The sequence below is a fragment of the Dermacentor silvarum genome, chromosome 5 (assembly GCF_013339745.2).
Source record: "Dermacentor silvarum isolate Dsil-2018 chromosome 5, BIME_Dsil_1.4, whole genome shotgun sequence".
Lineage (NCBI taxonomy): Eukaryota > Metazoa > Arthropoda > Arachnida > Ixodida > Ixodidae > Dermacentor > Dermacentor silvarum.
In genome coordinates this window covers 158,554,583-158,626,671 of record NC_051158.1, presented here as the reverse complement: position 1 = coordinate 158,626,671, position 72,089 = coordinate 158,554,583, and the positions used below count along the sequence as shown (strand labels likewise).

At 48.4% G+C, this 72,089-nt stretch overlaps 2 protein-coding genes across 2 annotated transcripts; one reads left to right on the top strand and one right to left on the bottom strand.

Annotated features, from left to right (window-relative positions):
- The first annotated feature begins 31,208 nt into the window (after positions 1 to 31,208).
- On the top strand, positions 31,209 to 37,239 carry LOC125946089 (uncharacterized). Its single transcript, XM_049668547.1, has 2 exons — positions 31,209 to 31,533; positions 36,777 to 37,239. Exons 1-2 carry the CDS (start codon positions 31,212 to 31,214, stop codon positions 37,004 to 37,006), a joined length of 552 nt encoding a protein of 183 aa, XP_049524504.1. The 5' UTR covers positions 31,209 to 31,211; the 3' UTR covers positions 37,007 to 37,239.
- Positions 37,240 to 59,394: 22,155 nt separating this feature from the next.
- On the bottom strand, positions 59,395 to 61,066 carry LOC125946088 (uncharacterized protein K02A2.6-like). Its single transcript, XM_049668546.1, has one exon. The coding sequence runs from the start codon at positions 60,952 to 60,954 to the stop codon at positions 59,506 to 59,508; it is 1,449 nt and encodes a 482-aa protein (XP_049524503.1). The 5' UTR covers positions 60,955 to 61,066; the 3' UTR covers positions 59,395 to 59,505.
- Positions 61,067 to 72,089: the final 11,023 nt, after the last annotated feature.

The window sequence follows — 72,089 nt, the reverse complement described above, 5'->3', positions numbered from 1 at the left end:
GGGCGGGCGGGTCCTTGCGCCGTCATTTTTTTACAGCGTAAGCTGTTATGGGCTCATTCCAACAGCCGTTTCGGGTGGCGATGATGCCGCCGCCGACGGCGTCCGTCGCGTAACCGCTATCTTCAGAAACGCAAAAAAAGTCACAGGCCTGCGTGGCACACGCAGCACAGTCACAGCGTAAGCTGGTGGAGCGGCTCACGAGTAGCTCCAATTTGGGCATCACGCACAACAGGCCTTCGGCCAGGGTCTTCGCGGCAGTATGTTTGCCTCGTTTTGACGATAACGATCTGAACTGTCCCGCCCGGCCTAGACGGTGAGCTGCGGCTAGCAATGCTCTCTGTACAGCAGTCAGCTGAGCCCAATCAAGCCTTACAAATGCCACTTACATGTCGGGCAGGCCGCGTTTGCAGGCACCCCAACTAGCTGGTGCCACCATACTGGCGGAAGCTCGAGTCGTCTCCCCCTGCGCGCTTGCCTTATAGGGTATTTTCCGAGACACCGTAACAAGCACTTGCATGGCTCAGTGGTAGAGTATGTGGCTCTCACGCAGCGGGCGCGGGTTCGATCCCGGCGGGAATCGGGTACTTTTTTCGCGTTTCCGGCGATAGCGGTTACGCGGCGGACGCCGTCGGCGGCGGCATCGTCACGACCCGAAACGGCTATTGGAATGAGCCCATAACAGCTTACGCGGTAAAAAGTGCCCAATTCCCGCCGTGATCGAACCCGCGCCCGCTGCTTACGAGCCTGATGCTCTACCACTGAGCCACGCAAGCGCTTGCTATCGGGCCGCGGAAAATACCCAGAAGGCAAGCGAGCAGGGGGAGAAAACTCGAACCTCCGCCAGTATGGTGGCGCCATCTAGATAAGGTGCCTGCAAACGTGGCGTGCCCGACATGTAAGTTGCAGTTGTAAGGCTTGATCGGGCTCAGCAGACTGCTGTGCAGATAGCATTACAAGCCGCAGCTCGCCGTCGATGCCGGGTGGACAGTTGCGTTCGTTCTCGTCAAAACGAGGCGAACAGACTGCCGTGAAAGACCCTGTTGCGCATGGTGCCCAAATTGGAGCTACTCTTGAGCTGCTCCACCAGCTTACGCTGTGACTGTGCGGCGTGTGCCGCGGAGGCCTGTGAATTTTTTCAAGCACCATGTGTTATAAAGCGTTCGTCCGGTGTCCTCAGTTAACAAAACGAAGCACCTTGTCTGTTGTTTCGTGAAAGTAAGCGCCAGGTAATGGAAGATGCCTAGGCAAAGTTATCGGTCAGTGCGTTGATTGAAGCTTTTGCAAAAAATAAAGCATGCAAGCGCTCCGGGCCGTTATGGGAGTCTCACGAACGCGCAGAATTTTCCCATTTCCGTGGCAGAACAACAAATGTCACAGAGGTTAAATCTAGAGAAAGTGGGCAGAACGCGGCGGCGCATCTGTGTGCGACGGTGGAATAAATACTACTTTTGCAAAACATTGATTCGTGTTCAAAAGTATCATACTCTCGTTATCAGCTGTTCTTCCTAATAACCTGAGATAACTATATTTCGCTCCAAGTTTATGTTTGCTGGAAAGCGGGTCACGTTCAGTGTAATGTGATAAGAAACTTTAATGTTCCTGGCCTGATTAGAAGTTTCACAAATAATTACTGAACCCTGCTGTTCTTTCCTTTTCTTGCATTATACGAGGTTCGTACGAGGATGAACTAAGAAGGGAATCTTCCTTAAGTAAATCTTGAAGTGAAGGTGGCTTATAGTTAATGTGTAAGCGAAGCTTGATGCGTGTGGACAAATTACGGCCTTAGCAGCAAATTACGTATGAAGGCTATCCGTAGCGTTATAACTGTGTTTTAGGAACAGTGCAAGATTTAGCCTGCTGGCCTGGAAAAACTGTAAACGCCAACAGGATCATATTTAATGAAAACGAGGCAACATTATGGCCGTTGTCCTAGCAAAGTAAAATGCGTGTGTTTCTTTACCAAGTGCCCGAAGGCGTAATGGGCCGGGCACGGTTTTTAACGGACTACTCATATAGGGGCAACGTTTGAACGTGTGCGACCTAAGTACAGGCAACTAAAAACTTTATTGCAGCAGCTCGAAAGAAGCACTCATAGCTGAAAATTGGTTTGTGATTCTGCAAGGTCACACAAGGCTGCATTTTTTTCTCGGTTTTCTTGGACGGTTTCTCGTTGGGTAAACATAGAAGTGCTTACGCATTTAAAAAAATGCTTACGTAGCGGTGACTGCCTTACCCATGTGTTTGTGCAGCTCCACCGCAGGCGAGCTCCACTCTGCAGAGGAAGCACTCTGAGGTGGTGTGATCTGCCTGGGAGGTGTCGTTGTCGGCGTGATCAGGTCGACAGATGTGCGCGGATCGATGGAAACTCGTTTGCCCCTGCTAACCAACAATGACTGCGAGGCATTGAGAGTGGCTGGCAACGGGTCACTGATCCGTGAACTTCCTTCTAGCTGCAGCATTGAGAGAGGGAATAAAGAGTCGGTAAGTACAGGAGTGAGACACTTCGACGAAGCAGTCCAGTTTCCTCAAACGACTAGGTTTACACGATGTCCCTTTTCGCTGAAATCAGAACTAAAGTTTGAATGTACGAAAGCGTGCCTAGTACTAGTGTACGAACTAATGTACGAAAGCGTGCCTAGTTTTGCAGTTCAGTAAATAAATATGAAACTACTGCACTGAGCTTTTTTCCACGCTTCCGGAAAGCAACGGGCTCGAAATGGGTAATAGCCTTCACATGGCGTGGGTTTATTTTATAAACTGTACATCACCTAGCACATTTCATATATATATATATATATATATATATATATATATATATATATATATATATATATAGGAAAATCAGAAGCACAACTTCGCGGTTATCTTAGGTTTATTATTTTCCCAACAGTTTCGGTCGGTGGACCGACCTTTTTCAAGGGATCCGCTTGGCCCATTGCTTGGCCCATTGAAAAATCCAGTTACTACTATATATATATATATATATATATATATATATATATATATATTATATATATATATATATATATAAAGTTCAAAGGAGAGTGAAACAATAAAGTTGAGCAAAAAATACGGCACAGTTGATCTCACGACGACTGTCGAAGGTAATGCGATTAGCAATCAAGCAATTAGTGACACACCTTAGGATGGAAGTCACTTTTATTTAAAAATGCTGTATTGGGCATTCTGAGCATTGCGTTGCTTCGGCAATATGCGATATACGCTGTCTAAAGTATTGGCCCACTTTTCTGTGACACTCGCTCGTTGAAATCGCCCATGAGCACGACGGCATGCCGACGACGCACTGTCGACGATGCAATGACAGAGAAGAAATGAAACGAAAAGACATGAATACGATGGTATAACTACGACATTTTGAAGACGATAGCATGAGGACATTGGGAAGATGACGAGTGCAGGACGACGAAATCGTGATGACATCGGGTTGACAAAGATGGAATGACAATGCAACGACCACAACGGCATCACGAGTCACGACCACGAGCCCACACGCAGCTTCCCAAGATGGTAGACAAGTTGGGTGACTCAGTTGGCGTGAAAGGCTAGATAGATATACAGGCAGATAGATAGATAAGCTCAAAACGCCTGAAGTAGGCAATTATTGCTAATCGCATTAAAAACCACGGCATAGCAAATAGCTTCGCACACAGCTATTGTAAAAACAAAGACGTCGAAACGAAAGGTTGAAAAATCGAAAGTCCAATATTGTACTGGTATACGCTGATACAGGCATATAATAGAGAGTTGTTTGGGGCCCATAATATGGGCCCCAAACGTTTTGGGGCCCCCCCAAAAATAGCGTGCGCGAGACGCGAACTGCGTTTGGTTTTTGCGTCGGGCACTCTATTTCACTGATTTAGCGGGAGCCCCAAAAGCTGCTCAAAAGGCTTTGCGTCAACAAACACAGCGGCGCCCATCGAAGTGACGTTTCGAACTGAGCACAAAACTGGGCTCTATTCGTGGTAATGCGTGAAGTTCGTAAGCTAGGAGATGTGACCGCGGTTATCGCTTTCTCTCAACTACCGTGTGTAATGAAGATTGATTCATTAGACGCCGGTGATTCCAAATTCAACTGTCAATTTCATGGCTCGTAGGCCTAACATGGATTAGCTTGACTGGTGAAGGCACGTAAAGTTGGTTACTTAAAATTAAGCGCAACAAATCGCTTGCTGCTAATAGAATAACCTCTAAATTGTAATTAAACGCAAAACCACAAAAGTTAAAATTACTCTTCTTATAAAAAATGGTATAGTTAATTTTAATATTTGTGATAGTTTTTCTTTGACACCGTAGTGGCGCTGCAAGCGCAAGACACTATTCGCAAACGCAAAGCCCTATTCTAAAACTCTTCACCCCTGCATGCCCCAGCGCTAGCACCCGCAAAGCTCTTTGGGGCCCAAAACTTTTGGGCCCCGATTCTAAAATTCTCTAATAAATACTAATATGGAGTTGACTCCAGGGCCGGTATTTTGTAGCGATGCCTTTAAAATAATAAGGGCTTTTCGCGCTTATAGCGCTTTGTCAGTGGTCAGAGCGACGGTCCGCTCGCGTTATCAACGGCATCAGCCGGTCATGAGCGGTGGATGATAAGACTCGTGTAAAATAATTCATAAGGCATCGCTACAAAATCGCGGCCCAGAACACAGACTACTATTTTTTAAGAGTTTCAGTGCCATATTTCTTCTCGTAGATTGTGTAATAAGATGTCTGAAATAGCTGAGTACTTGCAGCTCAATGTTATCCTCATTTTAGCTTTTTATATCTCTAAAACACACGGTGTAAATAAAAAAGGCAAATATACTAATTATCACGTTTCCAACTGTAATTTCAAAGTGAAAATCCATGCCACAGTTCTGTAAACGACATCCATTAGGGCATAGCGGACAAATTCATATGATATATTGCTGCTAAGTGATGCGAATAATTTGTGACTGAAAATTCCGCAGGACCTATGAAAACACAAAGAAAGTCGTTTGTAATCTGTAATATGATAAATTAGTTAGACCGCATTAGCTGATTCAAAAGATACACTTCACGCAACAGCAATACGAGTTGATGACAGATGTTTTCTTCTTTTTCGATTGGAATTATGATTTATGCAGAAAAAAGCAATATAACGTAATGCTTATATTTAGGTTTAAAACTGTTCATTGCCTTCGATTATTACCAAGCCAATGAGATTAAAAGTTAGCATCGGCCGTTAATTCACGTAACCAAACATTTATTCTTACCGCCATTCACAAGCGAGTGAGAGGGCAAAATACTATCTCGCTGAGCTCGACAACCAACATGAAATCAATAGAGACGCCAACTCTCTTGCAACGTAAGTTGCCTTACACACATCACACATCACTCCAAAGACAATGATGGACGTGCATTTGTCAACCTGTGACATCCGTTCTTTATTGTACAAAAGAAACCATGATAAATGGTTTCGAGTAATCGTGAGAACGTATTTCTCGCGAGGTTTCAGGGAAAGCAGGCCACGCATGTCTTCTTTGTGATGCGAAAGCGTCAAATAGCTCATTGGGCGAAAAAGCCGGCGTCCGGTGTGTGTTGCAGCGAAAGGGCACCTAACTTCCCATTGGCTGCGACGTCACGGCATGAGCGCGCCTCGACGGTGCAGAGCGCATGAAAGTAGGGTGCCTACATGCAACGCCGGTTTAGGGTGGTGACAACACCAAAATTTTGACTGCTATTTACCGCCAAATTTGGTGGGAAGCCATTTTTGTCCCCAGTCTTTCTGCCTTTTTTTGTCACGCTCTGATGTACTCATGTTGGTACGCGATCTATTCAATTTCTTTAATGTAGTTTTCCGCCAGTGTGCACAAGAAACCTGCATACATCTTTAATATACTAGTTGCCCTTTCCTTTTATTTGAACACATCAAACTTACTTTTCTATTGCATGTGGTGTGACACATATAAAGCAAGAAGTTATAAGGCACGATGGCGTGCTAGTGGTAGGATTATCTCACGCCAAGAATGTGAACTGCATTAAGCATTGTCGTTGCCTTCCAGTTGTACACGATATACAAAGGGTGCTTTTTGAAGTGTGCTGTAATAAAGGCTGTCCTTACTAATCTGTTTAACTAAAACGTAGACGTGCCGTGTACGGTGCTCGGACGCGCCGTTTGCCTCTGGCTGCTGAAGTCAAAGTTTATTGAAAGAAGTTAATTAATTTCACGTAACCAAGGGTTGCGGGAAGTGTGGTCTGTCGGCTGATCTTTCGCCATTTTGTCCCCACAATTAACCCGCCAATTTAGCTGGCGGCGGCAAGTACCCTTACAAAGGCTGTCACCACCCTAAAACGGCGTTGCATGTAGGCACCCTACATGAAAGGGAACACTGGCGGCACCTGCAGTAGCGCGCCAGGTGTTGCGTGAGGGGAGAGGGCAAATGCGTCAAACATCTCCACGCGCTCGCTCGCCCGTGAACTGACAACTCGAAGGACCGGTCAGCGGTGTTCAATTGGACATGAATGCTTTCGTATTCGCAACTCATAAGGAGTGCTTAGGTGTCTGCGAATTTTAGGTTCGGGCTTCTGTTTTAGTTTGACGGATGTGGCATTTGTACTTGCTTACCTGATGCTTTCCGCGGAGCGCAGGTTTTGCCTTCTGGGTTGGCTTCACACGGGACCCGGCGTTGTCCTGGCTAACGGCCACGAGATCCTGCTGGTAGGGAATATCGTCGTTTATAAACCCCGACGAGCGTCCCGGCTTGAGTATTCCCTTGCCCTGGACAAGACTGCTTTGGGAGGCCGTCTTGACAGACTCTCCGAGTACCGGTGACGTGTCCATAGTAGGCTGCATAATCTTCGGAACTTTAGAGCCTTGTTCGGCCCCACAAAACTGGGTGCCACTGATCGTCGGTGTCACGAGGTTGACGGACCCCGGCAGAACCAACGACTTCTCTTTGCCGGCTAGGAAAGATTGCCGGTCAGGAGAATCACCTTTGGTAATGTCGGAAGAACGCCAAGGCTTCGGTAGTTCATTCTCCATGGAAACAGAGCTATGGGACACCGTCTTGATCGGCTCTCCCAGGACAGGCGACATGTCTATGGCACGTTCTAACAACTTGGGATCTTGCGAGTCTCGTTGAGTTTCGCGCAACTCTCGCGTTCCACTGGTCACTGGTGCTACCAAGTCGACAGATCCCGGACAAACGAAGCCCTTCTTTTTGCCGGCTAAGATGTCTTGAAGGTCAGAAGAATCATTCTTGGCAATGTCTGTAGCAGATCGGGGCTTCGATAGTTCGTTGCAACAGGAAAGGACATCTGGCGGCATCCTCTTGTTAGGATCTCCGAGGGCCAGTGGCTTGTCTTCAATGGGCTCCGCCACCTTACCTGCTTCCGAGATCCGTTTGGTCCCGCGTGCTACCTGCATACCCGAAGTCACAGGTTTGGTCTGGTCGATAGACTTTGACAGAGCACGGTTGTTATCACGGTCGGCGGCTATAAGACCTCGCTGGTCGGACACTACGCTTTTGGAGACAACCAAGTTGGGCGTGGATTCAGGCAATGCTTTGGACAGCGAATGACTGCTCAGTAACGCACTCTTTTCAGGCTCAGGAAGTACCGGTCGCTTGTCCTGGATGTGCTTCTCTGCTTTTGAAGATGACGTGTTATACCCGCCAAGAGTATGGCCTGCAGTCATGGTTGGCACCTCCGAGGACCTCTTGGCAGGGCAGCCACTGCGTCCACTACTGGAAGCGTCCAGGAGACGTTCGTTGTTGCTCATTTGACCTGCTATCGCAAAGTAGTGATCCGTACGATTCGGTAGGATGGGCGCTGTCCAAGCCTTGCCTTGTGGGTCCAGTACGAAAACACGCCGTTAAGGCAATGAATGGGCGTCGCCGTCGAAAGCAAAATGGAGAGCTCAAGAAATCGTGGCCAGCTGCGCCTTTCTCAGAAAGATTGACTTCTTCTTCTTCGCTGGTTCTCTAATTCACACGCGCTCACGCGAACACAATTGCAACAAGAAATACATCAACTGCTTCTTGGCCAATTCTTTACAGTGGCTATGAGGGATGTACGCTGGTCAACTATAACAGTGTGCATATGCAACTTAGTGCTGGGATAGCTAGTGGTCTTAATAATGCGCCACGTTTATCACGGACGTTGTGTCTGTTGTCTCTGAGGCCATTTTTGGGCGCTGTACTTGCAGTGATGTTATTGCCCGGGCAGGGAGATTACGGTTATGATGGTAATGATGAGCGTAGCGTTAGGCTTTAGATGTGTCTGGGTAGCCCAAGCAAACTTCTATGATTACGTTCGATAGCCATTCTCGGCCTTAGGTCATCTTCCGTGAGATAAGTAGATAGCTATACCAAGTAAGAATGTTAGTTTATCTGCTGTATAAACTCGCAAACATTCGCTTACTAACTAAATAACCAAGCATGGTGTCACGCGCGCGCAGGCAGACATAAAACATCTCACTCGATAAGCATGGACACTCGCTATTAAAACGCTATCGTGAGAAAGAGCGCCTGTAAGTTTTGGCCGGTGGTGCCTCTCGCTTGAACGCGAAATAAGCGTTAGCGGCGAGAACACAGCGCACACGAACATGTAAGAGCTGTGCGCACTTAGACTCAGTCCTCATCGTAGATTGCTTTCAAGATTAGGCCAGCGCGGCTGCACTCAGCCGCGTCATACGCAGGCGTCACCGGAATAGACCCCCCCCCCCCCAACCGTGCCGTGCGCGTTGGGGAAGTTGGCGCGCTTCCTCCCCGCCTTCCTCCCTTGCGCGTGTGAGATCAAGCCACCATCAGCGGCTCAGTCTCGCACGCTTTCGCCCACACCTACAGCATGCTGCGCGCGGCCACGGTGTTATGAAACTCGGACTTTACAGGGAATTTCACGGTGACGACGGTGGCCAAAATACGCCTGGAGTGTTCATGCAATTGCTGTCGCAATAAACAGTTACAACACCACCTGCTTCTTGGACAATCCCCCGTATTGAGAAAGAAGCAGTGCTGAGGAATAAAATATCAAGAAATGACTACGCCCGGCGGATAGATGATGAATTTAGCCGTATAAGGTGAGCAAAAATTTTAGGAAAAAAATATGTTCGACGATTACTATAGTTCCTAATGCGAAATTTGAGCTCAGCTGTATACGTGTTTTCATTTCGCGATATATTGAGGCACAGAGTTTGAGACCGAAATCACCGCCCCACTCTCAGTGGGCCAGTGCCATCAGCGCCGTCGCAGAGGAAGGGACACTATGGGAACGCTGGCAATGATGAGCGGCATCAGAGCCAGCTGTGGAAGAAGACGACGAAAAAAAAAGTCACAAGATCAGCTACGGGCTGTCCAGAGGGCCCACGATGTCGCTGAAGGGCTGGGCCTAACGGTGCCATCGTGGGAGCGGCCCGCCTCGACTTGAAATAGTCGAGCCTCAGGACTTTTGTAAATAAAAAGTTTTTACACGCACACACACAGGCCTGCGCGGCACACGCAGCACAGTCACAGCGTAAGCAGGTGGAGCGGCTCAAGAGTAGCTCCAATTTGGGCACCACGCACAACAGGGTCTTCGTGGCAGTCCGTTCACCTCGTTTTGACGAGAACGATCTGAACTGTCCACCCGGCGTCGACGGCGAGCGGTGGCTTGTAATGCTCTCAGCACAGCATTCTGCTGAGCCCGAAGATACCTGGTTGTAGCCGCGCACGTAGCTCTGCGATTCGCTTCTTCAGCAGCGGTTCGTACCTTGCGAGGAGACGCTATAACGTGTATCGAAGAGGTATCCAGAATACCAGGTACAGTTACATGCAGCATGCAACTGCTATATGCAGCTTACATGTGGGGCACGATGCATTTTAAGGAGCCTTAACAAGATGGCGCCACCATACTGGAGGAGGCTCGGGATCGCGTTTATTGCGCGCCTCGTCTGAACAGCATCTCGTCGTCTGCGCCTGCGCGCATGCCTAGGGAGCGTCTATAGGGCATTTTCCCGCTGCTTGATAACAAGCGCGTGCGTGGCGCAGTGGTATAGTATCCGACTCCCGTGCAGCGGGCCTAGGTTCGATCTCGGCGGGGACCGGGTACTTTTTTTAGCATTTCCGGTGATAGCGGTTACGTCACCAATGGCGGCGGCGGACACGATAGCAAACCGAAATGGCTATTGGAATGAGCCCATAACAGCTTACGCTGTAAAAGGTGCGAGCAGTGGCACGAATGCGTTCCTGCCATTACGCTGACGTAAACCGAGGAACCAGCTATGAAGAAGACGACGATGACGAACGCGTGAGCATTGGCACAAGCACGTTCGCGCAGCTATTCCGAGGGACGCCGACGAGCCAGCTGGGGAAAAGACGGTGACGAACGTGCGAACAGTGGCACGAGCGCGTTCGCCCCGTTACGCCGAGAGATACCGACGCTCAACCCAGGGACGGACCGCCTAAAGAGCTGTGCTATAAAATCATTTTAGCGTAACTGCCGACGTTTTTGTTAATGGCATTGAAGCAATGTAGCTACACACCATAACGCCACCACTGAAACGTGCCATCTATGAGAGAGAGAGCGGAACTCAAGTGGCAGAAAAGTGCACAGATGGAGATGTACTGATATTCCACGCTGGGGAAGAGGTTATGGGGGAGCAACAGAAACAGGATCTATCAGACGTGAACTCCAGCGGGGCACTTACCTCGCACTTGCCACTGGACAGGCTGCGCCCTCTAGCGCCGCCGCCATGAAGTGCATGCTTGGCGCGTGGGGGAGTGTGTTCCACGTGTGTACGTGCTGCTTTTTTGGAACGAATGAGTGTTTATTTGCCACAAAACAAGTACAATACAATGTTGCGGGGCGAAAGTCGGCAAAAACCTGCCATGGCAGCTTGACTGGTCCTAACCCCACAAACATCCAAGCAGCAGGGTGGCGCAATATATTTCATAATAACTCTTAAAAGGTTAGCGATTGTATGAATACAAATACATTGATCATCTAGTCAATAAAGAAAGACACACTTGAATCCTAGTTGAATTCGACACAGTTTCGACACGAAGAAAGACATAATTGAATCATTTAGAGGCGTGAAAGAAAGTGAAAAAGAGCAACTTTGATTTTCAGGCACTCTGATGAAACCTTTTTAATGCCAACGTGGTTCACTGGTTACTTGTCACTGGGCATGTGCCCTTCTTCATAATCTTCATCATAAAGTATAAAACATAACCAAAACACACCCACATAATGTAGAATGCTAATCGCATTAACGTCGCCAATCGCCTCCAAAGCATACATGTGCCGACAATTTTTTTTCAGAAGATACGAAACTTCTAGAATTCTTGTAAAAAGTTTCAGACACTAGCTAAACACTCTGTTCGTAGAGTACTAGTTTCTTTCCTAGAGTACTTTCTCAACTTGCAACAAGTTTAATTCCAATCAATCCAGTGGTTGTCTAATGAAACCATGCCTGCACTTTACATGTATTACAGTGCTATATTGTTACATGCATTTGTTTCATGTGTTATAGCGCTATAGTGTCGCTATATTGATTCAATGCTGAACGCATTACTGTCGACAGCCATGGTGAGATAGGTTCCACCGAATGTTTTTTGAATAGGCAGAAAGGGGGTTGAGCTAGAGCTAAAGCTTCCTCTTAATACAGATGGTACATAAGTTAGAAAGGAGGGCGTCTAAATATTATACACACAAGAAGTCGGAGGTAACAAGGACGAAGTGCCACTCCTTGATACTGTGCTAGCATGGGTCACGTTAAGCGCGTTTCCTGGTTTGTTTAAGGATGCATACGAAGAAGGGGTTCAGGGGAGTGCGGATGTTCTGCTTAAGGTCATCGCTATGGACAGTCCAAGTTTCTGCTCGGCACCATTGTTCCACAGCCACAACGCTACACCGCAATCCGAAGGAGCTATTCTCTCGCCTTCGTCATGTCGTCCAGTGATGAAAAACGCCTAACCTTGCACTGGGCCGCGCAACGCTTGAAACAGCGAAGCTGGGCGTTCATAGCCCAGCATTTTCCGGAAGTGCGCGTGAACTTCTCATATTATTACTAATGATGATGATAATTTCTTTTCGCGTGTGTCTGCTTTACGGCCGTCAATGCACGTTGCATAGCGCAGCTTGCAACCCCGACACCGCGTTCCAGTAGAGCTGCTCCGTGAATGCGCCTCTCTCGCTCTCATAGCGCGCAAAACCTCTTCACCTCGCAGAGCACGAGCGTACGAACGCGCCAGCTGTGCACGAAACCGACGACGCTAGAACGCAATCATATGGTTCGCATAAATACATTCTCTGCGGGAGAGTGCCTCACCACGTCCGCTGGATAAAAAAAAAAGTTGCAGTGGCTTAGCTCGGCTATACCAGGATATACGTAGCGTTGGCAAAGGTTCAGCTGATTATTCTTAGCTTATTCTTAAGATTATTCTTAAGATAAGATTATTCTTATGAGTCAAGCTTCTCCGTTCTTCTGCGCTGTTGAGCAGCATTTGCGCTCTCCTTCTCCATGGCTATACCACACAGGCAAACGCCAGTCAGAAGCGCAGCGGCTCCAGCGCAGTGTCAGACGGTGACTGCACAGCGAGCGCGCGCCGGCGCCAGTGCGTCTACCACGGCTACGACGTCACTCCTCTGGAATGCGCAGACCGGCGGCGGTGATCCGCGCGCCGCGGCGGCGGAGTGCGCGAGAGGTGCCGGCTCCGGTAGCTCCGGTGCGCAAGCCGTGTGACATCACTGATCCTTGCGCATGCGCAGCACGGCTCTTGATGTGCCGCGCGAAACGGGCTTGGCTAGGCCAGTGTAGCTAACGCTACAAAAGTTGTCGCAGTTTCACCTGAAAGGCGAAGCATCAATTGCGATAGCAAATTTGTAGAGAGCTATACGGAGTAATGATATTAGCTTTATAAGCTGTATAAACTTGGACATGCAGCAGCACCGGCAACACGCACAACTGTTGTCGACGCCGTCGGCGTTTTGCCCGCGTTCGCTCAAAATGCGTGCGGCGTTGGTGACTGTTGCCGGAGCCTCTGATATAAATAGGCACTTGGTGCCGCAGCTAAACTTCGCCTCCCTTCCCTGCCCCTCCCCCCCTCCCCCACGGCCTCTCGCGCGTCGGAATAAGGCGCGTTTACTCTACATATATGGTCATTGTAAAGGAGGAAAGAGACGCCTACTTCTGCAGCCCTTAAGCGAGCACGGCGCAGAACGCGCGTTTGTTCTCCGCCGTGCGTTCACTCCCCGTGAAAGCGCGCGCCCCTCGCGCCCTTTCACTCGCACATACAGCGTTCGGCGCGCGGCGACGGCGGTTTCCGCACGCCTCTAAGGACATTTCTACAAGCGGGAAGGCCTCACGGCCTCCCACTCCACCCCGGGCCTGACCGGCCTGGCACAACACCCCTGCAGACTCTGCAGCACGCCAAGGCCTTCCATCTCGGCCTGATACGTGCCGCCTATGCCTGCCGGTTTTGCTTCGCCCAGCCATGGCGTCTCCACTCTATCCCTTCTTTCGCTCCCACTTACCCCTCCCCGTTGGCGCTGAGCCGTGCTCCCTCAAGGGCTGCAGAAGATAGCGCCAACCTTTCCCCTTTCCCTCAAGAACCACTTACCGCGGCGACGGCCCATGGAGAGGGCTGCTCGGTGAAGTGGGCCCTGCGGCTCTACGAGGCGGCGGCCACATCACGCCTGCGGTACGCCCTCCCGCTGGTGGCGCTGCCGCCACGCCGCCTCGAAAAGTTGGAGCTGCAGCACCGGGCGGCCATCCGACTCTGCCTGGGCGTCCCCCGGAGCTCCCAGATTGCCGCTACCCTTGCGGAGGCTGGAGCATGGCCCCTGTCGCTCCTCTTCCTGCAGCAGGGGCTGAGGCACGTCGACCGCCTCCACCATGCTCCTGATGGCAGAGGCCTGCTGCGTCGCCTCCAGTCCCGGCCTTCCTCAAGGATGGGTCAGCTGTGCCGCCTCTACGAGGAGGTGGTTGGCAACCCACCGCCGAATGCGGTACAGCTGCCCCCACCTCAGAGGCCTCCTGTCCCCATCGCCACGGAGCTGCCCGGGATTTCGAAGAGGCGCTCGCCCGCTTGCGCCCTGCAGCAGACGGCCGCCTGCCTCCTGGACGAGACCCTCGGAGACCACCTCCTGGTGTACGTCGACGGTTCGGTGGTACCGGACACCGGCTCTGCCACGGCGGCCTGCACGGCACCAGCCCTGCAGAAGAGCAGGCAGTGTCGACTGCCCAGACACGCCAGCTCGACTGCAGCGGAGGTGGCAGGCCTCCACCTGGCCGTCGACCTACTCTCCGAGGAGCTTCCTGGGGTACCAGCGGCCATCCTCTGCGACTCCAAGGCAGCCCTCCTCGGCCTGCAGAGGCCAGAAAGCGCCAGCCTTGGAGTCGCACTGCTGTCTACCCGGCTGACAGCGCTGCAGGACGCAGGCCACCCGGTGTCCCTGCACTGGATCCCCGCCCACGTAGGGATCCCGGGCAACGAGGCAGCCGACACCCTGGCGAAGGACGCCCACCACACCACTGTGCCCCTCAGTCGGGCCGTGACGGAGGGCGACTTCACAGGACTGAGGCTGCGGCGACACCTGGCGACCCACCACCCAGACAAACGGGTGGCACTGGGATGCCCCCCACGACCACTCCCCCGCGAGGCCTGGCTCGCAGGGAGACCTCGCTCCTTCTCCGGCTCCGCATCGGCTGCAGCTGGACGGCAGCACGCAGCTACCGACTGGGACGAGCGACGTCCCCGGTCTGCAGCTCCTGCGGGAAGCCGGAGACGATCGAACATCTCCTGCTGGCCTGCCCGGCGTACCTCCAGCAGCGGGGCCCACTCCTGCAGGAGTTCCGCCGCCTGGGCCTCCCCTCTGGCAAGGAGGAAGATCTCCTCTTCCCCGGCCGACACCACCTTTCTGCACTTCGAGGCGTCGTGGAGTTCCTTGACTCGTCAGGGCTCTCCACACGCCTCTAAGGACATTTCTACAAGCGGGAAGGCCTCACGGCATCCCACCCCACCCCGGGCCTGACCGGCCTGGCACAACACCCCTGCAGACTCTGCAGCACACCAAGGCCTTCCATCTCGGCCTGATACGTCCCGCCTATGCCTGCCGGTTTTGCTTCGCCCAGCCATGGCGACTCCACTCTATCCCTTCTTTCGCTCCCACTTACCCCTCCCCGTTGGCGCTGAGCCGTGCTCCCTCAAGGGCTGCAGAAGATAGCGCCAACCTTTCCCTTTCCCTCAAGAACCACTTATCATCATCATCGCGGCGACGATTTCATCTCCATTGACGTCATACGGAACCTCACGGCGACGGTGACGGCGACGCCGACGGCAGAAATCTGCTTTTGAGTGTCCATATAATAGACCGATCCCACCGACCGATCTGCGCATGCACCGGTTTTCCGGAAGTAGCACTGACACCATCTTGGTTGTAGTCAACTAGTCAACCACACCACCGCAGTCCGCGCTCGTTGAGTACTGCGCACGAGCTTCCCAGACATATCTGCGACTCCACCACCGAGAAACATTCGTCATGTATTTAAAGAAATTACATCGGCTGTTCGATCATTGCAGCATGCGAGGCGAACGTTGAAAAGTGCCTGTTCCTCTTTCCTTTCGGTTGTTACCCGCTTATAACACATTGAGTATCGTATTTTTTCGAGCGTTGTATGTAGTACATGCTGATGTACGCGGTCGTTTTGCGTTACTATTTTTGCGCACGTGCATCTCGGTGACTGCAACGTTATGTTTGCTTAGCGACGGACATAATAGGATTTGTATACCTGTTGGAGACAGGTTTGAAATGCGGCGCCAAAACTTTCGTTCCCTACTTACCTACATGGGTTTCGCGCACGACTTGCAGACTTCGGTAACAGCGATATCTAGAAGTTTAGAAGTTCTTAAGTAAGCTAGGCGGCGTTTTTAACATAAAAACGTCCATAGCCAATCATCACCAAGTCATCGATAGCCAATCAATAGCTAATCAATAATTGATCAATAATCAATAAATTCCGGAAAATTCTGGGGATGACTTGGTGGTGCTTAGCCTAGCCCAAATACATAGCCAATACCTTGCGATAGCCAATTGATAGTCAATCAATAGCTAATCGATAATCGATCAATAATAAATAAATTCCGGAAAATGCTGGACATGACTTGGTAGTGCTTAGCCTAGCCCAAATACGTGGCTAATACCTCACGATAGCCAATCAATAGCTAATCGATAATCGACCAATAATCAATAAATTCCAGAAAATGCTGGGGATGACTTGGTAGTGCTTAGCCTAGCCCAAATACGTGGCCAATACCTTACGATAGCCAATCAATAGCTAATCGATAATTGATCAATAATCAATAAATTCCGGAAAATGCTGGGCATGACTTGGTAGTGCTTAGCCTAGCCCAAATACGTGGCCAATACCTTGCGATAGCCAATCAATAACTAATCGATAATCGACAAATAATCTATAAATTCCGGGAAATGTGAGTACACGGGTGTTTTCGCATTTTGCCCCGATCGAAATGCGGCCGCTATTCGTCCCCGTATTCTCACGCTGTGTATTACCAGTACCACCTATTAATCCGTTGGATCCACGTCTCTCGAAGCCTTCGCTCTTTAGGAAACGCATAGAATCCGAAGCCTTTGTCCCTTGTGTGGTTGTACCAGCCAGGAACGCAGCAGGTCAATCCTCCCATCGCACAATGGCTCTACACGAACCATAAAAATTCCCAAAAATCGTTCGGATACAGAACGCACGGGCACTCCGGGCGGCTGGAGCGGCTGGAGCGGCCGGATGACTACAAGTACCAGCATGCACCGCGGCAGCGGTGGCGTCGTGAAACTGGCTGGTGGGATCGGTCTATTGCTATCGCAATAAAAAGGTGCGGCCTGCCGCGTCGCGCGCATTGCAATGGGAGCCCCTAGCAACCTCGCCCCTAGCAACCGGAGCAGAGGGTGCGGGCGGAGTAGCGGAGAGTGAGTGGAGAGGAGGAGCGCACTCTGGCGTGTGAGGGCGCTCGCATCGCGAGAACTCGGCGGAGCTCCCGCGTGTGTGGAGAGAGTGTAGGAGAGGGTAGGTGCAGTGCTTCGCCGCTGCTTCTCTCGCCGTTCGCTCTCTCTCCTCCCTGTGCCCCACTCTCCCGTTCGCTCGCTCGCACGTATTGACCCTTTTCGCGGCGATCCCGTGGGCGCTGCCATGTTTGGTCACGTGGTGACGCGTCCATTGCTTGCCGCAACTGCCTCCGTTGCCTCCTTGTTTACAATGGAAGTGTATGACACCGGCGCGGCCTAGAAAACCTCTGTTTTCGGATATATCGTAGACGGTGACTAGGTGGACGACACGCAGCTTTGATCACAGCTTCAGAGAACATGCAAAAGCGCTTTCGGAGCTGATTAAGCTATGTCCAAACGGCACAAGCAGCGTATATAGTGCTTATTCTAAAAGCGGGGCTAAATATGTATGCCAAGCTATCCAAACATTCCGCTCATGAATTCAGTCAGGATTAGTGTGTTTTGCTCTGTGTTGTTTATTCGGCAAATATTTTGAAGCGGTGGCTTGTAAGTTTCTGACTCAGTGAATTTCCTCGGTGCGGCCACTATATATATGATTATTTTCTGCCTAATCGCTCGCGGGTGTGATCAGTTCCGATAGATTTGTTCTTGCTGCGCACAAGGCTTGAAGCATAGCTGTTTTGTAAATTGTAATACCTTGTAGAAAATATATATTACAGCTAGTAACTCGCTTACTCTTGTGGACCGTCACGAAACATTCAGCTTCGACCATTCGTGCGCCATCGCTGTAGTGCGTCATTTGTTGTGCGTATACAGTGCGCATATGTTCAAGTGTGCGCCAATTCATTTATTATTGATACGTCGGCGATAGAGTGGGCGTAAGTTTTCCTGCCATTTGGGACAGATGTATATAGATAACATGCGCGAAACTTACTATGACAGGAGGCGGTGCGACTCCATTTGTCATTCTTTAACGAGTGGTACTCACTCTTGCCGACGTTCTGGGGATGAAGCCCTTTCTTTGAAGGCTAGTGATACAAGGCTGGCGGATGAGCAAATTTCTGTATCCTCGAGGAAAGCCGTACATCACGAAGTGCCGGTGAACACGTTCGGACAGTGGCAGCAGCGGTCCGCGAACTTGGCCACACAGATTCATTCTATTGCCTAACATGCCAGTCACTATTTTTGCAGCCAACTACTGCACATGTCTTCAATCCACATGATTGGAGCACAGTGTGTTAGCGAAAACTCAGTTGCATTTCCGACAGCTGATCGCACAGAAGCAAGGTAGAAGCGGTAATGGTTTCGTATTCGTGCGCGGTCGCTGAGAAGAGGTATGGCGCGCCGCCGTGAGCGCCATCTCGTTTCTCTAAAACAAACTGCTCCGCGAAAAGGGTCAATATATAAATGGAGTGAAGCGCGCGCCTCACTCTCTACCGTTCGCTGGCTGGGCGCCTCTCAAGGCGATGGCAGAAGTCGGTGAAGGCGAATGTCTGACAGCAAGAAGTGTAATAGAATCCAACCCGAGCATTACACCTCTCGCTGGAGGTGACGTCACTGCAGTAGCTTCAACGTCATCATCAACCGGAGGAGAAGAAGCGGAAGACAAGGCTGCCAAGCGAAGAGCGCGTGATGCCGAACGCAAGCGAGCGAAGCGAGCGGCCGTACCGAACTCCGTGCTCGGGAAGCCGCTGCGAAGCGCCAACGCCGAGCCGAAGATCCGGAAATGTGTGCTCGATACGCCGCGGAGAAACGCCGAGACTCTGGTTGGTAACTTTATGACGCAGCTAGCAGTTGAACCCTGAACCCGATTCTTCATATAGGCAAAGCGGTACCTACGTCAGTGACAGTATAAAAATTGCCGAAAGTGAAGAACACTATTACGTTTAGCGCAGAAAATACAAGGCTGTGATTATGGCCGTCAGGTACGATGACAATACAAACAGGTGCTGATGAATGTGTAAATAAATGGTTACGGTAAAAATCCTCGTCTCGTCATTAATTTACGCCATTAAAATTACTACGCCGTGTACTCTCGGCGCAAGAAATGCATTCGCATTTCCTCACGATTCCCTTCGGGGAGGTGGGGGCAATTTTTTTTATCCAGCGGCCGTGGCCTCACAATGTACTCCTGTGTATTTTGCAGCATGTAAACGTTGGTTCTATTATAACAGACGGTGTTGCCGTGGCGTACAGAGGGTGCACAACACGAAGTTATCGTTAATAAAATAGTGGGAGAGCGCATCAAAGTGCACCGTTCTGTACGCCAGGGATGCCCCTCTCCTCTCTACTGTTTTGCTCGTGCATTGAACCATTTTGTCTAAGCGTTATCAATAGCACCAACGTTCGAGGTTTCGGTCTGCACGCAACTGAAGTACGGCTTCTTGCATACGCTGATTATATTGCTGTATTCTGTTCGATCCAAGAAAGCGTGCTTAGAGTTGTGAACATTCCAAAACATTTTTGTAGAGTCAGCGGCAGCGCTATAAACTGGGGAAAGAGCTTGGGGTACTGGCATGGCCATTGGCTATCAACCCCATGTATTTTCGCAAACATGTCTTGGGTGACTACCCCAGTTAAATACTTAGCTGTACCAAATTTGCAGCATTATAGAGACAGTGAACACTATTGGCGTGGAGAAGTTGTCACAATACGGCAAAGCTCCGAGCGTTTTAACGGCTTCAACCTATCTATATTTGCACGCGCCACAATTTGCAACTTGTTCCTAATTAGCAAGCTGTGGTACATGCTGAAAGTATTACATTGCTCACGCGTAACATTCAGGAATTACATCGTGTTTTCGCTGTTTTTGTCTGGGGATACAAGTGGGAAAGAACTAAACGAACAAGTATTTTTAGACGTGTCTGCCTAGGAGGACTTGGCCTGTCACATCTGTATCTTAGACAGCTGATGAATCGTTTTATGTTTTTTCGCAATGCTACTCACCCCTTTTTACGAACTGTGGGCCAAGTGAGGTTAGGTAGGCATCTGCCAAACCTAATTGTGTGGTCAGAATGTATGCCAGGTAGCATTTCTGGGTATATGAGAGAAGTGTACCTTTGTGTCGTATTTTACAAAATCATTTCTCTCTCGAATACCTCTGTGGCGTGTCTCGGAAAAAAACTGTACAAAGACTTATGTGATGTATTTCTTCCCACTCCCCTCTATAGAACCCAATACAATGATGGTCCAGGTCAAGACATCTTAAAAAGGGTAATAAACAGGCCTGTTAAGGGAGGTGTCAAAAGCTTCTTCTTCAAACTGCATACTAATACGCTAGAAGTAAAGACATATATGGAAGAAAAAGGAATGTTCGTACCTTGGGCACTCACTGTTTTATATGTAGGAAACCTGAGACAATTGAACACGTTTTTATAGATTGTTGCGCAGGTTACTTCTTTTGGGACATTCTTCAAAGAATAAAAAAAAACACTTACCTACGGCATTAGATTTTTACCGGTGAATAACGACGAAGGCATTCACTTTGACGTGATAATGCTCCTGGGCCTACATAGTATTTGGTTGTCAAGAATGGCCGATCATCATGCAGATGTTGACGCGAGGCCAATAAGGAGTTACTTTCGCGAATCTGTAAGCAGAATGGTTCAAGTGTATAAACTTCATAAACACGAACCAGACTGGCTTCCTAGGTTAGAAGGGCTGATGTACATGCCCGAGTTTTGATTGTTCCCCTTTTCAGCCCTTGATGGGTTGGTATGATTGTGCACCACATTTCTGTGTGAATTGAATAAAGGCAATAAAGAAAGAAAAAAGGCTGTATAGTCTAGTGGTTACGATGCTCGCTTTGGGACCGAGGGTTCGCGGGTTCGAATCCCGCCCCCACCTCGGCAAGAAAGTTTGTTTGTAGTTTCTTGCTACGCACCACAAATTACGGATGGCTTAAACAGCTTCCGCTGTGAACAACAGATGGTGCATGGCGATCTTGAACTGCTCATGGTTGCAGAATCTTGTTGAGCTTGCTTTTGTTGGCGTATTGCCTTGTGACGTTAGTAAATGCTTCGAGTCAGATAGTGGGGCCGATGACAGAGATCGTTTGTCCATGGAAGAAAGAAACAAAACAGGAGAGGCCATAACGTCACGTTTTTTTAATGCGACAAAGCACGCTCGCGGACAGAAAGGCGTCTCTTAACATCACATTAGATGCGAAACCCGTTCCACGTAAATCGTCCATAAAGGTGCTTGGTTTCACTTTACAAGCCAACGCCAAAGCAACACATACCCTTCGCCAACTTTCCACCCAATGTAACGAAATCATGCATATGCTTCGGCGGGTGTCTAACCGCCGACATGGCTTCAAAGAGGCTGATGCCTTACACCTTGTACAGGCCTTGACACACTCACGCCTACTGTACCACCTACCTTGTCACAACCTAACTTGCACTGAACGCGCACGCATGTATACCCTACTACGGAAAGCGCAGAAACTTGCACTTGGCCTTCATATGCACACGACTACCCTTAAACTGGAGCGACTTGGGGTGACTAACACTTTAGAGGAACTTATAGAAGCCCACCAGGCCGCCCAGCTGACTCGATTGAGTTCTACACCTCAGGGACGGAATCTTCTTAGTTCACTTGGTTACCCAACCAGCCCTAGTGTCCTTACATCTACGGGCCTTTCCCCAGCAGCGCGTGCCAAGCTCACGGTATCTCCTATTCCCCGCAATATGCACCCTACTCGCCATACTGCCGGCCGGGATCATCGGTCGCGTTACATGCGGCGCGAATATTCCAGTGGGCTGCAGCGCTGTTCGTGCTCTTCACTGACGCCAGCCCAGCGGATGAACGCGGGGGAGTCAGTGTAGCTAGGGGACTGTGACCTCATTACCGCATTCGCAGCCTCGGAACGTACGTTAACCGATGTCTCCCTCCTGGAAGAACGTGCGATTGCTAGGGCAATCCTTTCCACCTCTTTTCTCCCTCCTTGTACCCCCAATCATATTCTCACAGACTCCCTAGCAGCTTGTCGGCGTTTTCTTTTCAACACTTTGCATCCTACCACCCCGTCCATACTCGAGTCCCTTCTATCATCCACCTCGCATACTTTTAGGTTGGTCTGGGTGCCTGCGTAGGCCGCGATCCCCGGTAACGAGCGCGCTCATGCGGTGGCCCGAGAACTCTCACGCCGAGCCGCTGGGGATCGCTCTGCCATCATCCGGCCGCAAGCTCTCTCGTAGGCATCCCAACTTGCTGAGATACGCCTAACTCGGCAACAATACCCCTCACCTCATCCTTCCCTTACTCGCCGACAGACTGTATGTTGGCGACAACTACAGACGAATACTTCCCCGACGCCCCTTTTCTATTCCTACCTCTACCCCTCCCGTGGTACAGCTCAATGCCCGCACTGCGGTGACCGCCCCACCCTACTGCATATGGTCTGGCTTTGCCAAGACATTCCCCACGTCCCTCCCGTTCCAAACCCCACCCTCACCTCCTGGGAGGAGCGGCTGACCGACGCGACGGCGACTGGCCAGCAATGGCTGGTCGACCGTGCCGAGGCGGTGGCTGCTACCTATATGGGGCCCCGGACTAAGGGCTCCACATTCCAGGCACAACTGGTCTCCACAATATTGTAATAAAGTTTATTTATTGCGATAGCAATTATATGGACACTTCAACCGGATTTCTGCCATCGCCGTCGCCGTCGCCGTGAGGTTCCGTATAGATAAAATCTTAACGCGCCCGTATGCCCGAGCGGAAGCGTGCGGGGACGCGCGCTATCATGGAGAGCGAACGCACTCAATCTCCCACGGGCAAGCAAGGAAGCGGGAAGCCAGCGCCGGAGGGAGCGGGGGGGGGGGGCGCACTTCTACTCTGCCAACAACCGCGCTCATCGCTCGCCCGCACGGTCTCTTATCTCCACACGGCTCTGACCTTTGTAGGCGCTGTGCATTCGCCGCTCAGTTTCCGTTGAAGCGATAGACCGCACGTACCTTCGCCCGCTGCGGCGTATGCGCTTGCTGCCAGCGTTTTGACAGTCGTTGTCTGCAGTCATTCAGTGTGATGTATTCATGTTTGTTTGTGCGCGCTCACACCACGCTTGTTCATTCAGTTAGTAATAGTCGGGCCACATTTTCCAACGCACGCTACACATGAAATGCTGCCCAGATCGGCAGTGCAGCGCTACAGGTGTGTCCCTTCGCACGCGCTGCCCACGGGAAGCGCTTCTCATCAACACCACCGTTTCACAGGCGCCTTCTCGTGGTCATCGAGTCTCTCTTCATGTCGGTCTACTTACGCCGCAGCACACCTGCTTACTTAATCAGCTCATGTTTACGACAATTCATATTGCTACCAAAGCCGCTAACCTTACTTCGTATGACATTGCTGTCTTGCTGTCGCATTCATTGCTTCGCCCTTAGGGCGAAACTGTGACATTTTTCTCTCTCTCACGTTTTTGAAGCCATGTTGGTGTACCATCTCCCTTTGCGCCTCCAATCAGAGGTACTGCAGCTCGCCAGAGCAGATGGGCGCGAACTTTGAACTTGTATTGTTACGAGCAGCCGGAAGTGTGTGCTGCCGAAGCGCGTCAGAACAAAGCCTACGAAACTTCTGTAGCAGTTTTCGTGAAGCAGACGCGCTCCTGTGTTTTCTTGTGGAACGTTGAGGAAGACGACGAAGACCCGCGCCATGATTACTTCAGTGTATCTGTTGCTGGCTGACACTCACAGGCCCAAAACACAGCTTTCAAGCTTACACACCACACTCCGAATTCAGCTTTTCTCGCGAACAAAAGGTTCTGCGGGACAGACACCCGAGGGAAAACCTTATCTCACTTTTCAGAGACCGAGAGCAGCAGCGAAAGCTGCAGGAGCGTGGTTGCTATCACAACGTTGACATTTGGGGTACCCGTCCCCGTGCTCCTTTGCGAAAAACAGCACGTGACTTCCGCCACACTTTCTCTAATACGTCTGTGCTGACCGGAGCCTCTCCTGGGTTTCCTTCCTCCATGGGTTTGTCAGTCAATAGATGAATGCACAATTTAATGAAAAGCGCTAAGGGACACTAAGGAAAACGCTAGATCAGCTTATACGCAGACGGTAATATTCCAGAACTATATTTTGGTTTTCGCGTTAACTGGCGGCTTATTACATGTTAAGACTAAGACCAAAGTTGTTTTTAATTTCGCGTCTATACCCCAGTGCGGTACGCCAGTGTGAAGGGAGGATTTCAAGGAATGTTTCCGTATTTAGCTCGTTCCCACTTTGTAAATTTGTTGAAAATTGCCAACTTTAGTCCTTGCCTTGCTTATGTAGCTTTGGCCTAGTCTATAACTACCAATAAAGAACGTAGGCCTTAGAGGACGCCATCATTATCTGTGACCTGACGCCAAGCAAGTGGGGGTACTTCAAGACGGCGTCGGCCCCCGTCTTTCATATTTTGCAGATTTGATCGTTTATCAAGCTACCTCTCATGGTACGAGTAGTTTTTTTGACACAAAAGTGTTTTATCGCGGGGTCCACCATCAACTTCCTGTAATGGATGTGACGTCGGCACGAATGCGTGAAATATGTTTTCTTGATAGGGATGACGCCGCCATCTGGGAGCGGTGAAGCGAAGTACTGCATCATGACACTAACGAGCACCGACAGTGAGCATTTCGGTAGTGTCAGCGCAGCGGAGGATCCAACGCGGTGTAGCCTGGTGTAGATGGCGCAGGCCTTTTGCTGAGGTGACGACGCAGTTTCCGTACATTGTTTGTCTTTCGCGCCCGATTAGCCTGTGGCACCTCGTCGCCTACGGAGTGTAGGTTCAACATGTATCCGCAGTGCTTACACACCACCTGCTGATGCGCTTGCGATGGCACCAACTAAGAAAACTGCTGCGCTAAGCGGCGCAGAAAGGCAAAGACGTCGGCGGGCGAATCTCGGTTTGGTGCGGCAAGAGACACGAGAGACACGCCAGCGTAAAACAATACTGGCAGAACGCCTTCGCGCGTTCGCGGCGCACGCTGCGAACTCTGCTACTCGCATTCCTGAAGTTAAGCGCGTCGCAACTCAACTAGCTGCACAAGACACTACGGAGCCGGACCAAATCGCTCCACCCTCGCCAAAGCGGCTCGGCAACAGGTCGCCGCGCGCCAAGTGTGCGCCTTTCGCTGCACCCAACCGTGAGTTCACGAATATGTAAGAGCTTTTGTGGAGACAAGCTTCACTTTCTTGTTGTAACCAATTCCTATGCAAGAGACATTAACCATATTTTTACAGCGGAGCTGTTACACGCTAGTTTCCAGCGGAGCGCTGCGTGCGTAGAGCGAGCGCGTAGACCAAAAACGCCGTAGCCTTAATACAAAGCAAAAGCGTATTGCCGGTGTGCCATAGCAGCGTTTAATAGCCGATGGGTGTGTCTCTCTGTCTCGTGACGTCACGCACTGCATAGTCACGTTATCTCAGTGGCGTTTCGGCCATGCAATGGGTAGGCCGCGTATTGTGCGGACCGAGGAAGAACAGCATGCCTACGAAGAACGACCGCGTGAGCAGAAGCGTGAATGGGCGCGAAGGCGGCGGGAGGTGTTACAAGCCTCCCGCCGCTTTCACGCCTATTTCCGCTCGAGTTTCGTTACAGAACTCATCACCGTCTACCATGACGACCACAAAGCTATAGTCACCTTAGTGACAAAATAATAGAGATGGTAGAAATTGACAATTCACCTGGTATATGTCTTTATTTCAATGAATACAGTTTTCACCATATATACAGCTCCGCTGGTCATCACCCTTCTCAGAGTGGAATGACACTGAGTTTTTTTTTTTTTTGGGGGGGGGGGAGGGGAGTGGAGGGGGTACTCTAAGAAGCTAATTTGTCGATTCAGATAAAATAATTCTTTCTCTTACGTGTCGCAGTAAATGGCCAGTTCTTTACCGAAATGCTCATGATACGTAAACAAAATGGCGATAGAGACGGCTCAAGCACATAACTTATGTCCTCTCTCAATGGTGCAACTGAAAGCACCGGGCAAAATTCGACAATACGGTGCATAATGAAGGAATAGCACTTTCATCCATCCGCAAGTTGGAACATTTCTACGCATCGGCACACGCCAGACCAACACCATGGTAGCTAAAGAAAAAAAAAAAAAACTTTAAACTCACACAAACTCTTCTGCTTACCAAAGCTGCACATTAAGTGATGCATGCATCATTCCTATTGTGTTCCAACAAGGCTCCTACTTGACTTCCCTGCCCGCTAAACATGTGACATGATATTTCACAAGAAAAGATAAAATTTTCTATCGGAAACTTTGATTTGCCAAAAAAGTCTCCATTTCCCCTGAAAGGCGAAGCATTAAAATCGATAGCAAAGCATTACACAGCTACACGAAGCAGGGTTTGTAGTTATACTGTACGTGTAAATTGCAGTAAACATTCGCTTACTGATTAAGTTAACAAGCTTGCTGACACGCCCGCACGCGCTAACACGAACAGCACTCGCTCAATGAGCGCGAACACTCGCTGTCACATCGCTGGCGTGACAAAGAGCGGCAGAAGGGGCGTGCGAACGGTCCTTCGTGCTGCTTCTCCCTTCATCGTGAACCAGGTGCGCGAGAACGCAGAGAACACGAAGACATCAACCCTCCGCGTGCCTAGCGTTTGTACCCACCGCTGATTACCTCCAACATATAGGGCGCGCACGGCCGCGCTCAGCCGAAGAAAGAAATTACAAGGGAAAATCTGTACGATAACACAAAGGGCAGTGCCTTGCTATTCGAGGCTCGAGCTGGTTGCGTAAGGATTAAAACATACCGGAGCAAATATTCGCAACTAGATGAGGCATGTGTATAGCGCAGCGAAAATCCGGAGATCACTCAGCACATCCTAATGGAATGGGAAGGTGGGAGGGAGCAAGTCCAGTGAGAACCGTAGTTTACCTACACCTTCCAGAAGCGCTTCGATTTAAAATGGACGGACACATCAAGCGATAGGCAGTCGAGATAAGCAAGAGCCATTTGGAGTATTGGCGAAAAAAAACAGAGCTCTAGGAGATTGATACGACCGGATTCATTAAAGGGGTAGGTAGCGGTACAAGGTAGATAGAGAAGTTTCTGAGGAAGAGCAAAACGATTAAAAGGCATGTGTACAAAAATGCTAGAATAAAAAGCATGTACAGCATACCTGAATCACTCAAGCAACCTAGGGGACTATTTCTCATCGCCCCGTTTTGAAGGGAATATGCCAATAAGTAATCGTCATCATCATCATCAGCTGTGCCATCTGCAGCCGCGACCCGAGTAGAGAAGACGGCCGCCAACGTGCTCCCCTTCCTCACTGTCCTAGCGGGCGCTCACCTTCCCTCTTCCCCATTTACCCGCACGATTAGACGGCGCCGCATTGAGCCGCCTTCCTTCTTGGCTCACGCCAACGCCACCAGCTCACCCTCGCACCTACTGCACACGGCGCGTGGCTGCGATGTTATCGCACCTGGGCTTTATACGGAACATCACGGTTACGCCGACACCAATTCGACACCATTACGATTCCTGGGTACTCCAGTAACACACTAACATGCATATTAGGACATGGATGCCATAAAAATTACTGAAGCGAGAAATATTACTGAGGCGAGACTAAAGCGAGACAGATATACGAAGGTATTTTAGACAAGTTTTATAGCTCTGCTGCATAATGTTATCTCTGTGAGATGCGCTTTGTTCGCGGACGATAAATTGAGAAAATGAAGAAAGCATGCTTAAAGCTGCTAGTAGCTACACGGGATGTATAGCAGCCATAGCTTACTAATCTCGCTAAAGACAACATTTCAAAGTAGGAAGCACCCTGGCTACTCGTAGTCAATGTCAAATTTTTTTCGAACGTGCCGCTAAACTCCGACAAATTCACAAAACTTTCGCTAAATCTTGCTTCACTATCGCTGAGGTTGTCGTTAAACTGTTGAGTGAACTGTCGAGTGAGTGTATCGGGCCTGGCAACCAGGGTCCTCAAGATTCGCAACCGCGCTGTGTAAGCCTGTCAGCTGGGATGCTGATATAAAGGCGTTTCGGAGAACGTTTCGGAATTGTTTCAAGGGTACAAACGATTCAAAGGCCTGCTGATTTGAAGACGCAAGTTTTCGGCGAGCTTCCGCAGCTTTTCCAAGGCCTAGGTTGCATAAAGGAAACCTACAGCCTCGAGCTGAATGAGGGAGCAAGTCCAGTGTCGCTGCCCTCACGCCGAATTCCGCGTCCGCTTCGTGAGCCACTGCACCAAGAGCTCACCCGCATGGAACGTAAAGGAATCATACAAAAAATGCAAGAGGCCACTGAGGGGGTAAGCCCCCTTTCATCGTCCGAAAAAGAGACGGCCTTTTGCGTGTTTGCATGGACCCCAGACACGTAAACCGGTGCGTGAATCAGCTGCCCTCCAGAGAAGAAATCGAGTCCGAGCTTGCAAATGCAAAGGTATTCAGCAAGCTAGATGCTAACTGTGGTCTTCATCAAATCCCCTTGGATGAAAAAACTTCACTTATCTGCACTTATGCCACGCCGTTCGGAAAGCACCGCTTTTTAGGGCTGCCTTTCGGGATATGCACCGCGAGCGTAGTGTTCCAGAAAGCGACGGGCAACATTTTGGACGGCCTAGATGGTACTCGCAAGGTCCATCTAAATAGGTCGCGAAGCTTGGAACGAAAAGCGTGCCAAAACCTATCGCCAGAGTTAGTGGTGCACGATTGAAGCGCGACTAGGTGAGGGGGGACAAACACTGAAAATAAGAAACCTATGCGAAAAAAAAAATGTGAAATTTTTAATCAGAATACTGTCATACGAGTAAACATTCCGTTACATATATTTTTGCAGTACTAAAAAAATGCTAATATTGTTTCTATTTCGCAAATTATTAGTTCGTTCTTGGTAACCCCAACCAACCAGTGATTCTAGCGCCAGACTTGGAAATACACTGCAAACCAGCTATTATGTCGTGCGGAATGGCATCGCTCAATTGAACGCGGTGGCTTCATCCGAGTTTATGTTTTATTATTATTATTTCCTTGCGTGTTTGTTCAAAGTGTGATGCCGAGTTAGGCGTACCTCAGCAAGTTGGGATGCCTACGAGAGAGGTTGCGGCCGGATGATGGCAGAGCGATCCCCAGCGGCTCGGCGTGAGAGTTCTCGGGCCACCGCATGAGCGCGCTCATTACCGGGGATCGCGGACCTAGCGCAAGGCTTTCACTGGGGAAAGGTGTGAGCGCAGTTGCGGCATCCCACGCGCTATGTCTCGTCGTGACGATAAATGCGGAATGCTCCCCGAACAAATGTCGCGCAATGTTCGTTCACTGTCCGAAACACAGCCTTTGAGTATCCGACGGGAAGCAAAATTAGGAAGTCTAATGTTTTCCAAATCCCACGCCCACGAATACACGCAAAACTTCCCCGCGACTGGCTCTCGTGGCACTTAGCGTGTATTCGCGACCATCTTTGACGCTCGGAAAAACCCTTTTATGTCGCACGTATTGAGCCACAGAAAGCGGCTCCGGGAGTTTCTCATGTTGCTCTACAATTTTGTCATTGACACTTTTAATCTAATTATAGTAATTCAGAAGTTGAATAACTAATTAAGACTAATTGTCTAATTAGACGGAATGCAAACAATAACTTGAGACGCTTCAAGCGAGCCCAAGCAACATTACCTTGGGCCTGTCCAGTTAAGGAGTATTTGTATATTTTTAAAGTTTGGCCCATGTTAAGTGAAACACCCTGCATAGGTTAAATGCTACGTTGTCTCGCCTTTATCTACCTTGAAAGTTCCGTACAGTATGACGGAGAAACCAAGCCATTGGGTTCAATTTCGCCTGAATATGTCACTCCGATATGTACGCCTTTCTATAGTTGATATGGTCTAATATTCACATGCTGCGTTCTAAACAACATTATAAAATTTATTGTCCTAGGTTTCAGTTATTTAGTTTACTGATAGGCTTGCGAACGTCCATCGATCAACATATTCTAGTGTAGGTGCAAAACGCTCTGTGTTAGGGCTTATTCTAATGGGTTTTATAAAGAATGCAGAAAACATATGTTTTGTGAGAGCAGAATATAAAGCCTGTCTGCCTCGGCGCAAATAACCGCTAGGTATCGCCTCTGAGAGTGGTGGCAATCGTTGGTTCATAATGGTCACAGAGCCAAAGTACCTTACAGCGAACTTCAGGCACCCATTTTGCAGCGCTTTAATAACAAACTGCGTTTTAGAAATATATTTGCGAAGCAGCTTGCTTAACTTGAAAGTCGCTAAAATGTCACCAACTCTTCTGTCAATTCACTAAAAAAAGCTGCAGTTGCGTCCGAAAGGCGAAGCATCGATTAGTGGACGAAGTAAGCATAGGTGTTTTATCGGCCGCATAAACTTGTAAACATAGACACACTAACTCAATTAACAAGCATGGTGTCATGAGCGCACAAGCAAACATGAACGCATCTCACTCAATGACCGCGGAAACTCGTTGTCAACATGCTGGGGTGAGTAGGCGCGGCAGCAGCAGCGAGTGTATTGAGCTTCGTGTCGGCGCAAGCATCAACGTTCTCTTAGCCGCGAAAGCACACGGTGGGGAGGACTCTGCGTCCCGCCGCAGATGGCTTTCAACTACTTTCAAGATACAGCCGCGCGGGCGGTAGCGCGCTCCCACCCTCCCCCGGGAGCATTCTGGCGCGGCGGAAGTGCGTGGCCGCAGTAAAAGTGCAGCCCTTCCACCTTCCTACCCTACCTCCGGAGCGTTGGGCGTGACTGAAAGACTGCTGCTTCCTTCCCGCCCTTGAGTGCGCGAGCCGCTATTGCCGGCTCACCGTCGCCTGGTTTCATTCGGACATACGAGTACAGAATACGGCGCGCGGCGACGATGTTATCGCCATTGGACTTTATACGGAACCTCACGGCGACGGCGACGCCGACGGCATAAATCCGCTCGGAGTGTCCATACAATTGCTATCGCAATATGAAATGTCGCTGGTCGCTAAACAAAAGAAAGCATGGCTAAATCTAGCGGCCTGCAATTGACACTTCTAGCGTCCGTCATTGATCTTTCTTTACTGATAATTATGTGCTGTTTATTTGTTGCATCGCATCATTGTTAGTCATCATCATCAGCATCATCATAATCAATTTGGCATTTTTCACACAAGGGTCAACCGTGAAGCTTGCAAGCATCTCACTGGTAGATGAAGAAGAAGTTGACAGAACAGAACCTATTTGCGAGCCATATGCCGAGGACATCATCATCTATTTACGATGTCATCGACCGATGGAGATACGTATGAGTACACTGCCAACACGTCGTCAGAAGACCGGTTCCATTATGCTGAGGGGAACAGCATGAAGGACTATGAGCATGAGACTTCGGATCTGGTCTACCAGGGCGGTCACCAGCATCCCGTTGTACCAGCATCAACACCAGCAGCAGTCTCGGTGAAGGCGAATGGGCGTCGTGGCCTCGCACGGGACAGCCACGTGATGACGACAGCAGCAGTGGCCCCAGCGGAGGCCTACATCTCTAGTGACTATGTCACCGCTCGCGACACGAGCAAGCAGCCGACTCCCAAGCGAACGAAAGGTAATGGAGTACTTGAAAGCAAATAATTACTGTTTAGGCACATTTCAAATGTATTCGGCTAGTGTACATATTGTTTTACTCGGGTACTTCATTATTTGGAATGCTAGAAGCCGGGAGAATTGCAGAGAATTAACATAGAAGGAAGGTGGCTGATTGTGCCAGGATTTGTACGATATTAAATGAAATCAAAATTTATTTTCTTTCATTGCAAAAGAAGAAGCCCTGTATCAACGCTGCTAAACTAAGCACTTTACCCAGACGGCCATCCCAAGTCAAGTCAATTTATTTCAGCATTTCTTTTGGACAAAAACAAGAATGCTAGGACAAGCACAAAAAAGCTGCTAAGCTGCACCTTGACTGGTTGCTTGCCCCATTACTTGGCAGAAACAAGAGACAGAAAAATACATTTGAGTCAAAAAAAGAGGAATACTTGTAGATTTGAAATGGTCGCGTAAAAAAGAAAGAGGAAAAAACACAAAGCACATCATATAAAATACTCAAAAATCTGGAGCCACTGCTCTGCTATAGTATGCCACTGTAAAATATCTGTATAATATAAAATGAACAGTAACGCACAGAACAGCAGCTACAGAAAACGCAAAACACATGACGCAAAATAATTAGAAACGTCATTACAGAAGCAGTAACAGTGAGTGGCTTCAAGGAAACTTCAAAAATTAAGATAAAAACATTAAAAAAACACAACATAAATATTTCAATTTGATTTAATAGTGTAATCATACAGATCCACGAACAGCTTATATTGTCACGTTCTAGGAGAACAGGCAACCTGAAGCGCTGAATTCGAGTCTCTGACCACTAGCTGATAAAAAATCACCGCATATCCACGGGGTGAATGATGATGAGTGGGCGAAGCACCGGAGGAAATTATCGGTAAACCGTGAATCTTCCGTGTGATTCGCCCAGTCTCGCCGCACTAAATCGAACGATTGACTTCCACCAATGACACGCGCCATATGTGACGTCATTCCTATTTTATAACAGCGCCCTTCATTATAATTGCCCCATCTCCCGCTTAAGGGGACGCTAGCAGAAACGCGTTATAAACGTGCAGTACTCTCTAGTAAGGGGGAAAGGCCACAGCGTCTTATGCAGCCGGTTACACATGCCGGAACGTGCACGGCGTTTGCCGACGCCATCACATGACTGCTGAGAGAGTATAACCCCCGTATTCATAAACGCTCCTCGACTTGAACTTGACTTGCCACCGCCTTCAACGCGTTTCGAACACGCTGCCCAAGGCGGTGGCAAGTCAAGTTCAAGTCGAGGAGCGTTTATGAATACGGGGGTAAGGCGGAGAGGCCACAGCGTCTTACACCAGCTTCTTACACGGGCCGTAACGCGCTAGCACAAACGAGTTAGAAACGCGCAGTCTTTCGTTAATGTTGGGTATTTATTGTCATCGTGGTGCGTGTGTCCATGTGCGCTTCGAGGCGTAGTGGTTAGCGGCGCTAGTTCGGAAGCGAGGGGTCTCTGGTTCGATTCCGCGCTACGGAGACAACTGTCAGAATTTTTTTTTTTTCATAAAAGTAGACGTGGCTACCTACTACTACTACATACTACAGAGGAGGGACAGACCCACACCCTAAGGAGCTTCGCCCCTAAGACGCAAAAACTCAAGCACCCACGCGTGGATCGGAGGAACTTCGTCTGCTTCTTCGCTGACGCCCATCAAAGCGGGTGCCCGCGCATGGCGCGTGGACTAGCGCGCGTCTTCGGCTTTCTAATCGTGCAGCATATTATGTTGCAGGGTGTGGCATTATGTATTTAAGAGCACCGACGATTTAGTAGAAAAATTTTTGATTTTTCGCGGGATATGTTATCTGTATCGATATTGTCATTTTCCAGGTCACCTAAAAGGGTAGGTGTGCGCGATTTTAACCTGTTTCTTCCATGACATGTTCTTGAAAAGGGAGTCAGCCAAGTGCTTCTATTTCTGAGTTGATAGGGAATGTCGGATGGTTTTGTTAAGGCACATAATGTAGGAAAGGTGGTTTCGTTTTGCTTAAGACTCTTGTATTTTAATAGTAAAGTCATACAATAGATGAAAAGAACAAGAATTAAAAGAACCCTGGGAGTGTTAGCAAGCGCCACCACTCCAAACCTAGGGGCGGATGTGGAACATCCTTTCTGCCGCAGGCGTCACGAGCACGTGATCTTTTTGGGTGATGGCAACTGGACAATAAACCCACATATGCTACCTGAAGACATCAATGTTGCCGGATTCGAGCCCTCGCTATATAATGAACGAGAAGAAAGGGGACTTAAGGGCTCGATTTTTAGCCAGCGATTTTAGCTAGCGCCACCACTCACAAACTTAGGCGGCAGATGCGGAACATCGGCCGCCTAGGTTGTGGTGGTTCTGAACGGCGCGAGCGCGCGAGGCGCGTGACCCGAGGCGTGATCGAAGGAGAAACGGCGTTGTCTGAGCATTATCGACGTGGTTCCGGGCCAGGAAGGTCGCATCGCCAGCACCGCACTGGCGACGGGAGACTTGGGGGTCTGGCCGAGTCCGTGACGTTGGCCGTCCACGGTGTGGCCGTCGACCTCGGCAAGTTCGGGCGAGGCTCCTGGACGAGCTGCAGCTTCTCACGGCAGGACCAGGCACCCCAGAGAGGCTCCCCCTTCTACGGCAGACCGGCACGTGCGATGATCCCCGGAACGCCACGTCGGCTCTCGGGAAAGGAGCGAGACGGAAGCAGCGGCCGAGCACGTCGCTAGGCCTAACCCGTCACCTCTCCCGGCCACGTCAGCAACAGCGACCGGGTCAAACAGGCTCCGAAGATGAGCGGGTGAACGTACCGACTGCAAGGCAGCCACGACTATGCGACAGTCGGCGAAAAGCAACGACTTCAAGAAAGGCCCAACGAGATTCTCGCCTAACACTCCCAAGGTAAGGTCTAGGTTCTAGGTAGATTATAAGGTAGATTATAGGTAGAATTAGGTAGGTTCTAGGTATAATTGGGTTTTCTCGAACATTAAAATTATAATCCGACGCCTATTGGTAAACAATCCGACGGCGAATCCGACGCCGAATGGTAAAGTCGCACTTTAACTTTTTCTGATGGATTTCATTTTGATAAATTCAATTTTTGTTCACCAAAACCTTGCACCACGTGGAGGGTTAGATGATTTTCTCCGCCACCCTCGATCACACGCCGGTTGGCAACGGCAAATTTTCTGCGCTATCGCGTCAAAAGCCGAGTACGCCTAAGCACTTCTTACGAGTTGTCAATGCGAAAGCATTAGTGTCCCATTGAACGACGCTGAGCGATCCTTCAAGTTTCGCACTGCGAGGAATGCTTGCGTTAATGCTTGTTCTGCCCGCCGTGTATTGGGAGAGTTGACGATGGGGGTGGATCTCGCTGCCTGCCTGTTCGCTCGTTTTGCTGCGTTCCTCCGCTGCCTTACTTGGTCTGCGGTGTACTGGCCGTGTTTCGCTGCTGCCGAGGTGTTGCGGCCCGCCGACGATGTTGATGCGTCAGGCTCCCTAGCGGCACGTGCTGCCCGAGCCATGAAGCGCGAGCCAGCGTCACGAGTGCGCGAGGCTCGCTGGTGTCGTGGCGTCGCAGCCAATGACAAGTTGGGTGCCGATTTTAAATGCGAAGCATTTCTTGGCGAACATTTGCTACTTTGACAGACACTATCTATCTATCTATCTATCTATCTATCTATCTATCTATCTATCTATCTATCTATCTATCTATCTATCTATCTATCTATCTATCTATCTATCTATCTATCTATCTATCTCTGTCTGTCTATCTGTCTCTAGTCTGTCTGTATCTATCTGTCTGTCGTCTGTCTGTCTGTCTGTCTGTCTGTCTGTCTGTCTGTCTGTCTGTCTGTCTGTCTGTCTGTCTGTCTGTCTGTCTGTCTGTCTGTCTGTCTGTCTGTCTGTCTGTCTGTCTGCTGTCTGTCGTCGGTCTGTCTGTCTGTCTGTCTGTCTGTCTGTCTGTCTGTCCGTCCTGTCCTGTCCGTCTGTCTGATCCGTCTGTCTGTCTATCTGTGTCTGTCTGTCTGTCGTCGTCTGTCTTCTATCTATCTATCTATCTATCTATCTATCTATCTATCTATCTATCTATCTATCTATCTATCTATCTATCTATCTATCTATCTATCTATCTATCTATCTATCTATCTATCTATCTATCTATCTATCAACTTGGTATGTACCAAAATTGGCATAGTATGAGAGGAGTGTATGACGAAATTAAATGATAGTTTTTGACATGAATATGATGACGTGTGCAATGTAGGTCATGAAACAGCTGCCTATGTCTTGGTGCTCTCATAGTCGTTTCGTTAAATTGGTAGGTACCAAAATTGGCATAGTATAACAGCAGTGTATGACGAACATAAGTAATAGGTCATGACATAAATTGCATGACATACGTGTCATGTAGGTCATGAAAAAGCGGCCTAAAATGACAATGGCCCAGCGAAAAAAACATTAACACTCAAAAACCAATGAAATGGGTTCTAACGTGGGTGCTAAGGGAAGGAAACACTAAATGATGATGGTAGAAGTCATAGTCATGAGTATGACTCTGCAAAAATGACAATGACTGAGGGAAAAATATTAATACTCAAAAAACAATGTAATGGGTTCTGATGTGGTACAAAGTGAATCAAAAGGCTAAAGATTGATGTTCGAAGTCATAGTCATGAGCATGACTAAGGCTTTCGCCTTGAGGTATCCTAGGCCTAGATAAAGGGACTCCTCAGGACTCATTACATGAATGTCAAGACATGCGTGTCATGTAGGTCATGAAACAACCGCCTACCTTTTGGTGCTCTCATGGCCGTTTCGTTAACATGGTAGGCTCCCCGCGCACTGTTTTCACTGCTACAGACGCCGCCGGCTTTTTCGCTGAATGGGCCATTTGATGCTTCGCATCAGAAACCAAACACGAGGAGCGTGAATACTAACTGCTTATCAAAGCGAAGTGGCTGGTACGCTTAAAAAAGATGGCAGCGGCACTTGCGGATTGCGTCTTTGTTATCATGCGATGTATACGACGCACTAATGAAAATAACGCAGAGCGATTCGTGTCGACCCACTTAGCTTGTTGCCCCTGTTATTCCAGTAACATAAAACAACTACGTAATTTACCTCCTTTGAACGTTTTTATCCAGACTTTGCAGTTCGTGCGAGCGATTTTGGGCTCTTATTTACACCTTCAGATGTTTGTTTGTGTTCAAAATCGTCGTATTCGCAGCTTTCGACGTGGCTTCCCAGGGCGTCTCAGTTGGGCAAGGAGGCCCGGAACAGGGACGCTCCATCTTCGGGATGCCAGCAGGCACGTTCACCCTCTACACCATCCTGATGGCCCTCTTTGTGGTGGCGCTCATTTACGTCTACGTTCTGTTTAGACCGGACCCGGTTCGGCCACCGATAGCCAAGAAGCTGGGCCGGTGGGCCAACGACAGTGCTTCCACTGTCGAATGACGGAAGTGTTGTTACAGAAGTGAATGCATGAAAAGATCGGCTACACTTAACTTGCCTACTCTCGCCTTGTCCTAATTTGACCTAATTTTAGAATCATCTTTAGTGAATGCTAACATTACGAGATTGGTATCTGTTGTGTCTGCGTCATACCCGTCTCGGCGCATGCGCAGTCCGTTTCCTTTCCTTCTTCCCGCTCCCACTTCCTTGCCCACTTCGGGGATAAAAGCAATCGCACACTCCAAATAAACGCTTTGTATGTTCGAACTGTCTGTGCCTCATTAACGGCTCCGGCTCGCGGGCCATGGTTATGCTAGTGCTTAAAAAAAACGTTATCTTGCCCAAAGTACGCGCTCATTATGGTAATATCACATGTCATTTTTCATGCATTTCCTTGTGGAACTCCTTGCCTTTAGTTTTGCAAGACCACATACAAATTTAATAAATGATCTGCAAATGTGTTTTTATTTATTTGCACAAAACAGCACGTAAAAAGCTGCTTTAGCGTTATTATTACACAAAAACATGTTTTGTTTAATTTTGAGTGCTTTCTATTGGATGTACAATTATATGAAACGTAAAAAGTATCAGGTGGCCGCTGAAGTTGGAGGGCAGACGACAAGATTCTCGCTCGCTTTGGAACTTGTCGTGTTTTCTCGCCTTTCTTCGCTTGATTCTATGCTGCATTGTAGGTGAGTAAACTTCATTGAGATATGTAATATAGGTGAATGAAAGCGTTTTATGTAGGATTTTTTTAACACGTAATTTGTGTAGCCATATCCACGTTTTAGACGAAGCCTCGTACAACACCAGTCAACACAAGCCTCGCGGACACATAACCCATCATTCCAATGACGGCACATCGCCCTTTAAGAAACTCGCATAGATGGTGGCGCCAGATTACCCTTTAAGTGTTATAGTGAGAAACCCTATGGGCGAGGACACTGGCGAGACGCGATCGACCAGATAATGTAGCAGCGTAGCCGGTACACAGCCTGCAGCATTCGCAACGCAGAAACAGTCACCGCAGCAGAGGAGGTTGCCATTGCGCTTGCGCTAGCTGATCCTATTACCAAAGTCGTCATAAGTGATTCTCAACAGGCGATCCGCAACTACGATGCCGGCCGTATCTCTCGCCCGGCATCACACATTCTGCATTCTACTCCCCCCTCCTCCACATCCCGCTTACTCCTGTGGGCTCCAGCCCATGAATCGCTCAGGGGAAACGTCCAGGTGCATACACTTGCTCGAGATCTTAGCTGCCGAGCCGAGTGTAGGATCCACCGCCCCGATTCCCCTGACACCACTATCTCGCGCGATTCTCTACTCACCACTTACACGGACATCCTCCAGTACTACCGACTCGGGAGATGCATATATCCTCCCGCACACCGTGATCTAACAAGGCGCGAGGCCGTCCAATGGCGCAAACTACAAACAGGTAGCTTCCCACACCCCCTCTTATACAGTAAAATCTTTCCGCAACAAATAACGCCTCGGTGCAAACACTGCTCAGCTCCGGCCACTCTCATACACATGGCGTGGACTTGTACGCACGACAACACAGACAAAACAAACACCCCAGAGTCGTGGGAGTCCCTCCTGCGTAGCTCCGAGCCAGCAGACCACGTCGGCTCATCCAGCGTGCGGTGGAGGCCGCGGAATCCCAAGGGATCCCCGCCGACCTCCTCTAAGCAGCGCAACCGGTCCTTGGACTGGTCCCCTCTTTTTGGGCGAAATAAAGAAATTCACCAGCGGCGGGCGTCCGTCGGCCCGGTGACGGAAGCGGATACCTATCGGCGGGACGACGCAAGTTCATTTAAAACGCAGGAGAGAGCTTGCGAGGCCAAGGAACGCTCGGATACCACAAGTTGCCATAGAACAGCGTCTGCAAGCGGCGTCGCGTCACCGTATCTGCGTCGTCAAGGTGATGCCCTCTCCCCCATGCTGTCCCCTCACCACGGTGACGTACTTTCGCGCGTCCCTTCAATCATTTCGGATTTCCCGCGAAGCACCAGTTGCTATACCAACGGGAGACTAAGCCAGTAAAACCTTTTCTGTCTTGAAGTTGCGTCGTACCGGTGATAGGTATCCGCTGCAGTCACTGGGCCGATCGGCACGCGACGCTGCTATTTTATCTGGTCGATCGCGTCTCGCATGCAAGCCGAGAAGTGTCCACACCTAAAGAGTATATATCGTACACCGTGCTCAGCGGTAAATGCGAAAGAAATGCGTGATCATTACGACGTACCTCTTTGAGGTCCCGGATCCATTGTTCAAAGTGCGTTTACCACATTGCAGATTGTTGTAGGGCATCATTGCATTCTTCTTCTTTCTGGGGTTTTACGTGCCAAAACCAGTTCTGATTAGGAGGCACGCCGTAGTGTAGGGCTTCGGATTAATTTTGACCACCTGGGATTCTTCAACGTGCACTACAACGCAAGCACTCGGGCGTTTTTCCATTTCGCCTCCATCGAAATGCGGCTGCCGCGGCCGGGATTCGATTCCACGATCTCGTGCTCAGCAGCGCAACGCCTTAGCTGACTGAGCCACCCCGGCGGGTGACATCATTGCAGCACATCCGTCCTGCCTCTTCGAGGAGCGAAGTGCAAGTGACGGTGTCCCGGAGCAGACCACCGTCAGTGCACTCATACATACATACATACATACATACATACATACATACATACATACATACATACATACATACATACATACATACATACATACATACATATACATACATACATACATACATACATGGATACTTAGATACAGACACACACACATATACATGCATACATACATACATACATACATACATACATACATACATACATACATGCATACATACATACATACGTACATACATACGTACACACATACAAGCACGCACACACATATACATACACACACATCCATACATACATGCATACATACATACACACATACATGCATACACACACATATACATACATATATGCATGCTTCGACACACACATAACCATACATACATAGATACATGCACACACGCATATACCTACACACATCCACGCATGCACACACATATACATACATACATACATACATGCATGTACACATATACATACATACGTACACAAACATACATACATGCATACATACACACATACATGCATACACACATATACATACATGTACACACATATACATACTGTAATGAAAAAGAGTAGCTTGCGCCTCAGCGGCATCGTCACCGGCATGAGCTCGTGGCTGCTGTCCTTGGCCGAACGCTTGTGACTGCTACCCGTTCGCCTGCATCCATTGCTAATAAACCTCTTAGCAAGTGGTGGCGGTTGCTGGGTTTCGACCACCCTGGAACTTCGGAGTCGCACTCTACCACCCATCATGCCCGAAGACGCAAGCGGCACTCCTCCAACTCCTCCACCGGTGCCGCCCACCCTGTTTTGTGCCGGTGCCTTGCGTCTGCGAGATCCCCCTATCTTCTCCGGCACAGATGAAAAAGACGTTGAAGATTGGATCTCCTCATACGAGCGAGTGAGTGCCCATACCCATTGGCACGATGCTACCAAGTTGAGAACCGTCGCATTCTATCTGTCGGACGTTCCGGAACTAGTAGTTTTTAAAGCATGAAGGTGACCTCACTACGTGGTTGGTCTTCAAGACCTTGTTTACCCAAGTTTTCGGTCGGCCAGAAGTAAGAAAGCTCCGTGCAGAACACCGTTTGCGTACCCGATCCCAGGAGATCGGAAACAATTTCACGAGATACATTGAGGACATTGTCGACCTTTGCAAACGGGTGAACGCGTCGATGTCAGAGGAGGAGAAGATCAAACGTATCATGAAGGATACTGAGGATGACGCGTTCCAAATGTTATTATCGAAGAGTCCTGGCACTGTCGTAGAAGTGATAGAATTCTGCCAGAGTTACGACGAGTTGCGCAGGCAACGGCTTCACACGCGGCGTCCCCCTGCGCCCGCGGACACTCTGTCCAACCTTGGAGTTGGCGATGACCATGCTCCTCTGTTACTCAAGATTCAGGAATTTGTTCGAGCAGAGGTCGCTCGCCAGCTATCATTGATGTGTTTCCGGGACTTGCGGGGACAGCTATCCTGGATGCGGGGACTTGCGGGCACTTGCTCCTGGATATAGCGCATACAGCGCCTACATCCAGGTGCAAGTTTCCCAAGCAATTCCTCCAGCCCGTGATCCGATGCCAGTCACTGCACCTCTCACGTACACAGAAGCAGTAGCCCGGCCTCGTCCAGAAACGCTCTCGCCGCCCCCTAAGCGTTGACCTCCGACCTTTTCGCCGCCACCTATGCCGCTACCAGACCGACGGCATTTCCCGACTTCTGAACAATGGCGCACCTTCGGCGACCGTCCAATATGTTTTGCTTGTGGTGCTGCTGGTCATGTGGCGCGCCATTGCCGTCGTCGCATGCTTCCATTTCCGAACATCTGGCGAGCGCCACCTTTCCCCGCTCAGTTTTCCTCTTCGCCTTCCAGCCTTCCACCCTCTTCTTTTTGCCCTGAACGCACACCCGCGTCTACCCGCCGCTCACCATCTCCACGTCGTCGCTCGCTTTCACCGATGCGTCGCCATGCCGGACCCACCGAGCAGGAAAACTGATGGCCGCAGTTCCGGAGGCACAAACTGCGTCCCCGTCGCAATGCACAAGTCCTCGTACCTCTCCAGCCAACGTAATTGAAGTGTGTGTCGAAGGGATCGCCGTCCTGGCACTTGTCGATACAGGAGCCACCGTATCCGTAATTTCCGCCCATCTCTGTCGCGTACTAAGAAAAGTTCTGACGCCTTTAGCCGACCTCTCCCTTCGAACCGCGAACGCTCAACACATTACGCCTCTCGCTGCTTGTACTGCTCGAGTCTTCATTCAAGGACTTCTGTATACCGTCGAATTCGTCGTGATGCCCTCGTGTTCCCATGACATTATATTAGACTTGGACTTCCTTGCAAATAATAACGCCATTATTGACTGTTGTCACGCCGAACTCGAACTTTCTGCGCTTCACGATTTCGCGACAATCGACAACCGCCCTTCTAGTGCTAAACTGTTGGTGTCCGACGACAATGCCGTTCCTCCGTGCTCTTCCCTGCTTGTGCCTGTGTCCTGCGCCGCTATTTCTGATGGAAGTCTCCTCTTTACGCCCTCTGAAGTGTTCATTCGCCGCAAACGTTCTCCGCTGCCCTTTGCTCTCCTTACTCTTCACAGTGGCGTCACGAAGATGCTCGTCGACAATCCCACGAGGTGCCCTTTACCTTTATTTCATGGCGAATGCCTAGGCCTCGTTCAGCCAGTCGACACCTTTTGCACCTGTGACGCTCCTGCCGCTTCTACTTCTCCGGACCTTAGCGCACTTACTTGGGACCCTGCGGTTGATCAGTCCCTCCTCGACGCTTTCCACCGCTCCGTTGACGACGAAACGTCCTCTTCCGAATGAAGCCAGCTGCTCACTCTCCTGCAGAAGTTCCGCGCTTCTTTTGACAGCCCTGCTTCCGGTTTGGGTCGCACGTCGACCGTTTTTCACCCGATCGATACAGGCAGTCATGCACCTCTACGGCAAACCCTTATCGGGTATCCGCCTCGGAGCGCCGTGTAATTGACGACCATGTTGCTTATATGCTGAAGCGCGGCGTTGTGCAGCCTTCCAACAGTCCCTGGGCGTCACCGGTCATTCTTGTTAAGAAAAAGGGTGGCTCTGTTCGGTGCTGCGTCGACTACCGACGTCTGAACAAGATAACACGCAAGGACGCTTACCCGTTACCGCGCATCGACGACGCCCTCGACTGTTTGCAGGGAGCGGAGTTCTTTTTCTCACTGGATTTACGTTCCGGATACTGGCAAGTCCCTATGGCACCATCTGATCATCATAAAACAGCATTTGTGACACCTGATGGATTATACGAATTTACCGTGATGCCTTTCGGCCTGTGTAACGCTCTGGCCACTTTTGAGAGGATGATGGATAATATTTTACACGGCCTCATATGGAACACATGTCTGTACTACCTGGATGACGCAGTTGTCTTTTCCTCTGATTTCCGCACACATCTCAGCCGTCTCGAGCACGTTCTGACATGTCTGACTGATGCGGGACTTCAACTCAACTTTAAAAAATGTCGTTTTGGTGCCCGACAGCTCACCATTCTTGGCCATGTTGTCTCGCGAGACGGCATTCTCCCGGATCCAGCCAAGCTCCGCGCAGTCGCCGACTTTCTCAAACCAACGACGTTAAAGAAGCTTCAAAGTTTCGTTGGTTTGTGCTCCTATTTCCGACGCTTCATTCGAAATTTCGCATCCATAAGTGCACCCCTGACAGACCTTCTACGCGGCGACAAAGTACTTTCAGCTTGGTCGCCCGCCTGCGATGACGCCTTCACGAAATTACGCCGCCTGCTAACCTCGCCACCTATTCTCCGTCACTTCGGCCCTGCAGCCCCCATCGAGGTCCACACCGATGCCAGCGGCGTCGCACTCGGCGCCGTCTTCGCGCAAAGGAAGGTGGAGTTCGATGAATATGTCGTCGCGAATATGTCGTCGCCTACGCGAGCCGCACTCTGACAGAAGCCGAAGCTAATTACTCGGTTACAGAGAAAGAGTGTTTAGCCATTATTGGGGCCCTTGGGAAATTTCGCCCTTATTTATATGGTCACACTTTCGACGTCACCACTGACCATCATGCCCTTTGTTGGCTGTTCACCCTTAAGGACCCACCTGGCCGACTTGCTCGCTGGGCCCTTAAGCTACAGGAGTACGACATCCGCTTTCTTTACCGTTCCAGCCGCAAACACACGGACGCTGAGGCCCTTTCTCACTCACCGGTCTCATCTGACAGCGCTTGCCTATCCGCCCTTGAGCCCACACTTCCATCCAATGCACTGCGCAACATGCCGTCCGAGAAGCGCACGGATCATCAGCTCATCAGCCTCCTTTCTGATCCATCCACCTCTTCAGCGTCTCACGCTCTTCGCCGCCAGGCTACCCACTTATGCATTCGCGATGACCTTCTTTATCATCGCAACTACCTTTCTGAAGGTCGCAAGTGGTTCCTTGTGATAACCCGCCATCTCCGTGACGTTATCTGCGAAGCTTTCCACCCAGACCCACAGTGCGCGCATGCCGGCCTCTTCAGGACCTACGCTCGACTACGCCTCCGATTTTATTGGCGCGGCATGTATAACTACGTGCGAAAGTTCATTAGCTCCTGTGCTCAGTGCCAACGCCGAAAATTACCTCCCGGACAAGTCTACCCGTCCCAACCCCTTCCCAGCCCTAGTCGACCTTTTGATCGTGTTGGTATTGACATATACGGACTGCTACCATCCACTCCGGCGGGGAACCGCTGGATTATTGTTGCAGTGGATCACTTGACCGGTTATGCTGAAACAGCCGCTGTGCCGACTGCCACCGCCCGCGACGTTGCATCGTTTCTGTTACGCCATTTCGTTCTGCGCCATGGTGCCCCTCGCGAACTCCTGAGCGATAGAGGCCGAGCCTTTCTTTCCGATGCTTTGAAGGCACTACTCGACCAATGCCGAATCGTCCACCGTACAAGTAAAGCGTACCATCCGCAAACTAACGGCATGACAGAGCGATTCAACCGTACTCTTGGTGATATGCTCTCAATGTACGTCGCCTCTGATCATTCAAATTGGGACCAAGTTCTCCCTTTCGTAACGTATGCGTACAATACTGCGGCTCAAGCAACTACTGTATTTTCCCCGTACTTTCTCTTATATGGACGAGAACCATCTAATACGTTCCATACAATTCTTTCATATAAACCTGATGCGTCTGAAAGTACTCCGCTGTCTGAAGCAGCTCAACATGCTGAGGAATGCCGCCAGCTTGCCCGCTCTTTTTCCACCGAGGACCAGTGGCAGCAGCAATCCCGGCAACCTGCTGACCGTTCTCCACCAACTTTTTCCCCTGGCTCTCCGGTGTGGCTTCAGGTACCACCTATGACACCCGGCCTTTCCGCAAAACTTGTCGCAAAATACGTCGGACCCTACCGCGTTCTGGAGCAAACGTCCTCCGTGAATTAGCTCGTGGAGCCCCTCACGCCATCGACAGACTTGCGCCATCGCGGCCGCGAACTTGTCCACGTCTGCCGCATTAAGCCGTACTATACGACCCAGTAGTAGTGTCTTCGCCTTAAGCCGCCAGGATGGCGCCTTCTTCTGCCGAGGGTGATTGTAATGAAGAAGAGCAGCTTGCGCCTCAGCGGCATCGCCACCGGCATGAGCTCGTGGTTGCTGACCGTGGCCGAACGCTTGTGACTGCTGCCCGTTCGCCTGCGTTCATTGCTAATAAACCTCTTAGCAATACATACATACATACATACATACATACATACATACATACATACATACATACATACATACATACATACATACATACATACATACATACATATACATACACACATATACATACAATCATGCATGCACACACATATATGTACATATATACGTACATACATGAAAACACGCATACATACATACACACATATATGCATGCACACACATATACACATACATACATACACACACATACATACATACATGCATGCATGCATACATACACACATACAGACATACATGCATGCACACACATACATAGATACATACATACATACACACATACATACATGCGCACACACATATACATACATACATACGCAAATACTCGCTCTGCTAAGCTTCCCGTCTCTTCCCCAACTCTATCACGTGACCTGCTTCCCACGCTTCACAGACATACTCGCTCGTGTAACGTACTTTGCGTACACGTTAAAGAACCAGACGTACACAAAGTTGATACGGAACCCTACACCACGGAGTCACCTATAACCCACTGTGCAGATTGAAAGCGTTGAAGACCGCAAACACTCTTTTATCTCACAATCCAAATCCTACTGGAGGTCTTGCCTCACGAAATACTCAACACAGATGATATACTTGTACTTCACTCTCTCCAGCAACTTACGGCACTTAGGATTTCACTCTTTCTATTTCGGCGTTCGAGGTCCATTCTATTTTAAATAAAATATACGTTCCCCGTTATTGTGTAATGCGTGTTTGCAAATGTGGAGCACTTGCCAAGCCTTTAACCTTAGTTCTATTTTACTGCTTCAGTGTTGACACTACATAATTCACTATTATGTGGAAGCATGTTGCACTGTCTAGAATATTTTGAGGTCATTTTTTCTGAGCTTTATAATTCACTCCGGCTTGTGCGAAACTTGAGATGCAGTAAGAATAAATAAATAAATAAATAAATAAATAAATAAATAAATAAATAAATAAATAAATAAATAAATAAATAAATAAATAAATAAATAAATAAATAAATAAATAAATAAATTTTTATTCGCAGAGTACACTGGGCGCCTTCAATCCGTGCCTTTGTTGAGTGCATCTGTTTTACAAAATTTTTCTGACTTGATGCCGCTGCAGCAAGGTTGGGATATTGCGCAATCATCATTGGAAGAGATCGGCATAAGACTGAAAGAAGAACAAGACGAAGACGGGGATCTCGGTGATGGAGCGTATCGAAGAAGAAAGTGATTCGAAGCTGTCGGTGGAGGACGAGCCGCCGATGTCCAGTGCACCGTCCAGCTCTGAGACGATCCCGAAACGCCATGGAAGCCCCACCGTCATGGCCGCCCAGGACGACGATAGAATGGCCCCACCACGCACCATGCGCTTCATTCCGGTGCTGGATGACGGCAGGCTGTCAGCTTCTGGCAGCAGCCACAGTGCGCAGTTCTCACTGGACGACGAAAGCCTGATGGGAACAGTCAGCGCTCCATCGGAAGGTGCGTATTCGAATGTTTCCGTTGTCACCGCTTGCGGCACCAGCGATGTCAAGTGGGTCGAACCGAACAGATTTTTGACCAGTTCGCATCTAAGCAATCGGGCAGGTTATGAGAGTGGCAACTAGTAATAATTTGCTCTGCACTCCGTAGTATGCTTACAAGCTTTCATAAATGAATAGCTACCTTTGGATCTTTCTGTTGTTCTCGTGGTCGGTGGTCGGGCATTCAGCGCCGATACAAGGGTGCCGAGGCAAAGGGCGCTCTCGAGCTACAGAGTTGGGAGGGCCGAGAGCATCACTGTTCGGTGGGATGCACTTCGTATAAAAATGTAGATCGGCAGGCGAATGCAGCTCGCGCGACGTCAGGGGGCCAACTCAAACTGTAATACATGTTGACTAAGATGTAGGTTTAGATACATTCAATAGGGCTAAACAGTTTTTTCTTGCTCCAGTATGAATGTCGTCAGGCGCAAAAGAATAAGGCATCTAGAAGATGGTATCAAATATGCACGTCTATTTTCCATGTATAACTGACTACCGGTAGTTTTGAAAACAAGCGAAAGGGTTTCCACAAAGATGGAGGCGTGAAGCGATCAGCAGTTGGCGATCAAGAGATGACTCACATGGAGCCACCGTTTTGACAAAGGTCAGGGCAAGAATTGATTTCTTTGTCATTGGCTATACGAGTGTTCCTTGTTATGCAGAACACTTTATTTTTGAAACAAGTTTATTTCTATGCCCCTGCCGCTTTAGCTCATATTGGCTAGTTGTCTAGGCGTCCATTGACAGCAAAAAAAAAAAAAACTTCACTGATAATTTTGCGAATCACATAAAATGTGCTGATTGCCGTTTTCATGGCTCACTTTGGAACACATGGAGTAATTGTAAGATGTAAGATGAGGTATTCTAAACTCATGTATGCTTAGCAGAAATCGTAAAATTAGCACTACATCCGAGATGCTATCCACAAGTTATGCTAAAAAATTTAAAAAAGTTAATGAGCAATCCATCCTCAAGATATGCTGAATGTGATTCAGCGTTCCATTTGAGATCGTTGTAAAAACGCTAGAGGGACGCATTTGGGTAACCATTAAAATCAAATTCCACTGTACTTCGTAGCACATATTAAGGTCTCACATCTCGAAAGTGGTGCTTTAGTCTCAAGATGTCTGCTTCGCAGACATTCCTTCATTACTACTCGACTTCAAAACTGCAGTTACATAGCGTACAAAGTAAAAAAAAGTTAATCAGCACACTCCTTGTAATTGGTTTCCACCACTCAAAAATACCACCGCTCACCTTGTAACTGACGAAATTTTGTCGACCGTTTTCTTGCTGCTAATGTCCGCCTAGCCACGTGGCCTATCTGCAAAAATGGCGAGGGTCTATTTCTCTAAACAGAGTGCATCGCTTTAAAAGAAACGCCTGAGCCACGTCACTCGGTCTCGTGGATGAGTAACACAAGCAAATGCCAAATGCGAGGGAACTGGAGGTGCTCGATTAGTGGAATAGGTGTGCTTTGTCAACAAGTGCAGGGGTCTCCACGAGTTGGTATCTCGTGACTTCGTATACATAGCGCGCGATGAAAAGTTGCAAAAATAGATACACGAGTATACAAATGTCCCAATATCTCTCTCTTTGTTCTTGTTATATTGTGTGCAGTGTATTCTAAGGAGCAGGGGTGCAAAAAAAAGAAAAGAAAACGTACAACTCTGTGTCGCGATTCTGCAGCGATGCCTTTCGCGATGCTATTTCATTTCGAGCTTTTCCCACTTCATCATTGGTGAGAATGACACTCCACTTGCGTTATCAATGTGAACTGTCAGCGAAAAGAGTGGGACAGAACGGAGCTTAAGGCATTGCCACAAAATATTGGTCCTGATGTGTTACCAATACCGATGGCTTTGTTTGATTTTTATTCATCATTTACTCCTAACACCTCAAAGGTTCCGAGAATCAGTACATATATAGTAGAGAATCAGCACATATACTTGGAAGGCTTGGTGTTTGCTCGCGCGGTGAGTTTTTAATGATTGAGGCAGTTTCATTTCTTGCATTATTTCGGGCTGCGTCTTACGGGCAGTGGCTATTTAGAGTGTCTGGATGAGGGCCTTCCAGCTATGCTAGGTATTAAATAATTGGTGTTCTTATATGTTAAGTAGCTGTAGAGTGTCCTCGCATCAGTTCAGTATTATTTCCATATTCTGTAAACTTGACAAAACACTAAAGAATTGACAACTCCTCATTAGTTTTGCAGCAAAATGCTACTCATTATTTGAAGACGCAAAAGAAGTGATGAAACTAAATTTTCAATAGACTTAATCGACAGGCGCCGGAAGTGTGTTTATTGCGAGATGTGTCTGCTGCGTCGTGCGATTTGCCCAAGTGATTGAAACTATTAAGACTTTGTTAAGACACAATAAAAAAAAAGACTCTCGAAAAAAAAATGACAGTCACTTTGGCATACGCCAAAGAAGGTGAAGGCGAAAGCCTCCGCGCTCAAGAGACATTCATTAATTTACTTGACATTCATATTCGAATGCGTTGTTAATTCTTATTACTTGTTTTCGCCCACCGAAGGTCATGGGTTCAAGTGCCTTATTTGACGCTACCTTAATTGACTGTGCCTTAACTTCGCACGTAAATAATACCAAAGATCGTCGGCTTGACTCCAACCAAAGGTTGAGGGTTCGACTGCCCTAATTAGCTTTATAATAATTAACTCTGCCTTAATTAACTTCGCCATAACACCAAAGGTCGTAGGTTCGCCTCCCGCATAGGCTACAGGGTTCGACTACCACCGATGTCGTGGGTTCGAGTGCCTGAATTACCTCTTTCTTAATGAACTTTGCCTTTTTTGGCATGTTGAGCGGCATCGCAGCCAGCAGTGGAAGACGACGACGACGACGACGACGACGAACGCGCGAGCAGTGGCACGAGCGCGTCTCGGCGGCGCGAGGCGAGCACACATGGCTTTCTGTACCGCACGCCGCGTTTTCAAGGCCACCGTCTAATGCACCCGCCGCGGTGGCTCAGTCAGCTAAGGCGTTGCGCTGCTGAGAGCGAGGTCTCGGGATCGAATACCGGCCACGGCGTCCGCATTTGGATGGAGGCGAAATGCAAAAACGCCTGCGTGCTTGCGTTGTTGTGCACGTTAAAGAACCCCAGGTGATCAAAATTAATCCGGAGCCCTCTACTACGGCGTGCCTCATAATCAGAACAGGTTTTGGCACGTAAAACCCCAGAAAGGAGAATAACCGTCTCGTCTCATGAAGCATTAGGAAAGCTTAAGAAATGCTTTCAGGAAATTAAAGACAGAACGTCTTCGTCATGCAGGGGACTGGCCACGGCCGCGTAAACCATCGGCGTACTACCTCTGCGTGCAGCGTTGCACCATCCTGTCCACCGTGTGTCTCGTGATGCTCGCCTTCGGCGCGGTCATTACGGGCGTCTCGAAGCAGAAGAGCCACCACGCCATGTTCTACATCGAGGTGCGGCACACCACGGAACGTAGCGAAGCGACCTTGGCACCCGATTACACGGTGGTCAAAGTCGGTGACGGCCGCAGGGCGCTCGACGACGACACGACTGTGCGCAACGACACAGCGTCGGGCGACGCACCCCTTTTGCACAACGATACGAGGTTCGACGAAGTGGACGAGGAAAGCGAGTAGACCCGCCGGCTACCATTAAAGCCTCTAAAAACTAAACCACTCAGCCGATACGAAAAATCTCTGCTTGAAGGTCTCACCAAACTTCTTCGAATAAATTGCACATTTATTAGAACAAATGTCTCCGTTTTGCTGTTCGACCTAATAATTGAGTGTGAAATCTCAACCAGATTTCTCTCCTGCATCGCCGTGGCTATTGTATGGATCGCAGCCCACTGGTATAAGGACACGGTCAATAAACTAAAACAAACACAGCTCTTGTTCTCACATCGCTGTGATAAAGTATAATCTTTTCAGCAAGCCTATACAAATATTAAAACAGGCAGCTACAGATATCCAGTAAGGAACACTAGGTCTTGAGATAAAGAAAATTTTTATTGATTGATGGATTGATTTATTGACTGATATTCAGGGCGTACGGCCAATCACTGCCCAAAGTGACAATGCGCTCCATTCCAACAATACACGTGCACCTGATCAATTCATATTAAAGCGAAAGCCTAAAGTGGTTCGCTGCGCGATGGCCTTGAATAGAACCCGCGGCGTCTAGTCGAGTGGTGAAAAAGAAAAAAAAAAACACCGCGTATCCACGGGGTGAATGATGATGAGTGGGCGAAGCTCCGGAGGGAATCATCGGTAAACCGTCAATCTTCCGTGTAATTCGCCCAGTCTCGCCTCACTAAATCGAACGATTGACTTCCACTAATGACACGCGCCATATGTGACGTCATTCCTATTTTATAACAGCGCCCTTCATTATAATTGCACCATCTCCCGCTTAAGGGGACGCTAGCACAAACGCGTTAGAAACGTGCAGTACTCTCTAGTAAGGGGGAGAGGCCACAGCGTCTTACGCAGCCGTTTACACATGCCGGAACGTGCACCGCGTTTGCCGACACCATCAACGCCTTCAACGCGTTTCGAACGCGCTGCCCAAGGCGGTGGCAAGTCAAGTTCAAGTCGAGGGGCGTTTATGAATACGGGGGTAAGGCGGAGAGGCCAAAGCGTCTTACACCAGCTTCTTACACGGGTCGTAACGCGCTAGCACAAACGCGTTAGAAACGCGGTCTTTCGTTAATGTTGGGTATTTATTGTCATCGTGGTGCGTGTGACCATGTGCGCTTCGTGGCGTAGTGGTTTGCGCCACGCGTTCGGAAGCGAGGGGTCCCTGGTTCGATTCCGCGCTACAGACACAACTTTCCAATTTTTTTTCATAAAAGTAGACGTGGCTACCTACTACTACTACATACTACAGAGGAGGGACAGACCCACACCCTAAGGAGCTTCGCCCCTAAAAAAAAACGTGACCTTCTCCGAGCGAGCGGCAGGTAGAGAGGGGAACGAGAGAAAAAAGAAAAACGGGTGTTTCGTCGGTGACGTCATGCGGCGGCCGCGGTGGCGGCTGTGGCGACAGTCGACTGCGAAGCGAGAAAGACGGCGCTGGAGGGCGCTCGCCCGGGGGCAAAGTTAGGGTGCCTCGATGCCCAGCGCCGCCGTCCATGGTGGAGACAACCCCGCTGGCGCCGCCATATTGTGTCACACGAGCTGAGACTCAGCTACGCTTGCGTTCATAAAGTGTTACTCGCGGCGCGCTTCCAAGTGCTTTGCCTTGATGAGGATTTTTTTATCGGTGTCCCATCTGCATATCTTTATAACCAATAGCCGTTAACTCGTCGAAGGTCGAAGACGTAAATGTATGGCGCCGGGAACATGCCCCAAGTTGCCTAATTCAATCACATTTAATATGCCGTGTGTATGTTTAAAATACGCACTATTTTTTTTGCGCTTCGATGCTTGGTATATAAGGTTTGCGACCCCCTGTGTGTGGAAGTTTTTCTTTTTCGCTGTTGTATTTTGGTTTACACGTCACGCCTCCTTTACCGTAGCCAGCCACTCGCGCACGGCGGTTAGTTTCCCTTGCGTTGCGCGTGCTCTTCGCGTTCGTTGCAATTATTTGACGATATCTACGCGCAATTTTTGCTTTTTTTGCCCACAAAACTGTGTGCTGACAGGATTAAGCTGGTGTAAAAATAACTGCGATGTGAAAATAAGGTTTAGTTAGTGCTGTAGAGAAAAATGTAACGTAACTTGTCTGTGTCAATCTTGCGTAGTACACACAAGAAATCAAACGATGCACAAAATACATTTACTTATAATGTCTAGTACAATCAATCATGAAAGAGATATGTACATGAAAAATCATATGTACTGTGTGGCGCCTGAAGGTTATGTTGAAAGACGAGATAAAAAAATTGATTCGCAAGGTAGGCTCGACACACAATTCGGGATCGAGAGAGTTTTTTTTTTTATTTATTCATTACATGGGGGGGGGGGGGTTCAAGTGAGTACATCAACCTTATTACACACAATATAAATCGAAAACAAGAATGCAAACAAGAAAACGCAACCGCGGGTAATATTAATCAAGATATCCAGCCAGATATCCAGCCAGAATACATACATGAGCTACCATCGAATACGTCGCATCAGCCAAACACATCGATGGCGAGTACAGAACATTTCATAAATAACCATTAGAACACTGATAACTACATTGAAAAAATAAACAACACTGCATACATATCACGTACAAAAACCGTAAATGAAACTAAGACAGTCAAATACAGATTAGCAATGTTTTTCACTTCGAAAATATAATCCATGATGATGTAGGGCTGCTGACTTTAACAGACGGCGCCCATCCTGTCGATTTCCCTCGTACTGGTCCTCTTCAAAGTGTTTCTAAGTACAGGTAAAACAACAAAAGTGATTATTGATATGAAAAGTTGCCTTGTGAATACAGAGAACCCATTACAGTGCTTAAAAATAAATTTTAGCAGCAGCAATGGTGTATTACCTCGCTTCACACGTTTCGAAGAAATGCACAGGCTACAACAGACACCATGCCAGAAAGCGCCGAAACATTTTGGTCCCATGATGCCCCTTAACTCTACTACAGCTGGGCATACCGTGCACAGGCATTTAAAGACCGTCACAGTACCCACTACGATCGGGAATGAGCACGAATGACCATCGGCTTACGATCACCACGCTACAAATATGTACAAGTCTAAAAAATCAGCTATGTAACGTAACACTCTGAGGTCCGCAAGATATCTCCTGAGAAATCAGAGAAAATCACAATGTTTCGCTTACCACGTACAAAACAGCCGCTCTCCCCAGACCAAGCACTGCGTTCTTTAGTCCCAAATAACCAGTACCGAAAAAAGAAAAAAAAAAAAAAGAAACAAGAGACACACACGATGTGTGCTTCCCGTGAAAAAGGAAAATAGGTGGCTTACGTGACGATTCGTAGCTAATGTAAGACTATTTCGCGTCTAAGCATCTTCGTCAGTCCTTAAAATAAGGGTACAGACTGCGCCCATCAAAACGAAAAAAGCCTATGCGACGCGCGCTCGCAAACCATACGCTACTCAAGACAGCATCGGTGCAGTGCTTACTTCGTGAGCGAACGTAGGTACGTGAGCGAGGATCAGATAATACTTTCTTATTTAAATGAAAAACACGGTGCGGTAGTCTAAACATTCTTGACACTTACCTCGCAAATGCAGGAGTTATCCGTTGCCTTCCAGTGATCGCGCTTTACTTGGGCTTCCCATCTCTTCCGTCGCTCTGGGTCCCGGGGGAAGCGAAAACAACGCAGTCCTTTACGCGTCGATCCGGCGCACTTGGGAACACAACAGCCCGTCATGTCGACACGATGCACTTGATAGCTCGTCAGTCATGCGGCTGAACACTGTCTAGCAAGTAGAAGCGTCCGCGAAGCATCCGCGCGCACTGTGCCTCGAACTCAGCACCGGCACCAAGCAATCGCAACGGCTCGCTGTGACACAATATGGCGTCGCAGCGAGAAAGCGGCGGCGCGGGGGCTGTCAAAGGTTGGCACCACCCTGAACGGCGGCGCTGGCATCGAGGCACCCTAGGCAAAGTAGACGTGGCTACCTACTACTACTACATACTACAGAGGAGGGACAGACCCCCTAAGGAGCTTCGCCCCTAAAAAAAACGTGACCTTCTCCGAGCAATAAAGGCCCAACCGCATGCACGCGATTTTCGAGCGACAGCGACAAGCGACGGCGACGAGCGACAGGTTTGGCCGTCGCGGAGGGCTATCCGTCGCTGTCGCTGGTCGTGTCGCCGGTTTCTGGCCAGCCAGAAAATATCGCTTGTCGCCCGGAAGTCAGCGCGACGACATCCGCTGGGGACAGCGATTGCACAACAACATGGCAGCAATCAGTCTGCCCGCTTCGATCTGAATTCGCGCTTGCAACTTGCTCTCTGCTGTGACAGCGAAAAATAAATAGTACAATCAGTCATCGCTTCACCTCATCGCTAGCTGAAGTCTAAGTATCGGCGCTCTCTTGTCGTTATTATTGAGATCGGTTGTTTTGTTTTGACGCTGTTAGGCCTGAGACGCCACCGAGAGCCGAGAAAGTGTTTTAAGTTTTACTCAACAGATGGCGCCACGGCACCTTACGCCGGCGGCATGGGACGGAGTTCCACTGGGGATGCATGGGACTGATTTTCTCTGGGGATGATAGCATATTTTAGCTAGGTCTAGATAAAACATTGACCTTTTGATAAAATTGAGATTTCTTTACGCGCGCAAGATAACATTTATTCGCACAACAATGTAAATCCGTCGCTGCTCTTTTTTCGCGATGTCGCGTTCATGTGGTTGCTCCACTACGCGACACGACAGCGCGACAGGGTGTGCCTGTCGCGTCGCTTGTCGCTGTCGCTTGAATATCGCGTGCATGCGGTTGGGCCTTAAATGTTTATTCCTCCTCCTCTCCGAGCGAGCGGCGGGTAGAGAGGGGAACGAGAGAAAAAAGAAAAACGAATGTTTCGTCGATGAAGTCATGCGGCGGCCGCGGTGGCGGCTGTGGCGACAGTCGACTGCGAAGCGAGAAAGACGGCGCTGGAGGGCGCTCGCCCCGGGGCGTATTTCCAATTGCTAGTAGATACAGCGCTCGACCGCTGGCGCCACGCTGCGCCGCTCGCGCGTAACATGTTTCTAGCCGCCGCAGTTGGAACGGAGGAGGCGTTGACGGAGAAAACGCTGGGCTGATGGTGACTAGCCTGCTGTTGGGATCGGTGGTATTATAAACGCATCGCTGTTTTGGTGATCCAAATATAATCTCACTATCAGGGAGGGAGCAGTCTACCTGACTGGATGGATGGACGGATGTAAAACTTTAATGAACGTCCTGAGGTACGCGACTGGAGCAGTATTTTTTATGTGGGGTGTTGCTACGCTGCGCTCCGCAACACCCCAACGACCGCCGCTTCGCGTCGGCGCCCGGCATCACGGCTGCCGCCGTAGCACCGGGGCTCAAGCGACCGCGCTGGCAAACAGAGAGGGAAAAAAAGAAGAAAAAGCGTGATATTAAGAAAAAAAAAATTCCAGACACAGCGGGATTCAAACCAGCGTATGCATGATCCCGAGGCGAGCGCCGTAACCACTCATCCATACAGCCACACTTTCAAAGCGTTGCAGTCATGAGAACCATATGATTGCGTTCGAGCGCCCTCGGTGAAAGAAACCACCTAGAAACGCGGTACGCGCGAGCGGCGCAGCGTGGCGCCAGCGGTCAAATGCTGTATCTACTAGCAATTGGAGTGTTGCCGCCCGGGGCCTAGCCGATTGCGCAGTAGTCCTCGAAAGTACGCTACGGCCGAGGATCAGTGTTGCCAGGTCCGACAAGGCGGCGTAGCCCTAGAGAAGTTCTAGCCCAAATGTAGCCAAATACAAAAAAGTGCAAAACATTTCGTTGCCAAATATAGCCATTATTATTTGCAGTTTTATTTGTGTATACATTTTCACATTCGACTACGGAAATCCTTTTTTTTTGCACAACCCGGTGTAACAAGATGTCCTTGCCGCCGTTACGGTCGGCCCTTGACATCAACATCAGCGACATCATGCTTGCACAGAACACTTTTTTGTTCAGCCCGGAAGCTCCTAAGTTCCAGTGAATCACTTTCCAGTGCTTTTATTTTATGAAAGATAGTACTAAGTTATTATTTTTAGTTATTTACAGTAATACTATTAACTACAAACCCTGCTTTGTGGTGAACGCAAAATTATGTTTACCATCATCGATCTCTCGCGTCATCTCTGCCTACGGCGTAAAAGTTCAGCTGTCCAGTGATCTGCGACGTGCTCAAGGCTTCTTTTTTATGAGCTAAAACAAGTCTTTCGCGCTATGATATCTCGTGTTATTTGTCTCATCGTCCTATCTATATTTCACATTTTTTAATTAGCTTGGCCCGGGTTAGCTGGTACATGATCTATACATTGTTCATTTACATCAACCTGGCCGCCATCTTAGGTCTCTAGCATGGCAAGAACATGCGTTAAAATAAAGTGTCAGACAACAGATGCCACTCGCTCTCTGAATCGGTATCAGCGAAGCTTTAAAAGATTACTGCGCAAAACGGCACGCCAGTGTAAGAAGCGCGCATTCGTTTTCGGTGACGGGCACGTCCCGAACATAACTCGCTCGAAATGGTAAAAGCCGCGACAGCACGCAAGGAGCAAAGGTAAACAACAAATCGATAACAGTGTTTATGCTGCGAAAACCAGTTACTGTCAAAAAAAGGTCACAGTTTCGCCCTAAGGGCGAAGCAATGAATGCGATAGCAACACAGCAATGTCATACGAAGTAAGGTGAGCACCTTTGGTAGCAATATGAATTGTAGTAAACATGAGCTGATTAAGTAAGCAGGTGTGCTGCGGCGTAAGTAGACCGACATGAAGAGAGACTCGATGACCACGAGAAGGCGCGTGTGAAACGGTGGTGTTGATGAGAAGCGCTTCCCGTCGGCAGCGCGTGCGAAGGGACACACCTGTAGCGCTGCACTGCCGATCCGGGCAGCATTGCATGTGTAGCGTACGTTGGAAAACGTGGCCCGACTATTACTAACTGAATGAATAAGCGTGGTGTGAGCGCGCACAAACAAACATGAATAGATCACACTGAATGACTGCAGACAACGACTGGCAACACGCTGGCAGCAAGCATACGCCGCAGCGGGCGAAGGTACGTGCGGTCTATCGCTTCAACGGAAACTGACCCTTACAAAAAGAATTGTTGAAAAGTTGTTGAAAAGTCATTGGTCAATGTCAGCAAATAGCATTGAAAGCACATTGAGGCTTTGTTGAAACATTATTGAGGAAATTGTTGACAGGTGTTGAAAATTGGCCCGCGACATTTTGTTGAAACATCATTGGGTCATTTCAATTTGAGAAGTCATTGATGGATTGTTGAAACCATGTTGAATTCCAAAATTGAAAGCCCATTGAAGAACTGTTGAAGATGTGTTGAATGTCAATATTGAAAATCTGTTGAGACATTGTTGAAATATGTTGAATGCCAATATTGAAACCTTATTGACATAATGTTGGAACTGTGTTGAATGTCAATATTGAAACCCCATTGAAATATTATTGGAGCAGTATTGAATATCAATATTGAAACCCCATTGAGATATTATTGAAGCATTGTTGAACATCAATATTGAAACCTCATTGAAGTATTATTGGATGAGCGTTAAACGTCAATATTGCTTGATGGAGGCAAAAGTTGCTACATATCAGAAACAGGACACAAGAGGAAGAACACAGACAACACACACGTTAAGCACCAAACATGTGTGTTGTCTGTGTTCTTCCTCTTGTGTCCTGTTTCTGATGCACTACGCCTTTTGCCTCCATTATATTATACCATCAAGCCCAACGTGCAATGTTAGTCAATAATGCAACACCATTTAAATATTATTGGAGCAGTGTTGAACGTCACTATTGAAATCACTTGAGAGCCCACTGAAATATGCTGTTTGGTGAATAGTGTTGAAAACTGCACTAGACTTTTCTTTAAATACCGCTGAGCTACGTTGAGTCTCATGGCATTACCACTGATGCCATCCATATTGATGTGGTCCTTGCATACTAGAGGACAGGGGCAAACTTAAATTCCGGCACTTCTGTATTGAAGACCTGGGTAACCTAGGAATCAAAACCACTTTTAGATATAGCCCGTTATAAAACATATAGAGCTGCTAGCAGAACCATTAAGCCAGTTTTTGAATTGGCTTAACACACAAAATCAATACTCCTTCACCAAATGAACAGCTCAAAATTGATGCGGACAAAAAGCATTTTTGCTAGATGAATTGTTTATTGAAGCTAAACATTTGTTAAATGTACAGCCATGTGTGCCTTGAGATCAAAAAATTCCTAACGCAATCTACAAACTGCCAGCAGCTTGATACAATAACGAAATTGAATACTGAGAGATGAAAAGTTTGCGTGGCCCTAAAGTAAAACATTCCTGAAAATTGAAATAAATAGAAAATAAATATTATACAAACATTACAGTAAATACCATTTAAAATGTACTTGATTTCTCTATTTGGTAGCCAGTAACTTAATAATTATGGCACAATCTGCATGAGCCCACTGAGACTCTTATTTGTTGGTTAAATGGTGTGCCCATTTTACTAAACGTTATCTACCTCTGAAACGACATGGTAATTACAATAACTTGTGCCATGGCAGCAATTTATTGAGCTGCATTGCTTGTTGCAGGATCCAGTTGCGTTTTCTGCCATGATTACTAGGTTCCTGGGCAGGTCATTACATACCAAGCGATTTATTCACTTTGACTACTTAAGATTTTTATCTGATACACAGTGGCCATTAGTTACCTGCTGGAAGCCTTAAATGAAACTGGCATTGTAAACTGCCGAGCAGCAGGAAACGAAAGAGAGCTTTATTGCGGGAAGCAGGTGTATTTGTACACAGGCAGACCAGGCTTGCGCATGCGTATAAACAATATTCTTGATGACGTTGCCACTGGTCACATCTTCCTTCCTTTGAGGAAAAAAAAAACCCAGCACATGAGATTGTACGAAAGACTGTACAACCAACTAATAAGTCAATTTGCACAGCTTCCACTGAACTGTCTATGTGCGGCGTTCTGGGAGAGGATACCGTTGCGGCTCTCTGCGCTGTCGTGTGCTTCTACGGAGTGATTCTTGAGGTGCTTGTTGCTCGGTGGTGCACGGTTGAGAGGAGAACTGAGGGGTCGCTATCGTACACTCGGGCTGCTGGGAGGAAGCTTGTCCTTCTGTTGATCTCAGGTGCTCCCTCGTGCGTCGTAGATGCTGCCCATTCTCTGTCTCAACGACATAAGACCGTGGTGTACTTGCCGGGCCTATGACAACTGCTGGTGCCCATGTCCTGTGTGTCGTATCATAAACAGTCACCGTGGAACCCCTGTGAATATCCGGCAGACTTCGCGTTGTTCTGTTGTAGAAAACGCGTTGTTTGCGCCGTATTTCGTCAAGTCGCTTTCGGACAATTTCGGTTGGCACGGTTTGTGGTTCAAGGTGGCGCTCAAGTACTGGCAGTTTAGTCCTCGTCTGGCGGCCCATGAGTCGTTGTGTGGGCGACTTTAGGCGGTCGTCCCTTGGCATGTTCCTCCATTCTAGCAGGACACTGTAGAACTCCAGCGTTCCATACCGGCACTTCTTGAGCAGTTTCTTTGCTTCTTGGACGGCCCTTTCCGCCATGCCGTTACCGCGAGGATAATGTGGACTGGAAGTCTCGTGGACGATGCGCAACTGTGTGGAAAAAACGCGGAAGCACGCACTATTGAACGGGGGGCCATTATCGCTGCATATCTTTGCTGGGATGCCATGAGTGGCGAAGATCTGCATGCACACGTTTGTCACTGCTTCTGCTGTTGTTCGACGCATCTGCTTGATCTCGAAAAAAAAAGAATAGAAATCTACCATAACAAGGTACTCCTCGCCTTCGTGGTAGAAAAGGTCGACTCCGATTACTTGCCACGGCAAAGTAGGTATGTCGTGACTGAGCATGGGTAACCTGGCGTTCCTGCTCTTGTACCTTTGACAAAGTAGGCACGTCTTCGCGAGAGATGCAATATCCGTAGACATGCCCGGCCAGTACATTACTTCTTTGGCTCTTGCCTTCATTTTTTCTTCACCCCCGTGTGCCGCGTGGAGTAGACGAAGTACCTCTTGTCGTTTTGTTGGAGGAATGACGAGTTTGTTGCTTCTTAGGAGGAGACCGTCTTCGACATGGAGTTCATCGCGGTAATTCCAGTACGCGCGTACGGCCTCGGATACCTGTTGCTTGCTCTCTGGCCATTCGTTGCTTGAGTAGTTGCACAATTCCATCATTGTTGCATCTTTCAGTAGAGCTTCACGGATTCCTTGCAGTTGCCGATCAGAGACTGGAAGCGAAGAAAGAGCATGTACTTGAAAATCTAGCGATTCTTCTTTCAGCTCAGTCTTGTTCGAAAAGCGTGACAGCGCATCCGCTAGGAACAGTTCTTTCCCTGGCTTGTAAGTCACTCTTATAGGGAACCTCTGAAGAGAGAGTCTCATACGCTGCAAACGTAACGGGCACTCACACAGCTGTTTCTTAAATATTGACTCTAGGGGGCGATGATCAGATTCGATGATGACCTCTGGCTGCCCTAGCACGTAGTCTTCAAATCTTGCGCATATTTCTTTTGCGCTTCGGTAAGCGACCGTGACGAGTAGGCGATTGGGTGTCCGTTTTGCAAAAGAACTGCCCCCACCCCTTTCTGGCTTGCATCTACTGACAACGTCAGCGGTTTTCCTTTCTCAAAATAGGCAAGAACAGGTGCCTTTGTTAGACAGGCGCGAAGACCTTGGAAGCTTTGTTCAGTCTCTTCTGTCCAAAGCCATGCCGTGTTCTTTTTCAATAGTTCCCGGAGGGGCGCGGACAGTGAAGACAAGTTGGGGATGAAACGCGCCACGAAGTTAATCATCCCAAGAAAAACCTGCAGTTCCTTACAATCTTTCGGTGGCGGCACTTGCAAAATGTCTTCCACTCTCCCGGGATCCAGGCAAAGTCCTTCTTGTGTGAGGATGTGTCCCATGTAGCGAACTTGCGACTGCAAAAAATGACACTTCTTTTTATTGAGCTTTAGATTGTGCTCCCTGCAGCGTGCAAGTAAAGCTGCTAGATTATTGTCATGCTCTTCTCGAGACTTTCCCCAGACTAAAATGTCATCCATTACAACGGCGACGCCATTCAAGCCTTCTACTACTTGGTGCATTGCCCGTTGAAAAACTTCAGGGGCAGAGGCAATCCCAAAGGGCATGCGCAGAAATTTGTAGCAGCCGTAGGGAGTGCTCATAGTGCATATTAATGAACTCTCTTCGTCTAGCCTAATTTGCCAAAACCCTGACGATGCATCTAAGGTTGAAAAGTACTTTGCCCCATGCAGGCGCGGAACAACATCTTCTAATGTTGGCATATGATAGTGCTCTCTCAGTAAGGCTTTGTTCAAATCCGAGGGATCTAAACAAATGCGTACTTTGTCGTTTCTAACCACTACGACCATGTGGCTTGACCAGGCAGTAGGTTCAGTTACCTTTTCAATGACGCGGTCGCGCTCCATTTTATCAAGTTCCTGTTTTACGCGTTCTTGAAGAGCAACCGCCACCCTTCGGGCTGGCTTGACGCTGCCTCGTGCTCCTGGCTTGAGCTCAATGTGGTACGTAACACCCTTCAGTTCTCCGAGGCCTTGGAATACATCACCAAAACCGGCGGTTGGGTCCTGGCTTGGCAGCGCGTCGACTGAGCGTACGCGGGATATCAGTCCCAAGCGTTCTGCAATATTGCCACTGATTGTTACTGGCACGTTCTGGGGTACGATAAAAAATTCTGCTAGACAACCTTGAGCCTTGCAAGATGTAGGCAAGGTAATTTTCTGCAAAGCTGTTTGTTTGTGGCCGAAGAAGGCACGCAAAGTGGTCGAGCACGGCTGTGCCGACTGTGTAGTTAGTTTTCGGAGCATCGTCTCAGACATGATGCAGCAGTTGGCTCCCGTGTCGATTTTGCAATCAACCGCTGCTCCTGCGATAATAATTTCCGCCGACCAACGGTCCTCACTGGCGATAGCATAAGCTTCTAGCGTGTGCAGGAAGTATTCTTCTTCAGTTCCTAGAACAACCTGTTTGACTTCGCGTGCCGTTGACCTTGATCTTTGTTGTGCCTGACGGCACATTCGAGCGAAATGATTGCTTCTACCGCAGTTGTTGCAGCGTTTACCCTGAGCCGCACATTTCCCATTTGTGTGTATTTGGAGACCACACTTGGAGCAAGGCGTTGCACTCGCTTTGATTGCGGCAACTGTCGCGTCGGCTGTTCTTGCTGATTTCTCGAAGTTGTACTTGTGTTTGTTCTCGTGAGCGGCACATTTCTACTGCTTTTGAAAATGAGGGGTTTTCCGAGAGAAGCTTCTGCTGGAAGTCTTTATCTCTGATGCCGAGAATTATTCTGCTTCGTATCAGCCGTTCCTCGAGTTCACCGAATTCGCATCTGCTCGCGAGAATTCGCAATTCCGTGAGTCAGTCATTAAAGGACTCTCCCTCTTGTTGGTCCCTGGAGCCAAATCGGAATTCATTAAAGGTTAGGTTCTCAGATGGCTTGTAATGGGCCTCGAACTTTGTGAAAAGGCTTTTGAGGTCTTTCTTCTCGTCTTCGCTGTCGAACTTAAAAGTATGGTACGTTCGTCTCGCGTCTTCACCTATCGTCATCAGAAAAGTTGCGGCTTGAACTTCCTTAGGCTGCTGGGTCAGTCCCGTCGCCGTAGCAAAAAGGTCAAACTCACTTTTCCATACGGTCCAGTTATGAAACGTGTCTCCAGTCGTGTCGAGTGGCCTTGGTGGCTGTAGCAGAGTCGACGCCATTCTTGCGATGGGCGTTTGTGGTCGATCCGTAGATTCATTCATTGCCAACTGGCGGCGGTAGCAAAACGAACCGCCGATCCCACCGCTGCCACCATGTAAACTGCCGAGCAGCAGGAAACGAAAGAGAGCTTTATTGCGGGAAGCAGGTGTATTTTTACACAGGCAGACCAGGCTTGCGCATGCGTATAAACAATATTCTTGATGACGTTGCCACTGGTCACAGGCATGAGGAAATTTTGTTTAATTTTGAGTGCCGCAAAACAAGTTAGAATGAAAGAATTTACAAGAAATCAGATTTCATGCATACATGAAAGAAAGCACATCACTGCCTTGCCCGAGAACTGTTGTTGCACTCTGAATTTAAGCAAACTTTAACACTTAATTCTTACTGTTTTGACATAGCAAAATAAACCATTACTACAAACATATGTTAATATGTAGTTTTTCTTAAACAGAACCACTCTGACAATAGCACAGATTCCACTTTCCAGTGTACGTATGAAACCTAATTTTCTGTAAAATTTCTCACTGGGCCTACTTTCACTTTATCAAACAAACTTGAAATGGTGTGCCGTCATGGAACAGTCTTGGCATGAAATGACCCGAGATACCTATGAAATAAAATAGTCAAGAAACACTAGCTTTTGTAGAAATATATTAAAGATTTACGTAAAAATGTAATAAAATACAAAGCGCAACACTTGTGCAATTAATCATTAATCACAACACAGTACTTGTGTCTGAACCATCTAACCTGGGCTTTTCAGGTGGCTAGAAACATAATAATTAAAAAAAAATGTTCAGGGCTGCAAGTGCACAACACTTGAACTGTCCACAGACTTGAGCTCTTCTGGACACTTCAGGTCCCTTGCGAGAAGTGAGGCCAGAGTGTTGTTAATGTAGGTCATGTTTGTCCCAGGAAACTTGTGACAGGTAAAGCCTGTAAAAAAAGGAAAAACAGCATGACCTTAAAGATTAATGTTCCACATGCAAAAGTGCGATATACAGTATGCCCTGTTATAATGAAACTGTTTCATGTTTTATTTATTCCAAGTTTTCACGAGTTCAATTCTAGAGAATGACCAGCTTTCAAAGTGGAGTGGCACCAGAGGACTCCACTTAGTACAATATGCAGAAGGCAAACAGGAAAAGCCCACTGTGGCAGAATAACTTCATGAATATCCTTGGTGTGAAAATGTGAACGTTGCTTGCTTAGGAACAAAATGGTGGAAAAAAGACTTCATACAGTTGGTGAAAAAACTTAAAGGTAGACTACTGGCAGCTAAAATTAGTTCTCCCAACAATCATAATCAAAATGTGCAGCACTTTATTGCACTTTTCCTTGCAGGAGTTGCTCCAAATACGTTTATGCAGCCAGAGTTGAGTGTGGTATATCTGAATTTGTTTTACAAGCTCATATGCTACTGGAGTGCACTTCTCGCATCGTGATGACCATTCTTATGCCTCTCTACTGAAAACAAAATACTGCTTATAACGAGGATTTACTGCAGTTGCACGCCGACCTGGTTACACTAACACAAATAAATGCGAAGAAGAAATACGAAGAAATGGTCAGTCTTACAAGAGAAATTGCAAGTGGACTGGCTCTGCTAATCCTTTGAGGGTCACTGCCATGCATGTAGAGTGGTGGAAACAAATCGTGTGGTCATGACCATAAATATGAGGCGGCGAAAGAACATATAAATAAGCATACCTTTTAAGAATGAAGTGTCCCCAAGCATCACATTACAGATTCTGTAACCTTCTGTGACTTCTACAAAAATCCTGATTGTGCTGTTGCCCCTTGGCTTCTTCCAAAACTGATCTTTCTCTTTATTCTATGGTGCCCATCACTGCGGTAGTTTGGGAGTATTCAACTAGTTTAATGTTTTGTGAGTGTCATTACATTTAAAAAATGTGATTATGCTAGTTTGCCCTGCATGCTACAATAAACATGGTGTAAAACAGCGGACACTAAGAAATCTTTGTCACTTTGTGACCTAAAAACTTATTTACCCATTTTTTTTTCTCGAATGGTCACTCTGAAGAACGATCCAGAATAAAATATAACACTTAAATTGGGGGACGGTTGACAGAAAATATGTGATCCTCAAAGGGTTAAACATGAACACCTACAAAGCTCATTCAATCTTTGATAAATCTAAACCCATAGTACTTGAGCACTGGTTTATAATAACACTGAAAACAGGCAAGTGCGTCCTTGAATTAAGAAAGCAGGAGACATTTCCAACAATTTCAGAGTGGGAGCTGTGGACATGCCTCATGTTCTGTAATAAGCTTTATATAGTAGCTGCCAAGGGCCTATTGAGTACTGATCATTTTATGGGAACGTGAGGAAAAGTCAAATAAATACCTTTGTTTGTTCCACATCCTAGAATACAATGTGATAAATTGGATCTTAATTGGTTGAGTGCCTAGAATGAATGGACATTGCTAAACATAGCAATGTTGACAACGAATTTGGCAACTGTTCCTATTGTTGCTTTCATCGAAACAACCAAACAATTATGCCCCGTAACTTAAGCTCATTCTACTTAAAGGCTACTGTCTGCCACCACATGGACCTCCTTCAAGACAGGAGCAACTTTAATTCAATGTGGTCTGTTGAAATAGGTGAAACCACTATGTTTTGCATTACAGAATCTGGAAGGACATTTTGATTGCTGAAATTTGGTGGAAGTGCTGTCCCTCGAGTTGAGCAGTTAGTGCACTTGAGCATAGCTTCTCCACAATTCTTATAACAACACTTTCAGGCTACTTAAGCACACCCGCTATAGCAACAGATTGGTAGCAAGCTTCACAGATTGGTACTACAGATTGGTAGTTGCTTCATTGCAACTGTTCATTGCAATGACAGTCAAGTAGTGCAACTAATGCGCAAATACACCTAACTTTGTCAGTTGGAGCCACCAATCACTTCTGGCAGTTAAGGCTGCTTTTAACATTTAGCACCTTAGTATGGAGGCGTTAGAGACTTGACATCAAATGAACATTCATTCCAAATAGTAGGCTATTGTAGCACGTAGTTGCAGACACAGGCTACTTGAAAGTCATTTGTTGTGCTAATAGCAAGCTGGTAATTCCAAGTACAAAATGTGAAGGCAAAAATGCAATGGGTAAAAGGATGTACGGTACTTGCCTATAACAGCGTTGACCCTGATAAGGCCAAGAGCCTCTTTTTGCCTATTGGTGGTGGTGTTTCCGAGAAGTAAGTGCTTCATGAAGTTCTCCTCAGTGAACACATGGCGAATCAAGGCCCTTGCAAGCTTGCCTGGTCCACCATGGCAAGCTGTGCCAGGATCATCTGAATGAGCACCTCTCCAACCTATGTGAAACGGCACGTTTAGGTAAATAATATTAGTGAGGTAGTTTAAGGATTTTAAGCACATTTACACAACAGCCATACTCCGAATAAATCACAGAAATACTGCCTGCTCCAGACCTAGAATGTCAACTAATGTCACTAATAAAAACAACTAAACCTAATGTCATAGCTTGTTATGCTGCTGGGATGCCATGTGCTTCAGAAAAACAAGGATTCACCCAGTACAAAATAAAATAATAAGTAAACCAAAGCATTGAAAACTTTAATGCAAGTAGCATCTTTAGAATACTTCACATACTTTCGGGTGTCTAACTATTTTCCAGCCAATTTGTGTCACTTGGTGGTCAATGGCCTAATGGGTAGGGCTGCTATGTAGATGGGAAATGGGCTAATAACCATCTGATGGACCTGCTTAGATCTCTGGGTATGTTACTCAGAGTATGTGCCATTCTTCAATGAACCTCTTTCATGCCATCGTGGGCAACTGCTGCTTGTGTTGGCAAGCAGGAGTAGCAAGCAGCTCAAACAGGAAGACAACTGTTGACGTTAATGCGATATTACCACTACACATCAGATTCGCTTGCTGTGTCCCAGACCTACTCAGCTGAATGTGTACATAAGACACAAAGACAGGGTGTGCCTCATCCACCTCATCAAATAAATTAATCGACTCGCAAATCAAAGGCTATGCAAAATCGCAAAGGAGGCACTTAATGCTACCAGTTTTACTAAATCTTAAGGAGAATACCTCCCGGCAATACATTCTCCTGGCAACAGTGCATTTGATCATGGTGACGCTAGATGATGAATGGCCAAAGAATTTACCTTTCGCATTCCGGCTGTGGCATCTCCAGGCTCATTTTGATTCTGAAAACAGATGTCAGTATTAAAATGTGACGCCACGATAACTCAAAAGCAACAAACAAAACATCTACATGGACGATTAGGCCGACATAAATGGATGGATATAAATGACTGATTGAAAACATTAAAGCATGGCTGCTCTTGCCACTGGCAGTGTGAGGTGGGCAAATAATTTATTTTTAATTTCTCTCCTAAATTTTAAAATTATTTTTGCTCATCTACAGCATGAACTGTTGCGGCCACATCTTAAAGGTAGCTCGTTCATATAAAACCAGTGTTGCATTTTTTACTCCCCGTCTAACTGCTGCTACTGCAGTTTGCTTACTCTCTAAGTATTCCACAGAACTGCTCCACCAACAAACCATTGTTCCAAGCTTATGGGAAAGCGTCATTTAGATCACAAGGATACGCTCCCCTTTAACTCTCTCTCTTCTTTAGTGTGTGAATTCAAAGCAAAAATAACTTATTGACATAGCTGTCTGCTTCTATCTCATAAAAAGCCTTGCTAATTTTTGACATTTGTCGATAACGCTTACATGCCACTGGGAGCACAGTGGGACGACACGGCAAATATGTCCAAGCATCTCGTTCCTTTACTGATTTTCGAACTTAGTTATATCAATCAGTTACTGAATGGCCAAAGGCTGAAACTTCACACAATGACATTATTTTGAATGCTTCATCCCACTAAAGCACAACATAGCATCCCACAGAATCTGCCTTTTCCATGAATATAGAGCGCCTACGCGAAGGCGTTAGCGCGAAGTACTCGATGTCGTCGAAGGGAGATAATGGTTAAAAAAAAAGTTCACCGCGCGCATACCGGTGGAAAACAAACCACACATAACCTGATGATTTCACAGCATTCACTGGCATCAGCCCTTTTTTATCTCACCTATCACATAGAATCACATATACGCCATTGCAATTCTTTATTATTATCGCGCCACAGCGCGTGTCTAGCGCACGGCGTGTCAGCGGACTCTGGGCACTCGATCCGCAAGCGAACAGCGCAGCAGAATACATTAGAACGGCAAAACGCCCCGCGCATATTTTCGCCGATCCCGACACGCCATGTAGTAGATGCAGGTCAATGGACGGCGTTGCGCGAACGAACTATACTTGATTACAGTACAGTTCGGATTATTTCACGTCGCATTGTTTCCACGAAAACGGCAAAGCACGAGCGCTCATTAATAAGGCTAATTTCAATCGGTGCTGGAACACCGTACCAAACATCGTGGCGCGCACAACATGCCCTGCTTTAGCTGGCTCCACATAGCTGTCCACCAAAACGGCAGAGCACGAGCGCTCATTAATAAGGCTAATTTCAATCGGTGCTGGAACACCGTACCAAAAATCGTGGCGCGCACAACCACGGCCGGGCTCGACCAGTCGAGCCCGGCCGTGACACAACATGCCCTGTTTTAGCTGGCTCCACATAGCTGCTTTACGTCGCCGCAAGTGCGCTGTGAAGTTAAATCAGGACAAAACTTCATGCTCAATATCACAAATCTAGTGCTGCACAACCAATTCTCGCAACGGAAGGATAGTACTAGTAATGAAAACGAGCACAGAGGAGCGTGGAAGACACGCACGGGCTCTGTACGCACTTTTTCTGATAGCGTCGCAATGAACGAGCAAGTGGAATTCGAAACACTCACTCACCTTCGATGTGGCTGAGTCGGAGGCGATCATGGTGATCTTCGAGGCACCGTGTAGCCCATAAACACCGAGCAATAAGTTGTAATATACCAAAGATGTCACAGCGAGGCAAAGGGCACAGAAAACACGGCAAACTCATCACGCAACCCGCACACATATGCCGCACGCACAAAGTTCCGGAATCCGCCAAAGAGTCAACCGCGCAAGCGCGCATTCACACAAAAACGCGCATACAAATCCACGCTTTCATAGATGTGAATTGCCATATTTATTAACAAATCTTGTAATATAATGGTATTTCTTAACAATTTCTGTGGTTTGAAAGAGTGTGAAAATTTTCTGCTTAGCTTCCTTGAGGAACTATTTTCTTTATCGCGGTAACGCAGTGCGCCGGCCGGTCACGTACGGAGCGCGCGGGAAATAGTGCAAAATTCAAACGTCGCAAATGTCGCACCCTGTGTGCGCGCACAGTTTTAATCATTTGTATTAAAAAGAAATATTTATTTTAATACGTGAAGCAACCGGCGCGAAGTGAACTACGGACCAGCAACGTACACAATTGTCGCTGTTCGTGCATGTTAGTTTGACATCATGACGAACGGTAGACAGCATGCCGTCCCATTGATTAAACATTTGTACCTGTGCTTCTGCGCTACGATTTGTCACCGGCAAAGTATAACAGCGTAGATTGTGCGTGGTGGCCAAGCAGTTTCCCAGCACACTGGCTAGCACCCCGTCTCTACGTGTTACAGAATAGACCTAGGCTTTCATGTAAAATATGGACACCACGTCGCAGAGATCACCCAAACTTGTTTCATTTTATTGTGCGCTAAGGGCTAACAACTAAACGAAACGCACTCTTTAAAAGATTGTACTGAAGGGACTGGGCCATGGTGCTGGTGAAGAAAGAAGAAGACAAGCAACGCTTGCTCGCCCGCTTCGCCATAGCTCCCTTTTGACTTGTTTCAGTCTGCCGTTCTAACGCCAGATCGAGTGTTGCTAGGAAAACATCCCCATTGCATCTGGTGGAGGTGCTGGGTTTCTCTTCCACATCCTGGAACTCCGCAGTCGGACGCTACCAAGAGCTCCTTGGTAGTGCTTGGGGAGCTCTGAATATTTCGACTGCACCCTCCCAGCCACCATGTTTGACGATGCGGCACCACTTCCGCTTTGCGCCGTCACTCCTCCTGGCGCGACCGATGCCCCTGTGGACGTCTTTGCTCATGCCGTCGACTCGGCACTCACACCTGTCCAGCACGAGGAAATTATCCAGCTCCTCCAGCGTCTTCGGGCCTCCTTCGACATTGGCCAACCGTCTTTGGGTCGAGCGTCAGCAGTCGTTCACCATATCGACACCGGTCAACAAACCCCTTTGCGCCAGCGTCCGTATCGTGTGTCGGTCGCTGAACGCCGGATCATCGACCAGCAGGTTGACGACATGCTGCAGCGTGGCATCATCCAGCCCTCTAACAGTCCCTGGGCATCTCCGGTTGTCCTCGTTAAAAAGAAAGACGGCTCCATAAGGTTCTGCGTCGACTATCGCCGCCTTAACCGCATAACGCGCAAAGATGTCTACCCTCTGCCGCGCATCGACGATGCCTTGGACAGCCTACAGGGTGCGGAATTCTTTTCTTCACTGGATCTGCGCTCCGGGTACTGGCAAGTGCCGATGGCAGAGGCCGATCGCCAAAAGACAGCCTTTGTAACACCTGATGGCCTATATGAATTCACCGTCATGCCCTTTGGCCTCTGCAACGCGCCTGCCACTTTCGAACGAATGATGGACACCATTCTCCGAGGCCTGAAGTGGAACACGTGCCTTTGCTACTTAGATGACATTGTAGTTTTTTCTACCGACTTTGCATCACACCTCAGCCGCCTCGAGCAAGTCCTTGCGTGCCTCACCGCTGCAGGACTGCAGCTAAATTTGAAGAAATGCCACTTCGGCGCTCGCAAGCTTACTATCCTCGGTCATGTGGTCTCAAAAGACGGTATCCTCCCGGACCCTACGAAACTTAGTGCTGTATCCGCGTTCCCCAAACCAACTACCCTGAAAGAGCTTCGCAGCTTCATCGGCTTATGCTCCTATTTCCGCCGCTTCGTCCGCAATTTTGCCTCCATAATCGCCCCCTTGACCGCGCTTCTTACCGGCCGTTCCGAGCTACCGGACTGGTCCCCGGCATGTGACGACGCATTTCAAGAACTGCGCCGCCTTCTCACTTCACCGCCAGTACTGCGCCACTTCGATCCCTCTGCTCCAACTAAGATTCACACGGACGCTAGTGGTGTCGGGCTAGGTGCTGTTCTTGCACAGCGCAAGAATGGCTTCGATGAGTACGTCGTAGCGTATGCCAGCCGCACCCTTACCAAAGCTGAGGCGAACTACTCCGTTACTGAAAAGGAATGTTTGGCCATTATTTGGGCTATCGCAAAATTTCGACCTTACGTGTATGGGCGCCCTTTTGACATCGTGACCGACCATCATGCCCTATGCTGGTTGTCTTCACTCAAAGATCCAACTGGTCGGCTCGCTCGTTGGGCATAATTACGCCTACAAGAATACGACATCCGTGTTGTTTATCGCTCCGGCCGCAAGCATTCAGACGCAGACGCTCTTTCCCGGTCACCCCTGTCACCTGATCCTATCTGCTCGTCGATTTCCGCCTGCGGTGCCTTCGCCCTCAACATTTCCGACATGCCATCAGAGCAGCGCAAGGACACATGGATCTGTTCGCTTCTCGACTTCCTGTCTAGCCGGTCGCCAGCGCCGATCTCTAGGACGCTCCGTCGCCAAGCCACGCACTTTATTATTCGGGATCACCTCCTCTACCGGCGCAACTACAACTCCAGCGGTCGCAAGTGGTTGCTTGTTATTCCCCGACATCTCCGCTCCGACATCTGCGCCACGTTCCACGATGAC

Bases quoted from the DNA above. Each gene is read 5' to 3' on its own strand.
- LOC125946089 (XM_049668547.1), top strand. From the start codon at position 31,212: ATGTCATCGACCGATGGAGATACGTATGAGTACACTGCCAACACGTCG. The intron at 31,534-36,776 runs GTAATGGAGTAC...TCGTATTCGCAG, and splicing joins GACTCCCAAGCGAACGAAAG to CTTTCGACGTGGCTTCCCAG.
- LOC125946088 (XM_049668546.1), bottom strand. From the start codon at position 60,954: ATGAGACTCTCTCTTCAGAGGTTCCCTATAAGAGTGACTTACAAGCCA.